General features: G+C 41.8%; 4 protein-coding genes across 8 annotated transcripts in view; 2 read left to right on the top strand and 2 right to left on the bottom strand.

Moving 5' to 3' along the window:
* pcgf1.S (polycomb group ring finger 1 S homeolog) overlaps positions 1-6,362 on the bottom strand; it is a 17,069-nt gene extending 10,707 nt beyond the window's left edge. Inside the window, exon 1 of one of the 2 annotated variants that reach the window (XM_018242927.2) lies at positions 6,071-6,362. In XM_018242927.2, the coding sequence (XP_018098416.1) occupies positions 6,071-6,157 (87 nt within the window). In that variant the 5' untranslated portion in view covers positions 6,158-6,362. The remainder of the gene's footprint in view (positions 1-6,070) is intronic. The other variant, XM_018242926.2, reaches the window with a different exon arrangement.
* An 11,300-nt stretch (positions 6,363-17,662) lies between these two features.
* mig30.S (mig30 S homeolog) lies at positions 17,663-23,700 on the top strand. 2 transcript variants are annotated; one of them, XM_018242919.2, is made up of 4 exons: positions 17,663-18,157; positions 21,077-21,237; positions 21,348-21,495; positions 21,737-23,700. In XM_018242919.2, exons 1-4 carry the CDS (start codon positions 17,710-17,712, stop codon positions 21,835-21,837), a joined length of 858 nt encoding a protein of 285 aa, XP_018098408.1. In that variant the 5' UTR covers positions 17,663-17,709; the 3' UTR covers positions 21,838-23,700. The 2 variants fall into 2 exon arrangements, with proteins under 2 accessions (XP_018098408.1, XP_018098407.1); XM_018242918.2 differs by having other exon boundaries at positions 21,734-23,700.
* Positions 23,701-29,861: 6,161 nt separating this feature from the next.
* On the top strand, positions 29,862-46,253 carry LOC108706464 (T-cell leukemia homeobox protein 3). Its single transcript, XM_018242925.2, has 3 exons — positions 29,862-32,893; positions 42,747-42,984; positions 45,419-46,253. The coding sequence occupies exons 1-3, from the start codon at positions 32,527-32,529 to the stop codon at positions 45,606-45,608; spliced, it is 795 nt and encodes a 264-aa protein (XP_018098414.1). The 5' UTR covers positions 29,862-32,526; the 3' UTR covers positions 45,609-46,253.
* A 506-nt stretch (positions 46,254-46,759) lies between these two features.
* Positions 46,760-67,374, bottom strand: LOC121399253 (matrix metalloproteinase-21-like). Of its 3 annotated transcripts, XM_041579308.1 has the most exons (9): positions 63,691-63,767; positions 56,803-56,840; positions 55,561-55,862; positions 54,498-55,200; positions 53,441-53,580; positions 52,682-52,823; positions 51,346-51,603; positions 50,599-50,771; positions 46,760-48,143 (listed from the first exon to the last, which is right to left on the bottom strand). In XM_041579308.1, the coding sequence occupies exons 3-9, from the start codon at positions 55,708-55,710 to the stop codon at positions 47,853-47,855; spliced, it is 1,857 nt and encodes a 618-aa protein (XP_041435242.1). In that variant the 5' UTR covers positions 55,711-55,862; positions 56,803-56,840; positions 63,691-63,767; the 3' UTR covers positions 46,760-47,852. The 3 variants fall into 3 exon arrangements, with proteins under 3 accessions (XP_041435242.1, XP_041435241.1, XP_041435243.1); XM_041579307.1 differs by lacking the exon at positions 56,803-56,840 and having other exon boundaries at positions 55,561-55,649; positions 63,691-67,374; XM_041579309.1 differs by lacking the exon at positions 63,691-63,767 and having other exon boundaries at positions 56,803-57,103.
* Between the last annotated feature and the right edge of the window lie 4,715 nt (positions 67,375-72,089).

Here is a 72,089-nt window from a genome sequence, read left to right as displayed (position 1 = left end):
ATAAAAACATAATAAAAACAACATTAGAGCAAAGAAATATAGATGACAGAGATACAACATTAAATCCCAATGTAATCAGTGATTCTTTCTTGGGTTTATCAAATAAATCTAGATATCTGGACCATAGACAATAAAAAGAATATAATATATAAAAGCTTCTTGCAAGAATAACTGACTTAAAGAAAAAAAAGACCTTCCTTTAAGGTCGGGACTTCCTTCTGTATCCAATAAAGAGATATACGTTTCCTCATAGTATTCATGAAAAGATGTAATAAATTTAATAGCTCCTTCCCAATTTCAAGGTTGAGTTTAAAATGATCACCCTCAATTAAATCCAATAAAGTGAACGTTGGATATAGTTTGATTTTCGTCTGTCAGCCAAGAGAGAGGAACCTTTGCAATTTCTCCCATAATTGAGAGACTAAAGGGCAGGACCAGAAGTAGTGAAACATCTGCACATTCTCAGCCTCAGATTTTGGCCGATATAAGTAAAGATTATCAACTCTTTTATAGCAGGAACCATAACCCTAATGGATTAACTTTAAGGGGGCCGATTCACTAACTTCGAGTGAAGGATTCGAAGTAAAAAAACTTCGAATTTCGAAGTATTTTTTGGGCTACTTCAACCATCGAATGGGCTTCTTCGACCTTCGACTACGACTATCGAAGGATTCAAAGTAAAAATCGTTGGACCATTCAACCATTCGATAGTCGAAGTACTGTCTCTTTATAAAAAACTTCGACCCCCTAGTTCGCCATCTAAAAGCTACCGAGCTCAATGTTAGCCTATGGGGAAGGTCCCCATAGCCTTGGCTGACTTTTTTTGATCGAAGGATTATTCCTTCGATCGTTGGATTTAAATAATTCGAATCGAACGAATTGAAGGATTTAATCGTTCGATCGAAGGAATAATCCTTCGATCGTACGATCGCACTATTTGCGCTAAATCCTTCAACGTCGATATTCGAAGTCGAAGGATTTCAATTCCCAGTCAAATATCGAGGGTTAATTAATCCTCGATATTCGACCCTTAGTGAATCAGCCCCTACATGTATCAGTGTCCAGTTCTCAGCTCCCAAGCAAGTATTATAACTCTTCAGAGATTTGAGATGCCGGACTGATGTAAAGGAATAATCCAAGAAGCAGAAAGCTCGAAAGGCTCATCCATTTTTGGAAGAAAATCTAGAAAATTACTGGATCTAAAGTTGACTTTATTACAAAAAGGAAGTTTTATAAACGTATTAATCAATTAAGTCAAAAAGCTAATGAGCCAGCATTAAAATATAGCTGCAAATGGGCTTTCATTTGGAAATATAGAACTCTCTCCTTGTCATAACATTTGAATTCATTTTGTTACTCTTCCCAGGAAAGAGACTTTCCTTTATCCTGATCCAAAACATCTCTTAGCAAAGTTGGAATATTGTTCTTAATCCCAAGCAAAGAAGAAGGAACTGGATATATAAAATCATTTACATTTTGCACTGGGGTAAAAGCTGTAAAGCGCTGGATCATGTCATGAAATCTCCAAACATAAATAGAATCTCTGAAGATTGGATTACTTCTGAAATATCTGGGAATATCACATGGAAGGGTCCATTATATACGACTAAATGAAGGATTAGTATATCTAGTCCCCCCATATATATCCATTCCATAATATAACCTAACAATGCATTTCTTAAAGTTAAAAACCCCTACATTCCCCTTATATAAATATATAAGGGGAATATGATCACTATATATAAATGGGATATGATCACTATATATAAATATATAAGGGGATATGATCACTATATATAAATATATAAGGGGAATATGATCACTATATATAAATGGGATATGATCACTATATATAAATATATAAGGGGATATGATCACTATATATAAATATATAAGGGGATATGATCACTATATATAAATGGGATATGATCACTATATATAAATATATAAGGGGATATGATCACTATATATAAATATATAAGGGGGATATGATCACTATATATAAATGGGATATGATCACTATATATAAGGGGATATGATCACTATATATAAATATATAAGGGGATATGATTACTATATATAAATATATAAGGGGGATATGATCACTATATATAAATATATAAGGGGGATATGATCACTATATATAAATATATAAGGGGATATGATCACTATATATAAATATATAAGGGGGATATGATCACTATATATAAATATATAAGGGGGATATGATCACTATATATAAATATATAAGGGGGATATGATCACTATATATAAATATATAAGGGGATATGATCACTATATATAAATATATAAGGGGGATATGATCACTATATATAAATATATAAGGGGGATATGATCGCTATATATAAATATATAAGGGGATATGATCACTATATATAAATATATAAGGGGATATGATCGCTATATATAAATATATAAGGGGATATGATCACTATATATAAATATATAAGGGGGATATGATCACTATATATCAATATATAAGGGGATATGATCACTATATATAAATATATAAGGGGATATGATCACTATATATCAATATATAAGGGGGATATGATCACTATATATAAATATATAAGGGGGATATGATCACTATATATAAATATATAAGGGGGATATGATCACTATATATAAATATATAAGGGGGATATGATCACTATATATAAATATATAAGGGGATATGATCACTATATATAAATATATAAGGGGGATATGATCACTATATATAAATATATAAGGGGGATATGATCACTATATATAAATATATAAGGGGATATGATCACTATATATAAATATATAAGGGGATATGATCGCTATATATAAATATAAATATATAAGGGGAATATGATCACTATATATAAATGGGATATGATCACTATATATAAATATATAAGGGGATATGATCACTATATATAAATATATAAGGGGATATGATCACTATATATAAATATATAAGAGGGATATGATCACTATATATAATTATATAAGGGGATATGATCACTATATATAAATATATAAGGGGGATATGATCACTATATATAAATGGGATATGATCACTATATATAAATATATAAGGGGATATGATCACTATATATCAATATATAAGGGGATATGATCACTATATATAAATATATAAGGGGGATATGATCACTATATATAAATATATAAGGGGGATATGATCACTATATATAAATATATAAGGGGGATATGATCACTATATATAAATATATAAGGGGGATATGATCACTATATATAAATATATAAGGGGGATATGATCACTATATATAAATATATAAGGGGGATATGATCACTATATATAAATATATAAGGGGATATGATCACTATATATAAATATATAAGGGGATATGATCACTATATATAAATATATAAGGGGGATATGATCACTATATATAAATATATAAGGGGGATATGATCACTATATATAAATATATAAGGGGATATGATCGCTATATATAAATATATAAGGGGATATGATCACTATATATAAATATATAAGGGGATATGATCGCTATATATAAATATATAAGGGGATATGATCACTATATATAAATATATAAGGGGGATATGATCACTATATATAAATATATAAGGGGATATGATCACTATATATAAATATATAAGGGGATATGATCACTATATATCAATATATAAGGGGGATATGATCACTATATATCAATATATAAGGGGGATATGATCACTATATATAAATATATAAGGGGGATATGATCACTATATATAAATATATAAGGGGGATATGATCACTATATATAAATATATAAGGGGATATGATCACTATATATAAATATATAAGGGGGATATGATCACTATATATAAATATATAAGGGGATATGATCAATATATATAAATATATAAGGGGATATGATCACTATATATAAATATATAAGGGGATATGATCGCTATATATAAATATATAAGGGGGATATGATCACTATATATAAATATATAAGGGGATATGATCACTATATATAAATATATAAGGGGATATGATCACTATATATCAATATATAAGGGGATATGATCACTATATATCAATATATAAGGGGATATGATCACTATATATCAATATATAAGGGGATATGATCACTATATATAAATATATAAGGGGGATATGATCACTATATATAAATATATAAGGGGATATGATCACTATATATAAATATATAAGGGGATATGATCACTATATATAAATATATAAGGGGATATGATCACTATATATAAATATATAAGGGGATATGATCACTATATATAAATATATAAGGGGGATATGATCACTATATATAAATATATAAGGGGGATATGATCACTATATATAAATATATAAGGGGGATATGATCACTATATATAAATATATAAGGGGGTATGATCACTATATATAAATATATAAGGGGGATATGATCACTATATATAAATATATAAGGGGGTATGATCACTATATATAAATATATAAGAGGATATGATCACTATATATAAATATATAAGGGGATATGATCACTATATATAAATATATAAGGGAGATTTGATCACTATATATAAATATATAAGGGGATATGATCACTATATATAAATATATAAGAGGATATGATCACTATATATAATATATAAGGGGGGTATGATCACTATATATAAATATATAAGGGGATATGATCACTATATATAAATATATAAGGGGATATGATCACTATATATAAATATATAAGGGGGATATGATCACTATATATAAATATATAAGGGGATATGATCACTATATATAAATATATAAGGGGATATGATCACCATATATAAATATATAAGGGGATATGATCACTATATATAAATATATAAGGGGATATGATCACTATATATAAATATATAAGGGGATATGATCACTATATATAAATATATAAGGGGGATATGATCTCTATATATAAATATATAAGGGGATATGATCACTATATATAAATATATAAGGGGATATGATCACTATATATAAATATATAAGGGGATATGATCACTATATATAAATATATAAGGGGGATATGATCACTATATATAAATATATAAGAGGGATATGATCACTATATATAAATATATAAGGGGGATATGATCACTATATATAAATATATAAGGGGGATATGATCACTATATATAAATATATAAGGGGGGTATGATCACTATATATAAATATATAAGGGGATATGATCATTATATATAAATATATAAGGGGATATGATCACTATATATAAATATATAAGGGGATATGATCACTATATATAAATATATAAGGGGGATATGATCACTATATATAAATATATAAGGGGATATGATCACTATATATAAATATATAAGGGGATATGATCACTATATATAAATATATAAGGGGATATGATCACTATATATAAATATATAAGGGGGATATGATCACTATATATAAATATATAAGAGGGATATGATCACTATATATAAATATATAAGGGGATATGATCACTATATATAAATATATAAGGGGATATGATCACTATATATAAATATATAAGGGGGATATGATCACTATATATAAATATATAAGAGGGATATGATCACTATATATAAATATATAAGGGGATATGATCACTATATATAAATATATAAGGGGATATGATCACTATATATAAATATATAAGGGGGATATGATCACTATATCTATATATATTAGGTTCCTCACTCAATAGGAGTAGTGAGTCCGTCACTGAAATGTCAGTTATTAAACAAGAGGTAACTGCTTGGAAGTGGCTTATTTATAGGGAATTTTTGACCTTAGGGAAAGCAGCCATATTAAGATTGGCGGTAGTCACCACCTTCAGGGCATCAAAAGCAGCCATCTTGAGAATGGCGCAGCAACTCACGGCCTATAGACGAAAAACAGCCATCTTGTGAGTGGCAAGAGTGCATTTACTCCCTCCCTCAAAATCCATAGGAACCAGAGACAGGCAATAGAGGGCCACCCTGCCGCGAACCCAATATGTATTGCGAACAGCCCCTAACTCACTCCTACCTCGTTCCTAAGTGGGTCCATCTTATAAACGGACTGGAGCTGGTTCCGGAGCCGCATCGCTATCACTAACGGCCCTTGAGACGCCATTTTGATACTGGTATGACGACACTTCCGCTAAGCGCTGGTGGGTAGGTTGTTTCCATGGCGACACTCAATGCCTCTTTTCTTCCGAGTTCGTTTGTCTTTGTGGAGGGACGGGTTGTGTATTAGGGTTAAACATCTATTCAGTAACTCACTGCCCCTGCTCTAAATACAGTAACTCCCTGCCTCTTATCCCTTATTCTATATACAGTAACTCCCTGCCCCCTGCTCTATAGACAGTAACTCCCTGCCCCTTATTCTATATACAGTAACTCCCTGCCCCCTGCTCTATAGACAGTAACTCCCTGCCCCATGCTCTATATACAGTAACTCCCTGCCCTCTGCTCTATATACAGTAACTCCCTGCCCCTTATTCTATATATAGTAACTCCCTGCCCTCTGCTCTATATACAGTAACTCCCTGCCCCCTGCTCTAAATACAGTAACTCCCTGCCTCTTATTCTATATACAGTAACTCCCTGCCCCCTGCTCTATAGACAGTAACTCCCTGCCCCATGCTCTATATACAGTAACTCCCTGCCCTCTGCTCTATATACAGTAACTCCCTGCCCCCTGCTCTATAGACAGTAACTCCCTGCCCCATGCTCTATATACAGTAACTCCCTGCCCTCTGCTCTATATACAGTAACTCCCTGCCCCCTGCTCTATAGACAGTAACTCCCTGCCCCATGCTCTATATACAGTAACTCCCTGCCCCTTATTCTATATATAGTAACTCCCTGCCCTCTGCTCTATATACAGTAACTCCCTGCCCCCTGCTCTAAATACAGTAACTCCCTGCCTCTTATTCTATATACAGTAACTCCCTGCCCCCTGCTCTAAATACAGTAACTCCCTGCCTCTTATTCTATATACAGTAACTCCCTGCCCCCTGCTCTAAATACAGTAACTCCCTGCCCCTTATTCTATATACAGTAACTCCCTGCCTCTTATCCCTTATTCTATAAACAGTAACTCCCTGCCCCCTGCTCTATAGACAGTAACTCCCTGCCCCTTATTCTATATACAGTAACTCCCTGCCCCTTATTCTATATACAGTAACTCCCTGCCCCCTGCTCTATAGACAGTAACTCCCTGCCCCTTATTCTATATACAGTAACTCCCTGCCCTCTGCTCTATATACAGTAACTCCCTGCCCCTTATTCTATATACAGTAACTCCCTGCCCCTTATTCTATATACAGTAACTCCCTGCCCCCTGCTCTATAGACAGTAACTCCCTGCCCCTTATTCTATATACAGTAACTCCCTGCCCCTTATTCTATATACAGTAACTCCCTGCCCCCCTGCTCTATATACAGTAACTCCCTGCCCCTTACTCTATATACAGTAACTCCCTGCCCCTTACTCTATATACAGTAACTCCCTGCTCTATATACAGTAACTCCCTGCCCCTTACTCTATATACAGTAACTCCCTGCCCCTTACTCTATATACAGTAACTCCCTGCTCTATATACAGTAACTCCCTGCCCCTTACTCTATATACAGTAACTCCCTGCCCCTTACTCTATATACAGTAACTCCCTGCTCTATATACAGTAACTCCCTGCCCCTTACTCTATATACAGTAACTCCCTGCTCTATATACAGTAACTCCCTGCCCTCTGCTCTATATAGAGTAACACAAAGAAGATCTTGAGCCCTGTTCTTTATATACAGTAAGACAGAGAACAAGTGTGTGTGGGGGGGAGGGGGGTACTCGGGATCCAATTGTCTCTGTTCTGCAGTTAATCTGCACTTAATGAGACTAATTGGAGCTGATTAAGAGGCTCGTTAGTTCTGTGTCGCCAGTACTGCTCCTGCACATGCCCATTATCAGATTAGTCCCAGACACTTAATGGAATTGGGCCTGAGATCTTCTTGTTTTTATCTGATACGTTTCCTCATTCTCTCCTTCCCCCCGGCACCCCCCTTCTCTCTGATTCACCCCCTGAGTCCTGACACACTGTATCATTCATATATATATATCCCCCCCGTACTGTATCATTCATATATATATATCCCCCCATACTGTATCATTCATATATATATATATCCCCCCATACTGTATCATTCATATATATATATCCCCCCCGTACTGTATCATTCATATATATATATCCCCCCATACTGTATCATTCATATATATATATATCCCCCCATACTGTATCATTCATATATATATATATCCCCCCATACTGTATCATTCATATATATATATCCCCCCATACTGTATCATTCATATATATATATATATCCCCCCGTACTGTATCATTCATATATATATATCCCCCCATACTGTATCATTCATATATATATATATATATATATCCCCCCATACTGTATCATTCATATATATATATATATATCCCCCGTACTGTATCATTCATATATATATATATATATATATATATATATATATATATATATATATATCCCCCATACTGTATCATTCATATATATATATATATATCCCCCGTACTGTATCATTCATATATATATATATCCCCCCATACTGTATCATTCATATATATATATATCCCCCATACTGTATCATTCATATATATATATATATATATATATATATCCCCCCATACTGTATCATTCATATATATATATATATATATCCCCCCATACTGTATCATTCATATATATATATATATATATATATATATATATATATATATCCCCCCATACTGTATCATTCATATATATATATATATATATATATCCCCCATACTGTATCATTCATATATATATATATATATATATATATATATATATATCCCCCCATACTGTATCATTCATATATATATATATATATATATATCCCCCCATACTGTATCATTCATATATATATATATATATATATCCCCCCATACTGTATCATTCATATATATATATATATCCCCCCATACTGTATCATTCATATATATATATATATATATCCCCCCATACTGTATCATTCATATATATATATATATATATATATCCCCCCATACTGTATCATTCATATATATATATATATATCCCCCCATATCATCATGGATAGGAAACTGGCTACAGGATCGGGTACAGAGGGTGGTTGTTAATGGGACATTCTCTACTTGGAGTAAGGTTCTTAGTGGGGTCCCTCAGGGCTCGGTATTGGGGCCACTTTTATTTAACTTGTTCATTAATGACTTAGAGGAGGGTATTGTAAGTAATGTATCAGTGTTTGCAGATGAGACAAAATTATCAGCCCAATTAATTCCATCCAGGATGTGGCACTTGCAACAGGATCTTGACTAACTGGCAATCTGGGCAGCTAAGTGGCAAATGAGATTCAATGTTGATAAATGTAAAGTCCTGCACCTGGGATGTAACAATATCCACTTATACCCTTTATGGGACTGCACTAGGCAAATCCATAATGGAGACGGAGCTTGGAGTCCTTGTAGATAATAAACTTGTCTGTAGCAAGCAATGCCAGTCAGCAGCATCAAGGGCAAATAAGGTCCCATTGCCATTTTGGAGTTTTTTCCTTCCTCTGTGTCAACTGACAGGCAGATAAAAAAAAACAACTAAAAGGTTGAACTTGATGGACGTGTGTATTTTTTCAACCTTTCTTACTATGTTACTATGTTATTATATTACTATGTTCCTATGTTACTGTATCATTCATAGACATATCTAACTCATACTGTATGAGAATGGAGAGAGACAAATAGTAGTGACACGTTTAGGTGTATTTAGAGAAGTTTATTTACACAGCAGGCGGCTTGTCATGAAGGGGTTAATTGTGTATATGTGGGAGGATAAAATGATGATGTCACACTCCCATGTATATGTGGGAGGATAAAATGATGATGTCACACTCCCATGTATATGTGGCAGGATAAAATGATGATGTCACACTCCCATGTATATGTAATACTTTGCTGCTGCTGTTTGAACATGTGACGATGTGTCTTCGGATATAAAACTCTGCAGAATAAGGTTCTTTTTAGCTTTATGGAATAAAATCCAGTTTTATCACAAGTATTTGGCACAAGGAGTATTTTCCAGTTTTTGGTTTATGAATCTCCCCCAACTTTTGGGTCACCTGAACCTCCAATAGAATTGGGTGAGTTTGGGGGTTCCCTGCGTTCCTCATACCCATTCATATTGGTTGGGCCCAAGGTGCGGGGGTTCTCCACCCAGTACAGAATTATGATTGGCAGTGACAAATGTATTGATTACTGGGGGGTTACACCCCCACATACTGTTTTTCTGTTCATCCGAATTTAAGCCTCACTTTTATCTTTATATTTGTAAACTCTGCAAAGCAATGTCAGCGAGAGACTCGGGGGTCAAGGACACCATCAGTGAGACAGTATTGGGGTTTGGGGTATGGCCAATGTCAGAAAGAGAATATTAGGGTGTAAAGCCTGTGTCAGTGAAAGATTATTGAGGTTTAAAACCTGTGTCCGAGGGAGATTATTGGGGTGTAAAGCCTGTGTCAGTGAGAGATTATTGGGGTGTGACGCCTGTGTTAGTGAAAGATTATTGGGGGGTAAAGCCTGTGTCAGTGAAAGATTATTGGGGTGTGACGCCTGTGTCAGTGAAAGATTATTGGGGGGTAAAGCCTGTGTCAGTGAAAGATTATTGGGGTGTGAAGCCTGTGTCAGTGAGAGATTATTGGGGTGTAAAGCCTGTGTCAGTGAGAGATTATTGGGGTGTAAAGCCTGTGTCAGTGAGAGATTATTGAGGTGTAAAGCCTGTGTCAGTGAGAGATTATTGGGGTGTGAAGCCTGTGTCAGTGAGAGATTATTGGGGTGTGACGCCTGTGTCAGTGAAAGATTATTGAGGTGTAAAGCCTGTGTCAGTGAGAGATTATTGGGGTGTGAAGCCTGTGTCAGTGAGAGATTATTGGGGTGTGACGCCTGTGTCAGTGAAAGATTATTGAGGTTTAAAACCTGTGTCCGAGGGAGATTATTGGGGTGTAAAGCCTGTGTCAGTGAGAGATTATTGGGGTGTGACGCCTGTGTTAGTGAAAGATTATTGGGGTGTGACGCCTGTGTCAGTGAAAGATTATTGGGGGGTAAAGCCTGTGTCAGTGAAAGATTATTGGGGTGTGAAGCCTGTGTCAGTGAGAGATTATTGGGGTGTAAAGCCTGTGTCAGTGAGAGATTATTGGGGTGTAAAGCCTGTGTCAGTGAGAGATTATTGAGGTGTAAAGCCTGTGTCAGTGAGAGATTATTGGGGTGTGAAGCCTGTGTCAGTGAGAGATTATTGGGGTGTGACGCCTGTGTCAGTGAAAGATTATTGAGGTGTAAAGCCTGTGTCAGTGAGAGATTATTGGGGTGTGAAGCCTGTGTCAGTGAGAGATTATTGGGGTGTGACGCCTGTGTCAGTGAAAGATTATTGGGGTGTGAAGCCTGTGTCAGTGAGAGATTATTGGGGTGTAAAGCCTGTGTCAGTGAGAGATTATTGGGGTGTGAAGCCTGTGTCAGTGAGAGATTATTGGGGTGTGACGCCTGTGTCAGTGAAAGATTATTGAGGTGTAAAGCCTGTGTCAGTGAGAGATTATTGGGGTGTGACACCTGTGTCAGTGAAAGATTATTGAGGTGTAAAACCTGTGTCCGAGGGAGATTATTGGGGTGTAAAGCCTGTGTCAGTGAGAGATTATTGGGGTGTAAAGCCTGTGTCAGTGAGAGATTATTGGGGTGTGAAGCCTGTGTCAGTGAGAGATTATTGGGGTGTGAAGCCTGTGTCAGTGAGAGATTATTGGGGTGTGAAGCCTGTGTCAGTGAGAGATTATTGGGGTGTGAAGCCTGTGTCAGTGAGAGATTATTGGGGTGTGAAGCCTGTGTCAGTGAGAGATTATTGGGGTGTGAAGCCTGTGTCAGTGAGAGATTATTGGGGTGTGAAGCCTGTGTCAGTGAGAGATTATTGGGGTGTGACGCCTGTGTCAGTGAAAGATTATTGGGGTGTGAAGCCTGTGTCAGTGAGAGATTATTGGGGTGTGAAGCCTGTGTCAGTGAAAGATTATTGGGGTGTGAAGCCTGTGTCAGTGAGAGATTATTGGGGTGTGAAGCCTGTGTCAGTGAGAGATTATTGGGGTGTGAAGCCTGTGTCAGTGAGAGATTATTGGGGTGTGAAGCCTGTGTCAGTGAGAGATTATTGAGGTGTAAAGCCTGTGTCAGTGAGAGATTATTGGGGTGTGAAGCCTGTGTCAGTGAGAGATTATTGGGGTGTGAAGCCTGTGTCAGTGAGAGATTATTGGGGTGTGAAGCCTGTGTCAGTGAGAGATTATTGGGGTGTGAAGCCTGTGTCAGTGAGAGATTATTGGGGTGTGACTCCTGTGTCAGTGAAAGATTATTGAGGTGTAAAGCCTGTGTCAGTGAAAGATTATTGAGGTGTAAAGCCTGTGTCAGTGAGAGATTATTGGGGTGTGAAGCCTGTGTCAGTGAGAGATTATTGGGGTGTGACGCCTGTGTCAGTGAGAGATTATTGGGGTGTAAAGCCTGTGTCAGTGAGAGATTATTGAGGTGTAAAGCCTGTGTCAGTGAGAGATTATTGAGGTGTAAAGCCTGTGTCAGTGAGAGATTATTGAGGTGTAAAGCCTGTGTCAGTGAGAGATTATTGGGGTGTAAAGCCTGTGTCAGTGAGAGATTATTGAGGTGTAAAGCCTGTGTCAGTGAGAGATTATTGGGGTGTGAAGCCTGTGTCAGTGAGAGATTATTGGGGTGTGACGCCTGTGTCAGTGAGAGATTATTGGGGTGTAAAGCCTGTGTCAGTGAGAGATTATTGAGGTGTAAAGCCTGTGTCAGTGAGAGATTATTGAGGTGTGAAGCCTGTGTCAGTGAGAGATTATTGGGGTGTGACGCCTGTGTCAGTGAGAGATTATTGGGGTGTGAAGCCTGTGTCAGTGAGAGATTATTGGGGTGTGACGCCTGTGTCAGTGAAAGATTATTGGGGGGTAAAGCCTGTGTCAGTGAGAGATTATTGGGGTGTGACGCCTGTGTCAGTGAGAGATTACTGGGGTGTGAAGCCTGTGTCAGTGAGAGATTATTGGGGTGTGACGCCTGTGTCAGTGAAAGATTATTGGGGGGTAAAGCCTGTGTCAGTGAGAGATTATTGAGGTGTAAAGCCTGTGTCAGTGAGAGATTATTGGGGTGTAAAGCCTGTGTCAGTGAGAGATTACTGGGGTGTGAAGCCTGTGTCAGTGAGAGATTATTGGGGTGTAAAGCCTGTGTCAGTGAGAGATTATTGAGGTGTAAAGCCTGTGTCAGTGAGAGATTATTGGGGGGTAAAGCCTGTGTCAGTGAGAGATTATTGAGGTGTAAAGCCTGTGTCAGTGAGAGATTATTGGGGTGTAAAGCCTGTGTCAGTGAGAGATTACTGGGGTGTGAAGCCTGTGTCAGTGAGAGATTATTGGGGTGTAAAGCCTGTGTCAGTGAGAGATTATTGAGGTGTAAAACCTGTGTCCGAGGGAGATTATTGGGGTGTAAAGCCTGTGTCAGTGAGAGATTATTGGGGTGTGACACCTGTGTCAGTGAAAGATTATTGAGGTGTAAAACCTGTGTCCGAGGGAGATTATTGGGGTGTAAAGCCTGTGTCAGTGAGAGATTATTGGGGTGTAAAGCCTGTGTCAGTGAGAGATTATTGGGGTGTGAAGCCTGTGTCAGTGAGAGATTATTGGGGTGTGAAGCCTGTGTCAGTGAGAGATTATTGGGGTGTGAAGCCTGTGTCAGTGAGAGATTATTGGGGTGTGACGCCTGTGTCAGTGAAAGATTATTGAGGTGTAAAGCCTGTGTCAGTGAGAGATTATTGGGGTGTGAAGCCTGTGTCAGTGAGAGATTATTGGGGTGTGACGCCTGTGTCAGTGAGAGATTATTGGGGTGTGACGCCTGTGTCAGTGAGAGATTATTGGGGTGTAAAGCCTGTGTCAGTGAGAGATTATTGGGGTGTGACGCCTGTGTCAGTGAGAGATTATTGGGGTGTAAAGCCTGTGTCAGTGAGAGATTATTGGGGTGTAAAGCCTGTGTCAGTGAGAGATTATTGGGGTGTAAAGCCTGTGTCAGTGAGAGATTATTGGGGTGTGAAGCCTGTGTCAGTGAGAGATTATTGGGGTGTGAAGCCTGTGTCAGTGAAAGATTATTGGGGTGTAAAGACAGTGTCAGTGAAAGATTATTGGGGTGTAAAACCTGTGTCCGAGGGAGATTATTGGGGTGTAAAACCTGTGTCCGTGGGAGATTATTGGGGTGTAAAATCTTTATCAGTGAGAGATTATTGGGGTGGGGTGTGTGGTCTGTGCCAGGGAGAGACTATTAGGGTATAGGGGGTTGCAGACACAGTGTAGGACAGTAACATCAGCTTTTGGGGAAGCAGCATGAAAAACCTGGAAAAAGGTCCCTCCCCCGAGGATCTTATTTTTTACTTTCCATATAATTGTGGGTTAGGGCTCCTTGCTGTCGGAAGACCCCAGTATCATTCAGAGCCCTCCCCAAAAATCCTCTTTAAGGGTTTAATGTTAAATCAAATTTCAATTTAATTTAAAGAGGCAGGTCCTTCAAGTAAACTTTTATTAATGGTAACAGTATGTAGCAACTTTCTTGTTGTTAGGGTTCAATTAAGCTTAGCAACCAGGCAGTGGTTTGAATGACAGACTAGCATATGAATAGGGGTGCTCTGAATAGGAAGATTAGGAAATATTAATCACCATATTTATAATAATAACATTCATAATAATAACAGTGACCCTGACAACTAGATGGTCTGAAGAAGGCTGATAACCTGGATAAAAAGAATATGAAAGTCCAGCTGAGAAGCAGAACATTCTATAATGTGAGCTTTCCCTTTAAGTGACACACATTGGGTGAAAAACAGGCAGTCGGTATCTAAAGGTGGCCATACACGAGCCGATAAAAGCTGGCGACAGACCGAGTCGGCCAGATCTCAATCGGATGGGATTAAAAATCCCGTCGGATCACGGCCGCATCTGTTCGTTGATGTGGTCCCGCAATCCGACCGCCCGTTTGCGAACGCTAGGATCCGATCGTTGGGCCCTAGGGCCCACCATCGGATCAGCCCGATATTGCCCACCTCAAGGTGGGCATATCGGAGGGAGATCCGCTCGTTTGGCGACATCACCAAATGAGCAGATCTCTCCATGTATGGGGACCTTAAGGGGCCCTGCAACTGGGGGCGGAGCCTAGGAAGTGTTCTGTGTCCTGTAACTGTCTGGGGCACTCAATTGGACCCATCTTCACAATTCAACAGCAGGGTCCCCCCTAATAAACAGTATAGGGGGCCCAACCTGAAGTTAGGGGGAGATTTGGGGTGAGTGCTTATTTGTTCCCTGGGTTCCCCTGGAACTATAGCAGGGTGACACCCCAATGTTTCTATATATCTGTAACCTTGTTATGAGCTAAGGGGGCCCAGTCTGAAGGTCAGTTAGGGGGAGATTTGGGGTGAGTGCTTATTTGTACCCTGGGTACCCCTGGAACTATAGCAGGGTGACACCCCAATGTTTCTATATATCTGTAACCTTGTTATGAGCTAAGGGGGCCCAGTCTGAAGGTCAGTTAGGGGGAGATTTGGGGTGAGTGTTTATTTGTACCCTGGGTTCCCCTGGAACTATAGCAGGGTGACACCCCAATGTTTCTATATATCTGTAACCTTGTTATGAGCTAAGGGGGCCCAGCCTGAAGGACAGTTAGGGGGAGATTTGGGGTGAGTGCTTATTTGTACCCTGGGTACCCCTGGAACTATAGCAGGGTGACACCCCAATGTTTCTATATATCTGTAACCTTGTTATGAGCTAAGGGGGCCCAGCCTGAAGGTCAGTTAGGGGGAGATTTGGGGTGAGTGTTTATTTGTACCCTGGGTACCCCTGGAACTATAGCAGGGTGACACCCCAATGTTTCTATATATCTGTAACCTTGTTATGAGCTAAGGGGGCCCAGTCTGAAGGTCAGTTAGGGGGAGATTTGGGGTGACTGTTTATTTGTACCCTGGGTACCCCTGGAACTATAGCAGGGTGACTCCCCAATGTTTCTATATATCTGTAACCTTGTTATGAGCTAAGGGGGCCCAGTCTGAAGGTCAGTTAGGGGGAGATTTGGGGTGAGTGTTTATTTGTACCCTGGGTACCCCTGGAATTATAACAGGGTGACACCCCAATGTTTCTATATATCTGTAACCTTGTTATGAGCTAAGGGGGCCCAGTCTGAAGGTCAGTTAGGGGGAGATTTGGGGTGAGTGGTTATTTGTGCCCTGGGTACCCCTGGAACTATAGCAGGGTGACACCCCAATGTTTATATATATATATATATACCCAAGTGGAGGGATGACTGATTAGATTAGATAAACCCCTCTGTGGGACCAACAAGAGTGGGGGCACAATAGGCAGGAGATACTGTGCCTGGAATTGTCTCTCATTAGAAGGTCAGTGACTAATTAGTGCTGATTGCATTAGGAATGTCTGCTGGGCTCGTAATTGGCCTGAATGGATTAAAGTGATTGTGTATCTGGGCCTGTCAGTATCTAAAGAGCATCTGAAAGGATTCCGATACCATGATGTTCCGCTCAATGGGATGAAAGAGTTAATCTTTTCTTTTTATTGCCCCAATGGCTAGAAATGATTGTCACTTGCCTGTAGCCCACTGGCACCTGGGCCCTCCACCCCCAGCAAATGTGCCATGTATTGTACCTATGTGATTCCTGGCAATCACATAATCACATGAGCATGCACACCAGAACATTCCTCATACCCCCTACTGTAAATGATAAGGATATTAGAAGTCAATGAGGGCTGTGACCATATAAAGGCACAAGGCTGCAGGCTGAGTTATACAGGGAACTCTGAGTATCACTCATGTATTATAAGGGATAATGTACCCCCTACTGTAAATGATAAGGATATTAGAAGTCACTGAGGGGTTGTTCTGTGACCATATAAAGGCACAAGGCTGCAGGCTGAGTTATACAGGGAACTCTGAGTATCACTCATGTATTATAAGGGATAATGTACCCCCTACTGTAAATGATAAGGATATTAGAAGTCACTGAGGGGTTGTTCTGTGACCATATAAAGACACAAGGCTGCAGGCTGAGTTATACAGGGAACTCTGAGTATCACTCATGTATTATAAGGGATAATGTACCCCCTACTGTAAATGATAAGGATATTAGAAGTCACTGAGGGGTTGTTCTGTGACCATATAAAGGCACAAGGCTGCAGGCTGAGTTATACAGGGAACTCTGAGTATCACTCATGTATTATAAGGGATAATGTACCCCCTACTGTAAATGATAAGGATATTAGAAGTCACTGCGGGGTTATGTGAAGTCATTATATTGAGTGTTGCTAGAGTGTCAGCTTGTGTGCCTAGCCATGGTAGACATACCCTCCCCCGTACTTGTCAGGTAAGAGGCAGCCTTGGTTGGTGGGGGGGGGGTAAGTAAATGACAAACACCAGGTGTGAAGGGGTTAATGTTTATTTGCTGCCTCCAATAAAAGCCCCACTTGCAGCCATAAAGGAAGGTTCCTCCTGTTTTGTTGTTCAGTTTCAGGCTGCCAGGAAAGAGAATGTTTGGCTCTAGAGCTCTGCTCACTTTCTTCCTGTGCCTACACTCAATAGGCCAGGCCAGACGGCTTCCCTGGAAGGGTTGGGCCAAGCACATAGAGGGAAAGTGCCCCCAGTGCCAGGAGGAGAGATGCCCCCCTGTGCCCCAGTGGTGCCCATCAGGGAGGGTGCTGGATGCCTGCGGCTGCTGCTGGGAGTGTGCCAATGTGGAGGGGCAGCTGTGTGACATGGCCTGGCAGGGGCACACGTTTGGGGCATGTGGGGAAGGCTTGAGGTGCCAGCTGAGAGGAGGGCACCATGTGAATGAGCCCCAGTGTGTGTGTAGCAGCCAGGAGAGTGTGTGTGGCACCGACAGGAGGACCTACAGGAACGTGTGCCGCATGCAGGAGGCTGCCAGGACTCGCAGGAGGGCACAACTCACACTGGCCCATGTGGGACCCTGCAAGGAAGGTGAGTGGGGGATGGAAGGGATGGAAGGCCCCAGGTCTGGGTATCAGGAATTATGTCATAGCAGGAGGCAAGTAATGTGAGCCAATCCAGCAACTGCCCCTATATAACACATGCTTCCTTATCTGTCTGTCTGTATATACCCCCTTATACCTCTCATCTGTCTGTATATACCCCTTATACCTCTCATCTGTCTGTATATACCCCCTTATCCCTCTCATCTGTCTGTATATACCCCTTATACCTCTCATCTGTCTGTATATACCCCCTTATACCTCTCATCTGTCTGTATATACCCCCTTATACCTCTCATCTGTCTGTATATACCCCTTATACCTCTCATCTGTCTGTATATACCCCCTTATACCTCTCATCTGTCTGTATATACCCCTTATACCTCTCATCTGTCTGTATATACCCTTATACCTCTCATCTGTCTGTATATAACCCTATACCTCTCATCTGTCTGTATATACCCCTTATACCTCTCATCTGTCTGTATATACCCCTTATACCTCTCATCTGTCTGTATATACCCCCTTATACCTCTCATCTGTCTGTATATACCCCCTTATACCTCTCATCTGTCTGTATATACCCCCTTATACCTCTCATCTGTCTGTATACCTATACCTCTCATCTGTCTTATATAACCTCTCATCTGTCTGTATATACCTCTTATACCTCTCATCTGTCCTGTATATACCCCTTATACCTCTCATCTGTCTGTATATACCCCCTTATACCTCTCATCTGTCTGTATATACCCCCTTATACCTCTCATCTGTCTGTATATACCCCTTATACCTCTCATCTGTCTGTATATACCCCTTATACCTCTCATCTGTCTGTATATACCCCCTTATACCTTCTCATCTGTCTGTATATACCCCCTTATAACCTCTCATCTGTCTGTATATACCCCTTATACCTCTCATCTGTCTGTATAACCCTATACCTCTCATCTGTCTGTATATACCCCCTTATACCTCTCATCTGTCTGTATATACCCTCTTATCCTCTCATCTGTCTGTATATAACCCTATACCTCTCATCTGTCTGTATATACCCCTTATACCTCTCATCTGTCTGTATATACCCCTTATACCTCTCATCTGTCTGTATATACCCCCTTATACCTCTCATCTGTCTGTATATACCCCTTATACCTCTCATCTGTCTGTATATAACCCTATACCTCTCATCTGTCTGTATATACCTCTTATACCTCTCATCTGTCTGTATATACCCCTTATACCTCTCATCTGTCTGTATATACCCCCTTATACCTCTCATCTGTCTGTATATACCCCCTTATACCTCTCATCTGTCTGTATATACCCCCTTATACCTCTCATCTGTCTGTATATACCCCTTATACCTCTCATCTGTCTGTATATACCCCCTTATACCTCTCATCTGTCTGTATATACCCCCTTATACCTCTCATCTGTCTGTATATACCCCTTATACCTCTCATCTGTCTGTATATACCCCTTATACCTCTCATCTGTCTGTATATACCCCCTTATACCTCTCATCTGTCTGTATATACCCTCTTATACCTCTCATCTGTCTGTATATAACCCTATACCTCTCATCTGTCTGTATATACCCCCTTATACCTCTCATCTGTCTGTATATACCCCCTTATACCTCTCATCTGTCTGTATATACCCCCTTATACCTCTCATCTGTCTGTATATACCCCTTATACCTCTCATCTGTCTGTATATAACCCTATACCTCTCATCTGTCTGTATATACCTCTTATACCTCTCATCTGTCTGTATATACCCCTTATACCTCTCATCTGTCTGTATATACCCCCTTATACCTCTCATCTGTCTGTATATACCCCCTTATACCTCTCATCTGTCTGTATATACCCCCTTATACCTCTCATCTGTCTGTATATACCCCTTATACCTCTCATCTGTCTGTATATACCCCCTTATACCTCTCATCTGTCTGTATATACCCCCTTATACCTCTCATCTGTCTGTATATACCCCTTATACCTCTCATCTGTCTGTATATACCCCCTTATACCTCTCATCTGTCTGTATATACCCCCTTATACCTCTCATCTGTCTGTATATACCCCTTATACCTCTCATCTGTCTGTATATACCCCCTTATACCTCTCATCTGTCTGTATATACCCCTTATACCTCTCATCTGTCTGTATATACCCCTTATCCCTCTCATCTGTCTGTATATACCCTCTTATACCTCTCATCTGTCTGTATATACCTCTTATACCTCTCATCTGTCTGTATATACCCCCTTATCCCTCTCATCTGTCTGTATATACCCCCTTATCCCTCTCATCTGTCTGTATATACCCCCTTATCCCTCTCATCTGTCTGTATATACCCTCTTATACCTCTCATCTGTCTGTATATACCCCTTATACCTCTCATCTGTCTGTATATACCTCTTATACCTCTCATCTGTCTGTATATACCCCCTTATCCCTCTCATCTGTCTGTATATACCCCCTTATCCCTCTCATCTGTCTGTATATACCCCTTATACCTCTCATCTGTCTGTATATACCTCTTATACCTCTCATCTGTCTGTATATACCTCTTATACCTCTCATCTGTCTGTATATACCCCCTTATACCTCTCATCTGTCTGTATATACCCCCTTATCCCTCTCATCTGCCTGTATATACCCCCTATACCTCTCATCTGTCTGTATATACCCCCTTATACCTCTCATCTGTCTGTATATACCCCCTTATACCTCTCATCTGTCTGTATATACCCCTTATACCTCTCATCTGTCTGTATATACCCCTTATACCTCTCATCTGTCTGTATATACCCCTTATACCTCTCATCTGTCTGTATATACCCCCTTCTACCTCTCATCTTGCTGGACACATGTAACATGTCTTTATTTCCCATCAGCCCCTGCCCTTCTGACTGCCCCCCAGGAGACAGTTGCACTGGTTGGACAGAGGGTTATTCTGGGATGTGAGGTGACTGCTCAGCCGCTGGCAGAGTTGGAGTGGAGGAAGGAGGGTACCGAGGGGGCACTGCCAGGAAAGAGCAGTCACATTATTGTTCAGGTAACATCCATTTTACTGTCTCAACTTTTCCCACCATCCCTTTCCTTCTCTCTACTTACATTACCCCCGGCTCACCTTCCTGCCCCTCACCGCTTCCCTTATACTTGCAGACCCGCGGGGGCCCTCATCGAACTCAGGTGACCGGGTGGCTACAGATTCACCAGGTGAGGGAAGAAGACGTTGGTCTGTACATGTGCCATGCTTGGAATGCATTTGGGGAGGTCACAGCACTTGCACGACTGAAGGTCATCTCTCCAGGTAAGTGCTTCTTCTACCCAATGTCCTTCCACTCCTCTTATTGCTCATTTACCCCTCCCTCTAACTCCTCCTAATGCTCCATTTATCCCTCCATATAACTCCTCCTATTTCTGCAGAGAACCCCCCTATAACTCCTCCTATTTCTGCAGAGAACCCTCCCTATTGTGTCTTATCGCTTCTCATTGGCCTGTAGAAGTCATTATGAGTAGGCTTGATATATTCTTTGCTTGTTCTCCAGCAGATTCAGCTCAGGCGCCAGAGGTTAATGGAGAACTTGATGTGACTGATGATGAAGATGCTTATGAGCAATCTAGAGAAGGTCCTTCTGGGTCCCATGAGTGAGGCCAATAGACAACCTTGTCCTTGTTCTGCTCTAAGGGAAGTTGGCAAGGAGCACTGTGAGGCACATTAGGAATATGCCTCTCCCTAGAAATTTCTCTTCATTTGGCCCTCAACTATATTTTCATCTTAATGGGTTGTACTTGTCTGGGCCCCATCAAACTTGACAATGAGCAAAGATGGAGACACTTTAAAAGGTCTAGTTGTGCTATTGGGGGCCACACTGCGTTGGATGGATTCATATCACAACATATGTTTCTGCACTGGGTCAGGAGCAATGAATTCCAGGAATTTAAGGAAATATGAACATATCCATGAGAAATAAGAATATGTTAGTGGGGCACAGACAGGTAGAGATGATGGACATCTGGTTCTGTGCCAATAGTGACTGGTGAGATTGGAAACCATGGGAACAAGTCTGGAGATCCTGCTTTCTGTAGCGACTGGTTTTGATCTGGTTGTGGACTTTTGGATGGGGCAAGGCTTCCTGTATTTTGGGTGGCAATGGATGTGGCTGGGGTGGTGCAGTGTGGGTAGACCACATAGTCCATACAGGAAGATGCCAGCTCAGTTACAGAACAGGACTGGCATGAAGTTCACCATAGAGCCACCAGTCACCATAACCAGTGGATTGGATATCGGGAGCTTTTATTCATCCTGTGCCTTGCACCCACTTCCTTGGGTCACATATGTACCTACAGAGCAGTGTGTGTAACACTACCTACCCCCCAAACCTGTGTGTCTAACATTACCTACCCCCCAAACCTGTGTGTCTAACACTACCTACCCCCCAAACCTGTGTGTCTAACATTACCTACCCCCAAACCTGTGTGTGTAACACTACCTACCCCCCAAACCTGTGTGTCTAACACTACCTACCCCCCAAACCTGTGTGTGTAACACTACCTACCCCCCAAAACCTGTGTGTCTAACACTACCTACCCCCAAACCTGTGTGTCTAACACTACCTACCCCCCAAACCTGTGTGTCTAACACTACCTACCCCCCAAACCTGTGTCTAACACTACCCCCCATACATGTGTGTGTAACACTACTTACCCCCAAACCTGTGTGTAACACTACCTACTCCCTAAACCTGTGTGTGTAACACTACGTAGCCCCCAAACCTGTGTGTATAACACTACCTACTCCCCAAACCTGTGTGTCTAACACTACCTACCCCCCAAACCTGAGTGTGTAAGACTACCTACCCCCAAACCTGTGTGTAACACTAACTACCCCCCCAAACCTGTGTGTCTAACACTACATACCCCCCAAACATGTGTGTGTAACACTACCTACCCCCCAATCATGTGTGTGTAACACTACCGACCCCCCAAACCTGTGTGTGTAACACTACCTACCCCCCAAACATGTGTGTGTAACACTACCTACGCCCCAAATCTGTGTGTAACACTACCTACCCCCCAAACCTGTGTGTAACACTACCTACTCCACAAACCTGTGTGTGTAACACTACCTACCCCCCAAATCTGAGTGTGTAACACTACGTACCCCCCAAACCTGTGTGTGTAACACTACCTACTCCCCAAACCTGTGTGTGTAACACTACCTACTCCCCAAACCTGTGTGTGTAACACTACCTACCCCCCAAACCTGAGTGTGTAAGACTACCTACCCCCAAACCTGTGTGTAACACTACCTACTCCCCAAACCTGTGTGTGTAACACTACGTACCCCCCAAACCTGTGAGTATAACACTACCTACCCCCCAAACCTGTGTGTCTAACACTACCTACCCTCCCCAACCTGTGTGTCTAACACTACCTACCCCCCAACCTGTGTGTGTAACACTACCTACCCCCCAAACCTGTGTGTGTAACACTATCTACCCCCCAAACCTGTGTATGTAACACTACCTACCCCCCAAACCTGTGTGTCTAACACTACCTACCCCCCAAACATGTGTGTGTAACACTACCTACCCCCCAAACCTGTGTAACACTACCTACACCCCAAACCTGTGTGTGTAACCCTACCTACTCTCCAAACCTGTATAACACTACCTACCCTCCAAACCTTTGTGTGTAACACTACCTACCCCCCAAACCTGTGTGTAACACTACCTACCCCCCCAAACCTGTGTGTAACACTACCTACCCCCCAAACCTGTGTGTCTAACACTACCTACCCCTCAAACCTGTGTGTAACACTACCTACCCCCCAAACCTGTGTGTGTAACACTACCTACCCCCCAAACCTGTGTGTGTAACACTACCTACCCCCTAAACCTGTGTGTAACACTACCTACCTCCCAAACATGTGTGTGTAACACTACCTACCCCCCAAACCTGTGTGTCTAACACTACATACCCCCCAAACATGTGAGTGTAACACTACCTACCCCCCAAACATGTGTGTGTAACACTACCTACCCCCCAAACCAGTGTGTGTAACACCACCTACCCCCCAAACATGTGTGTGTAACACTACCTACTCCCCAAATCTGTGTGTAACACTACCTACCCCCCAAACCTGTGTTTGTAACACTCCCTGCTCCCCAAACCTGTGTGTAACACTACCTACCCCCCAAACCTGTGTGTGTAACACTCCCTGCTCCCCAAACCTGTGTGTAACACTACGTACCCCCCAAACCTGTGTGTCTAATACTACCTACCCCCCAAACCTGTGTGTCTAACACTACCTACCCCCCAACCTCTCCCCTGTGGTTGATCTGGAGTCTTTGCTTTGTGGGGTGCTGGGCAGTGACCTGGATGGATAAGATTTGGTCTCAGTCCTAAAAGTAAAAGGCAGCAATAGAAGGAGCCGATGGAGACCTGTCTGTTTTTATATATATATATATATATGTGTTCATAATAAACCTTCCATTTGGCTGTGGCCCCAGGATGCCCGTCTGCCCTGATCTGTGGGAGGAGTCTGGTACGGGGCCAAGAGACTGGCAAATTGCTAATGTGGTGCCGCTATTCAAAAGGGGATCCCATTCTCCGCCTCAAAACTATAGGCCGCTTAGTCAGTGGTAGAAAAGCTTTTGGAAGCAGTATTAAGAGATAAAATAGTGGACTTTATTGCAAATAATACTGAGTTTGTGCCAGCTTGGTTTTTTACGTAATAGATCTTGCCAGACTAATTTAATTTCCTTTTATGAGAAGGTGAGCAGGGACCTTGACTCTGCAATGACAGTGGATGTTATTGGACCCTATCAAGCAAATTGCTGAATTTGCAAACTGAAGAACAACCAAATAAAAAGCTAAATAACCCAAAAACCACAGATAATTAAAAGTGAAAGGCAATTACAAGAATGTACGTCTCTACATCATACTAAAAGTTAATTTAAAGGCGGACACCCCTTTTAAAGAAATCCCCAACACACTTCTATTTAGTGTATCAATCACATTTATATTATTACTACCAGAACTTGAACTTTTACCACATTTGCCAGTTTTCCAACTCGTATCATCAGAGGCAGTACTTACAGTGCCGCCCTTCAGGTTATTAACAGAAAAAGTTAGGATGAGTGAGCAGCCTGATGCTCCAAAATGGAAATTAGATGGATTAGTAATCCCGGCAGAGTGTACAGACCTGGGGATAGAGTTGCGTCCCACAGAGGTTGCCTGTACTTGGGGCTGGACACTTTAGATTGAGACTGATCCTCAGACTGGCATTGGTAGGTGAAGTGAGAAAGTGTTGCTAGAGGATTCACCCATGAGTAACGGCTGTGCAACTGCTGTGCAACTGTGTTGAACTGTTATACATCCCAGAACCACAGACACCCAACTGATTAATTCACTAACTCCTCCTGAGATCAAGAGTGGCATGTAAGCTTGTTCTACTGGGAGTTTCTGGAAGTTACCCCTCACTTGGCCAGTAAGAGGTAACACTGTATTATCCTCTGCCTGGGGGGGGGCACACAACACTCGCCATTTACTTATTGAGTAACATAAGCAATTTAGAATGCACCCAAGAACTCACAAAACAACCCTATAATTGAACTCTAGTCCTAAGGTTGCGTTTATTTTGAATTTGGCACCAAACTGCCATGTTATTATGCACAGGTGCATCACTACGCTAGCACAAACATTCCATGGTGTTGAACCCAACTGGTGACTATGGGTGGCTCCATTTCAGATGTGGTCCTGGATACAAATTACCTAATGGACACTAATGTTGAAGTCAGAACTCCAGGCTCACCAGGGCCGTGATGCTCAAATAACTCCTTTGATGCCAACTTTGAAAATAAAAGGCCTTTTCATTCTCCAATCCTTGCCCAAGTCAGTTCTGCTGAAAGATTGGTTCCTGCTTTGATCTGCTAATTATTGATTCTGTGCCCCTGCCATGACCATGGTTCTGTCTGACCCATATATTTACTGTGCTTTTGATCTAACTCTGCTGTGTTCCCTGGTGGTCCACAGCAGAAAGTTGTGGAGCTCAAAAAGGGTGTTGCTGAAGGCCAATCCCAAAAGGGGCCTCCTGTTCACAAGAGAGTGTGATCTCTCAAGTAGTCCCATGGTTCCTGTTACACAGATCATGACAGTAAGTTTGGGCCAATATGGAGCGCTCTCAAGCTTCTGACCTCTTTCCTGGAGACTGTGTTGGAAGTTCTCCTCAATAGCTTGAGAATGCAAGAGGCACATCAATTGCATCTACCCCAGTCATTGCAGAATTTCTCCGCTTATGTGGATGCTTCGCAAGTCTCTTAGGGGAACAGCTCTGCTTCTGGCACCCAACACTGGCATGGCTTGAGCTTCCAAGGCCAAGATCCCTGCTCCTATCTTTTACACATCCTATCATGGGTTCAGTGCATGATCCATTTTGTGCAAGACTCCCTATCTAATGTTGCTTAGGTTACTGCTCTAAAGGCTCTCGCTTGGTCTGCCCCTTGTGAGACCTTCATTGCCCCAAGTGGCCAGAGCAATGCCTCTGAGTATCTGATGAAGATTGATGATGATGCCATAGACTTGGGCACTTTGGCTGCTGAGGTTACCTGGGACAACAATGCCTTAGTTGTGGCAGGGGCTAAATGATGACCTTAAGGATGAGTTGGCTGCCCGTGATTTGCCTTCATATCTGAAGACCAATCAGGGACAGTTCAGAAAGGGGTCACAGTTCTGGACACATAAAGTCACAGTTCAGGGAGGGGTCACAGTTCAGGACACATAAAGGTCACAGTTCAGGGAGGGGTCACAGTTTAGGACACATAAAGGTCACAGATTAGGGAGGGGTGACAGTTCAGGACACATAAGGGTCACAGTTAAGAGAGGGGTCACAGTTCAGGACACATAAAGGTCACAGTTCAGGGAGGGGTGACAGTTCAGGACACATAAAGGTCACAGTTCAGGAAGGGGTCACAGTTCAGGACACATAAAGGTCACAGATTAGGGAGGGGTCACAATTTAGGACACATAAAGGCCACAGTTCAGGACACATAGAGGTCACAGTTCAGGGAGGGGTGACAGTTCAGGACACATAAAGGTCACAGTTCAGGGAGGGGTGACAGTTTTGGACACAAAGGTCACAGTTCAGGGAGGGGTGACAGTTCAGGTCACATAAAGGTGAAATGTCACAGTTCAGTGAGGGGTGACAGTTCTGGACACATAAAGGTCACAGTTCAGGGAGGGGTGACAGTTCTGGACACATAAAAGTCACAGTTCAGGGAGGGGTGACAGTTCAGGGCAGATAAAGGTCACAATTCTGGGAGGGGTCACAGTTCAGGACACATAAAGGTCACAGTTCAGGGAGGGGTGACAGTATGGAAAGGCAGAGATTGGTTTAGGAAAGTTTGCCATGTGCAGACATAATGTTGCACTATAATAAGGTTTCCCTGCAGACAAGAGGCGCCGGCTGTACATGATGCTGGTAATTGTATTACTCCCCGCCACCCCGGCACACTGAGAGGCTCATGTACTATGATTAACCCACTCACTGCCCGAGCCTTCCTGAAATGCTGATCTATTGCCCAGTGCTATCACTTTTGCATGGCGCATGCTTATTAAATAGTAGAGGGGGGCAGCTGGCAGAGAGTGGGTTCCAAAAATATTTTTTGCGGGGGTGTATGGCTCCTGAATGTTAAGCATCTGGTATTACATGGCAGCATAGAAAGCAGTGCAGTCCGGTTCAGCGTTGATGAATAATAATATGCCATGCAGCTTGGGTTCCATCTGTCTGAACAGGTAAGTTTTATTTTGGCTGGTCAGTTCTGCAATGAGAAACCCAAATAAAAATCTGACCAATGCCACAGACCTCTCACCCCCAACCCATGGCAATGCCAAAGCCATGTACTTGCTGCTTCCATGACACACGTGACTCACCTTTGATTATTTCCCATGTCCCCTAAACTTTTCTCAGCAGCAGCTCAGAGCCCACTGAGCATGTGTAGAGCCACTGACTCATAGAAGATCAGGAGATGGAGACAACTTGAAGGACTGGATCATTAATGGTATAGGGTGGCTGATAATAATCTCTATGGTAAGTGCTGCTCCCTTGTGCCTAAATGCCCCCCTAATATAGGAGTCTGGCACATGTGGGGGAGCAGGGAGGCCAAGCTGTACCTCTGTATAACACATTACTGTATATGCAGCAGTCTGTACCTCTGTATAACACCATTACTGTATATGCAGCAGTCTGTACTGACAATAATATAAATTAAAGATCAAGACCTTCACCCTGGTACTTACAGAGGCCAGACCTAAGGCAAATAAGGGGGAAGAGAATGCTGATGATAGGGGTCTCAGGTAATAATCATACAATGACATCAAGAGCAAAAGTGAAGACTCTGCAGACAGAAGTGAAACAACAGTGAGATACACAAGTGTTACTTCAGAACTGTAAAACACCCCATTCTGTCTCACACTGGCACACATAGAGTTTATGGTTTGTGTATATTGGAATCAGGGAAACATAAAATGATGTAACAGGTATTACAATATTTCCTATAATAAGCTCACGTGCCTCTAATATAGGAGGAGGGCTTTTGACCAGGTATGATATTTCCCTGTACCCTTTGCTCTTATGGTAAATGCTCAGTTAAAAGGTATAAAAGTTGTTGTAAGAGGAGAGTCTTTGGGAAGTTCTCCTGTCACACTTAAGTATTATGTTGTGGTCTGATTGTGACAACTTCCTAGGCAAAACTCTTGTCTTGTTTGTCTTTGTCTAATACATAACCTCACGTATTTGAATAGCCTTTTCTCTAAGTTTTGCTTTTATAAATGAGGTCTGGGTAATAAAAAATACCTACAGTACCTCTCTATAACAACATTACTGTATATACAGCAGTCTGTACCTCTCTATAACAACATTACTGTATATACAGCAGTCTGTACCTCTCTATAACCACATTACTGTATATACAGCAGTCTGTACCTCTCTATAACAACATTACTGTATATACAGCAGTCTGTACCTCTCTATAACAACATTACTGTATATACAGCAGTCTGTACCTCTCTATAACAACATTACTGTATATACAGCAGTCTGTACCTCTCTATAACAACATTACTGTATATACAGCAGTCTGTACCTCTCTATAACAACATTACTGTATATACAGCAGTCTGTACCTCTCTATAACAACATTACTGTATATACAGCAGTCTGTACCTCTCTATAACAACATTACTGTATATACAGCAGTCTGTACCTCTCTATAACAACATTACTGTATATACAGCAGTCTGTACCTCTCTATAACAACATTACTGTATATACAGCAGTCTGTACCTCTCTATAACAACATTACTGTATATACAGCAGTCGGTACCTCTCTATAACAACATTACTGTATATACAGCAGTCTGTACCTCTCTATAGCGACTGTTTATGCAGCGTCTGCATATAAGGGACTCCCTTCTGTGCAGCCAGTAATCTTTATGTATTTAGCAACTGGTTGCGCTGGCAGTGCTGGGGTTAATGAGCCCTTTCCCATATCTGTTGGGACCCCCAGGCAGCCAATCAGGGGCCGGTTCCTGGGCTGGGATGAAGTCATATAACTGTACATGTGAGGGGCTGCCCCCTCCCCTCAGAAGCTTCACTGGAGCAGCACTGGCACATTTTGTCTGGGGGTCCTGCAAAGAGACACACACAGGGGGCACTGCCAAGTGGAATATCTATATGAGAAGCATTGGGTGCTGCCAATCAGATCGCTACCATCTGCACCCCTTTAGGAAGAGGCACGCACTGGGTTTTACCAACTGGATCACTACTATCTACACCCTCTGAGCGAGAGAGACATGCACAGGGTGCTGCCAACTGGATCGCTACTATTTCCACTGTCTTTGGGAGAAACACTCATAGGGTGCTGCCAACTGGATCGCTACTATTTCCACTGTCTTTGGGAGAGACACTCATAGGGTGCTGCCAACTGGATCACTACTATTTCCACTGTCTTTGGGAGAAACACTCATAGGGTGCTGCCAACTGGATCACTACTATTTCCACTGTCTTTGGGAGAAACACTCATAGGGTGCTGCCAACTGGATCACTACTATTTCCACTGTCTTTGGGAGAGACACTCATAGGGTGCTGCCAACTGGATCGCTACCATGTTCACTCTTTTTGGATGAGGTGCACAAAGGGTGCTGCCAACTGGATCTTTACAATTTACACCTTCTGTGAGAGACTTACAGAAGGTTCTAATAACACAAAGGTATTCCAAGCTTACTCCATAGTGTCCCATCTGCAGGGAGTGCAGTGGCACCTTTATCTCATGTGGCATGGGCATACAGAATACTATTCTAACTGAAGCCTTGCTTGCTCTGCTAGCTGCACCCTGATCTGGGCAGGCATAGAAAGGGTACAAGCATTAAGGCCCGGGTGGAATCCAGAGATTGCTACAGACTGAGCTTTCTTCAGAAGAGACAAAGCAGGGTCATCGCTGCCTAGAAAACCACTAGTATTCGGCTTGGTTTATGAGGTGGCACAGTAGGTGTGTATGCCAATCTTGAGGCCTGCAAAGCTCACTCATAAGGGACATAGCTAAAGAATTGTTCTGCTAGGGAGGTTTAATAAAGGATACTACATTGTAAGAGTTCTTCCAGAGTGACATAGAAGGGGTACTACAGACTGAGTATTCTGATAGGGTGGCACAGAAGAGATACTGCTGGCAGTGCATTGTAATAGGGTGGCACAAGACCTCACTGGTATTAGTGTGAAACATATGGAGCAAAGTTAGGAAATGAATGTAGTGCAAGAGGATGGGGGGAGGTTCGGGGAGTTCCCGTCCTGTAAGTAACAAACATCTGCCAGTGGGTCAGGACTTTTAGGGTTCTGAGAAAACTTGCCCCTCCAGCATTCTGCATACTTTCCTGTACAAAGGGCCCTGGAAGTGTTTCCCCCACCTATGCCCCCGGGGTCTGTACCTGCAAGCTGGTACCTGAACACAAACTCTACTGCATGTTCCCCCCAGGACAGGGCTGGTAATTTGCTGTAGGATCTTCCATGAGAGGTGCCCCATCAAAGGTAATATATTGCCCACCGTTCCCCCTCTATAAAGCCATCACAGCCACATCCCAGCCATGTTATTTCCACACCATCTACATGACTCTGACTACAAAAAGGTTAGACAGTCATGTGTCTCAGTTCTATCAGTGCTCCTCTCAGTGGTATCTGTTGTATCAGTACACCTCTCAGTAGTATCAGTGGTATCAGTACTCCTCTCAGTAGTATAAGTACTCCTCCCAGTGCTATTAGTGGTATCAGTACTCGTCTCAGTGCTATTAGTTGCATCAGTACTCCTCTCAGTGGTATCAGTACTCGTCTCAGTGCTATTAGTTGTATCAGTACTCCTCTCAGTGGTATCAGTACCCCTTTCAGTGCTATTAGTGGTATCAGTACTCCTCTCAGTGGTATCAGTGCTATCAGTACTCCCTCTCAATGCTATTTGTTGTAACAGTACTCCTCTCAGTGCTATTAGTGGTATACCTAGAGTAGAATCCTAAGTGCGTGAAGACTATATTCAACTGGAGTCCCACTGGCCCCTAATTGTAGGTTCCACCACACAAGGCTCACCCTCAAAATTCCTCCCAACTCAATTCAACATTATGGCAGACATTATTAACTAAGTTCCCCCAAACCAATGGCAGTAGCACATTTACCCCTTCCAGAAATGGTACAACCGCTTTACAGCCAATAACAGCTCTACTACCCAGATTAGATATGAAATTAGCTATTGAAACCAAAGTAGATATGGTATAATCAATGCAAGCTGCAGAGAACCCATAAAGATAGGGTGTAGCTCTGGAACCAAGCCCAGAAATATACTAATGAGAGAATAAGCTCTGGAACCAAGCCTGGAAATGGTCTAATGAGTGGATTAGCTCTAGAACCAATACCAGAAATGGACTAATGAATGGATTAGCTCTAGAACCAAGACCATAAATTGACTAATGAGTGGATTAACTCTAGAAACAAGTCCAGAAATGAACTAATGTGTGGATTAGCTCTAGAACCAATAACAGAAATATACAAATGAGAGGATTAGCTCTAGAACCAAGCCTAGAAAATGTATCACAAGTCCAATAGTTTTGATACAACTGCCCAATTGATACACTGAAAAACACGTAACTTCTATGTGTAGTGTACAATATAGTTAAAATTCTACCCAGTTAGTAATATCTACAAATTACTTGTAGTCCAGCTCACCTGGGACAAATGGTCCAAAGTGCATCTAGATCCCAGCCCAGGTGCTGAACTCAGATTGGCAGGTCTCAAAACTTTATGGACAACATTAGGATGGCAGAAGATTCTCATGGTCATCATGAGCCCATCAGCTTTGGCATTGACCAGATTCTGAACAGCCCAGAGCAGGCTACTGGTTACCTATCTCTGAGAACTAACCAAGAAGATTACCAGGGAAACAGTAATGTCTACACTGGAGGCTACAGCACCATCTACACTTCCACCAGCACCTCATACCTGACCATGAGGATGGAAGTGGATCCCAGTCCGGTCGGGGTCATCAGGGTGCCAGCTCACCATCCTCTCCACCACACCCATTCACAAGGGACCCCCAGCAACCCATTGCCTGGTCTCACCTTTCCATGGATGGAGAGTCCAAAGAAGCTTGGGAAGGACAGGGTGACAGGTAAAGTATCTTTATTGTGTAGGTGGTGTACTGTATAGTGTGTGTGTAGCGTAAAGAGTACTTAAGTAATAGTATTCAGTGTTGTGCACACCTGAGTGTGTCTATTATGTGCAGGGTCACCATCATGTGGCCCCATACTAGCTGCTTAGCAGCCCCCCCCCCAGGGACCCCAGTAAAGGACAAAAACACAACTGAATTGCATGCCTGTCCATGCTCTTATCCACCCCAACAAATATGACTCCTGTCCCCCCAAAGGCAACCATGATTATGTGTAAATTTATATTTCCACCAATATTGTATGTGGATTGTAACTGCTGCAAGGAATGGATAGCACACCCGATTTTTTGTTTTTCTGTTTATTTTTGTGCCCCTGATGAAGACCCTTAAGGTCGAAACGCGTTGGGCTCATTATGATTTTGTTTTGTGTTTTTTTTTCTGTTAGATATTTTTCTTTTTTGTAATAAATTAATTTTGGCTTTTTTAAATCGCATGTGCTATCCAATCCTTGCAGCAGTTACATATTACATGGAGACCCTTATGGGGAGTCACCTATGGATTAGCACCCTGTAATTTAATTTAAAAGGGTGTGCGCCTTCTTTCTTTATTTTTGTTGTTGTATGTGGATTGTGTCTAATCACAGAAATATGTCTTTAAATCCCTCTGGGTCCAGAGCATTTTCCTGTCAGTGTTCACGTGAGGCACGGATCTCACTAAAGATGCAAAAGTGTGCATTTTTGGGCAAATATCTGTCCTGTATGAGCATTGACTGGCAGATGCTGCACCACCAGTGCTAACTGAATATGATGTGGATGACAGCAGAGTGGCAATTTCCAGCTGGCAGAGAAAATGCCACATAGGGTAGAAGTCGAAGGTATTAAATAGCTGCTGCCATCTGCTCAATAGTTGCTCAAGAGACTTCTTGGGTTAAAGGTTCTTGTACATGGGCAGATTACTTCCAGATGTGGCCTGACCACTGCACTAAGGGTACTCCTGCTTGCAGTATGCCTAACTTGCTCTCCTTTTCCTGTATCCTACAGTGCCCTTTCCGATATCCGTCAGTTGCTCTTAGATCTGCCCCTTTATTAAATCCTTCAGTTGCTTCATGATCTTCCTGTTTCCTATATCCTTCAGTTGTGCTGTAATCTGCCCGTTTCCTAAATCCTTCAGTTGTTCTATGATCTTCTTGTTTCCTCTGTCCTTCAGTTGCTCAATGATCATCTTGTTTCCTATATCCTTCAGTTGCTTCATAAACTTTGTCAGGACCAGCCGGGACTCGAACCTTGTGTTTTCTAGACTTGCGCTTACGTTGTGAGCCACTGGAGGCTCTTGGGGCTGGTCTTGAGCTGTTCATCTATGTTCCTAACTCTGCCTTTTCCCAGTCTATCTCCTCCCTGGTCTCCTCCCATCTCGTTACCCTCATGTGTTTTCCATCTCCATTTATGTCCCCTTTATAAGCCCAGCCCTGACCTTTGCTCGGGGCTTGGTCATTGCATATTCCCTGCAAGACTTGCTTCCAAGCTTCTGTGTTCCTAGATCCTATGTTCCAAGTTCCAAGTTCTTAAATTCCAGTGTTCATGTGTCCTGATCCCTACCTTCGTGGATTTCCTGGTATTGACTTTGGCCTGATCTGACTACGATTCCTGCTTGGCATTTCTTGTCACTCCTGACCTGTGTTCCTTCCAACTGCTGCGGATTCCCCGGTTCTGACCTTGGCCTGTTTCTCACTACGATTCCTGATTGCTGTTTTCCCCATCACTGCCTGTATTTTTGTTGCTGCACCTGTTCTGTAAGTTTAATCTTTATTAAACCTTGCTTTCCTATGGCTTCAAGACTGTCCTGCCATCTATGGGTTTACCTCAGGCTTCCCCCTATTACCTCCTGAATATCTCTCTGCAGTATCAGAGTGTTACAATCTATTTGTTTCATATATCCTTCAGTTGCTCTATGATCTTCCTTTTTCCTATATCCTTCAGTTGCTCCATGATCTTCTTGTTTCCTATATCCTTCAGTTGCTTCTTGAACTTCTTATTTCCTGTATCCTTTAGTTGCTCCATGATCTTATTGTTTCCTAATTCCTTCAGCTGCTCCATGATCTATTTGTTTCCCATATCCTTCAGTTGTGCCATAATCTATTTGTTTCCCATATCCTTCAGTTGCTCCATAATCCATTTGTTTCCCATATCCTTCAGTTTTTCCATGACCTTTTGGTTTCCTATATCCTTCAGTTGTTCCATGATCTTCTTGTTTCCAATATCCTTCAACTGCTCTATGATCTTCTTGTTTCCTATATCCTTCGGGTGCTCCATGATCTTCCTGCTTGCAATATCTCTCAGTTGCTCTCTAACCCACCATTTTCCTGTATCCTACAGTGCTTGATTTTCTTGTTTCCTTTATCCTTCATTTACTCCATGATCTTTTTGTTTCCTATATCCTTCAGTTGCTCTGTGATCTGCCCCTTTCCTAGATCTTTCAGTTGCTCCATGATCTTCTTGTTTCCAAATCCTTTAGTTGCTCCATGATCTTCTTGTTTCCTATATCCTTCAATTGATCCTTGATTTTCTTGTTTCCTAAATCTCCATGGTCTTCTTGTTTCCTATATCCTTCAGTTGCTCCTTGGTCTTCTTGTTTCCAATATCCTTCAACTGCTCTATGATCTTCTTGTTTCCTATATCCTTCGGGTGCTCCATGATCTTCCTGCTTGCAATATCTCTCAGTTGCTCTCTAACTCACCATTTTCCTGTATCCTAAAGTGCCCTTTCCTATATCCTTCAGTTGCTCTGTGATATGCCCCTTTCCTAGATCTTTCAGTTGCTCCATGATCTTCTTGTTTCCAAATCCTTTAGTTGCTCCATCATCTTCTTGTTTCCTATATCCTTCAATTGATCCTTGATTTTCTTGTTTCCTTTATCCTTCATTTACTCCATGATCTTTTTGTTTCCTATATCCTTCAGTTGCTTCTTGATCTTCTTGTTTCCTATATCCTTCAGTTACTCCATTATCTTCATGTTTCCTATATCCTTCAGCTGCTCAATGATCTTCTTGTTTCCCATATCCTTCAGTTGCTCCATGATCTTCTTGTTTCCTATATCCTTCAGTTGCTCCATGATAATCTTGTTTCCTATTTCCTTCAGTTGTTCCATGATCTTCTTGTTTCCTATATTCTTCAGCTGGTCAATTATCTTCTTGTTTCCTATATTCTTCAGCTGGTCAATTATCTTCTTGTTTCCTATATCCCTCAGTTGCTCCATGACGTTTTTGTTTCCTATATCATTCAGCTGCTCTATGATCATCTTGTTTCCTATATACTTCAGTTGCTCTATGATCTTCTTGTTTCCAATGTCCTTCAGTTGCTCCATAATCTTCTTGTTTCCTTTATCCTTCAGTTGCTCCATGATCTTCTTGTTTCATATTTCCTTTAGTTGCTCCATGATGTTCTAGTTTCTTATATCCTTCAGTTGCTCCACAATCTTTTTGTTTCCTATATCCTTTAGTTGCTTCAAGACAGGCATGCCCACTTTCAAATTTACACTGGCCCGCAGCCTCCATCATGAAATTAATAATAATGTGGCCCCCAGCACAGTACAATCAGGAATCGCGTAGCCGTAGCAATAATATTTGGGCACAATAGTGAAATGATCTGCCACTTTGTCTATACTGCTGCCTGTGTGCTGAAGGTGTTAGTAATAGACACATACTGACACATAGTGACACGCCACTCTCACTTACTTCTTTAGTGCTAAAGGTGCAATAGACGTAGTGACGTGCCAGTACATTAAACTAAAGAAGTATGTATTTGTTCATGATTAATTTCCAAATTTTATATCCTTCAGCTACTCCTGAAGGACACCTTCCTGTTTCCTATGTCATTCAGTTGTTACAATATTTTCCCATTCCCTATAGACTTCATTTTGTTCTTTTTTTTTCTTTTTTTTTCTTTTGAAAATGTTTTATTTGATTTTCATATTAAACAAGTAATAACATTATGACAGCAAATTTTATGCAGATGAAGAAAGACATGTATTCAATATGATGGCATAGTGAGATTGAAAACGGAATACAATTTTAAGAGACTGACAACAATAAACTGAAAATAACAAAAATTAACTAAGCCAGTGGAAGTAAACATATTGAAAGAAAGAAAAATGTCCATTCGTTGACTGGAATGTCTGAACACGTAACTTACAAATGAGGAAACCGTCCTATTTGTTTACCTGAATTAGAATTACAAGCTTCAAGATAAGGAGACCAAATCAGTTTAAAAGAGTCTATGGAATTATTCCCTTTGGTTTTGGATGATAAGGCTTCTTGCAAACTAAGCTGGTTCATAAAAGAAATAACGTCTGCTAACGAGGGGGGTTCTTTTAGTAACCAAGAATTAAATAAAGCTTTCTTGGAAGCAGCTAGGAAAAAACTGTCAAAAATGTATCTTCATGGGAAATAAAATTTGTGTTAGGAACTAAAGAACATACCATATTATCCAGATGCAAAAAAACAAAGCACGGAGACAATTTAATCTGTATCTTCAAATGATAATTCAAAAAACCAAAGATTTCCCTCCAATATAGGACAATCTTTGGACAGGACCATAGATAATGGAAAAGTGATACATTAATTTCATCACATTTAGGGCAATATGAAATAGGGCTATTAGAGGAATTTTTTGAAAACAGTTTCCCATAGCCTAGATGGGCAAGCTTAAAATGTTGTATCCTCCAATTCTCTGCTAAAATTAATTTATTATAATCCCTAATCGATTTGACCAAATCTGAGGGAGTTATTTGACAATGTAAAAATTCAGACCATTTAGAGGAAGGTTTCGATAACGGGTGTGAATCTGAACTATAATTATTCCAAAATTTTTTAGAAAGAGAGCTAATAGAGATCAAACCAGGGAATTCCAAAAACTCTGCCAAATCGTCTGCAAGCTTGTGCTCAGCTAAAACCAGGTTGTTATTATTATGTAGCAGAGAAAGACCACATTGACACGCTAAATAATAGTATCTGTCAGAATCCTGAAGCTTGTATTGTTCTTTGAGATTTGACCAGGGCATTAAGGTTTTCTTAAGCGGATCAAATATATCTTTTACCAGAACCAGTGACTTTCTCTTAATTGAAAATATAAAAGTATCCGACTTTTGATAATCTGAAGGTTTGAGTAAGAGTTTGGCTGGCATGTAAGGGGTTACTGTATAGCTATAACCATGACGAGAGAATAAATGTTTCCACACAAATAAAGAGTCGCGATAGATAGGATTCCTCTTAAAATCATAAGGAACATTGCTCCATTTACCATGCAAAACAGATAATATATCAAAAAAGGGTTCTTGAAAGATTTCAATATCGGGGTTTGTAAATTTGTTGCCTTGAGAGATCCACTCAATAAGACATCTGGTGAGGGCTGATAAATTAAATGCTCTGAAATCAGGAAGGTTTAATCCTCCAATCTTAACTGGAGCTCTTAATTTATAGAGGGCAATTTTTGCCTTTTTACCATTCCAAATAAACTTAGTTAAAGCCGAGTCAAGTTTCTTAATATCGCAATGCTTTATAAGCAAGGGGAGATTAATCAATGGATATATTAGCTTGGGAAATATCAAGGATTTAAAAAAAGACGTGCGTCTTTTAATATTAAGGGGAGAATTGGCCCATTTTTCACACATGGAAAAGACCTTTTGACAGGCTGGGGTAATATTCAAAGAATATAAATTATTGAGATCTGAAGGAATTATTAATCCTAAATATTTAATTTTATTCTTTGGGTTTTTAAGTTGGAATTTCTTAAGTAGTGAATTGGAAAACGAACCATATATATTCATTATTTCCAATTTCTCAGCATTAATTTTGTAACCAGAAAAAGACTGAAAGTCTTGAAATAAATCAAAAACAACCTTTAGTGAAGACTCAGAATTTTTTAAAATTAATAATAAATCATCAGCAAAGGCTAATTCCTTAAGATGTTTATTATTAATAGAAATTCCTTTAATTAACTTGGATTGTTCAAGGAAACGAATTAAAGGTTCTAATGCAATATTAAATAAGGGGCGACAAAGGACAGCCCTGTCTCGTCCCTTTAAATATTTCAAAAGGTGATGACCTAGCTCCCCCCAAAAGTACTTGAGTTCTGGGATTTTTGTAAAGATATTTGATGTATTGGAAGAAGGGGCCCGTGATAACGAATTTTTTAAGGCAAAAAATATAGATGTTCCCAGGTAATATTATCAAACGCTTTTTCAGCATCAATACCAAGAATAGAGCTAGGAATTTTGTGTTTTTTGGCGTAATATAAAATATGAATCAGAGCTCTAATATTTTTAACTCCTGATCTATTCTTAATAAAACCATTTTGGGCCTCGGAGATTATAGAGGGAAGAATTAAAGAAAGCCTATCAGCAAGGACCTTAGATAGTATCTTGATATCTTGGTTTAATAGGGAAATCGGTCTATAGGAGGAAGGAAGGGATGGATCTTTGTCTTTTTCTTTTGCCATTATTTACAATTGAGTTCAATCCCTTTCAACGGAGGCTGGAAATTGAGGTAAAATATATGATTTTGGTTTTGGGTAGTAGTATTCCTTGCTAATTCTCCTGGAATGGTGCAGAACTGCAATTGCTCACTCTGACTGTCATGCCAGGGTTCGTCTATACCAAAGTCTATCCCTAACCCTCAGTATTCCTCCTTGACAGGGTCCTGTTCCGGCATTAAGGCCTCTTTTGACACCTGAAATCTCAGGTTTTCCACCTGCTATGTAGGTGGAGCACCAAGAACCCAACAAATGGCAATTCCGACTCAGCAACTCCCAGACAGATGCAGAATTTTTATGTTTGGAGAGACTTTTTTGTGTTCTCAGCAACAACATTTGGCAGTACAAAACAAAAACATCTTTTGTGCTCTTTCAAGTGCGGTTCTGGGTTTTGGCTCCCTATGTAAATGGTTTCTTCAGTTCTGAGCAGTGATGCCAAGTTCTGTCCTGTCCACAGAGGGTCTCTGACATGGCGCTTGGTTCTTATGAGGAATTGCTACTTGGGGAATTCAATATTGCTGTGGTTACTGATCTCGTGGCACAATGCCATCCTGAATTGAAGAAAACGCTTTCCACTTTTTGCGTCTGACCTGTACCAGTTGGGGATCCACATGATAACATTTTCCCTATTTGAGATTGTACTTCCAGGAGTGTTGGATCTTTATCAGGGATCCCCACTGACCTCACTGTGTCATATTTTAAAGCTTTGGCTTTACAAGATTTTATTGCATTCAATTCCTTGGTTTTGGCCATAACAAAGTCCATCAAGTCCAACCCCTCCAAATGAAAACCCAGCCCCATACACACACCCCTCCCTACTGTCACATAAATGATATATACCCATATCTATACTAACTATAGAGTTTAGTATCACAATAGCCTTTGTATTATGTCTGTCCAAGAAATCATCCAAGTCCCTCTTATAGTCATTAACTGAATCATCACCCGGCAGTGCATTCCCCAACCTCACTGTCCTCTCTGTGATGAACCCCCTACTCTGTTCCTTTAAATGAAACTTCTTTTCCTCTAGTCTGAAGGGGAGGCCTCTGGTACGTGATTCTCTTTATGGGTAAAAAGGTCCCCTGCTATTTGTCTATAATGTCCTCTAATGTACTTGTAAAGTCTAATCATGTCCCCTCACAAGCGCCTTTTTTCCCCCAGAGAAAACAACCCCAACCTTGTCAGTCTCCCCTCATAATTTAACTCTTCCCTCCCTCTAACCAGTTTAGTTGCACTTAGTCTCTGCACTCTCTCCAGCTCATTTATATCCCTCTTAAGGACTGGAGTCCAAAACTGCCCCCATACTCCAGATGAGGCCTCACCAGGGACCTATAAAGAGACACAATTATGTTTCATCCCTTGAGTTAATGCCCTTTTTTATACAAGAACTTTATTTGCTTTAGTAGCCACAGAATGACACTGCCCAGAATTAGACAACTTGTTATCTACAAAGACCCCAAGATCCTTCTCATTTAAGGAAACTCCCAACACACTGCCATTTAGTGTATAACTTGCATTTATATTATTTTTGCCAAAGTGCATAACCTGCATTTATCAACATTGAACCTCATTTTCCAGTTTGCTGCCCAGTTTTCCAGTTTAGACAAATCACTGTGCAAAGTGGCAGCATCCTGCATGGAACCTATAGTTCTGCACAATTTAGTATCATCTGCACAAATAGAAACAGTACTTTCAATGGCCACCTCCAGGTCATTAATAAACAAGTTGAAAAGCAAGGGACCTAGTACAGAGCCCTGCGGTACTCCACTAACAACACTGGTCCAATTAGAAAATGTTCCATTTACCACCGGGATCCTTTTTTGAATAGAGGCACCACATTAGCAATTCGCCAGTCTCTCGGCACTATGCCACATCTCAATGAATCCTGAAAAATTAAGTAAAGAGGTTTGGCAATCACAGAGCTAAGCTCGCTAATTACCCTGGGATGAATACCATCTGGCCCTGGACCTTTGTTAATCTTAACATGTTCTAGTGTCTTTTGAATTTCCTCATGTGTGAACCATGCATCATTAGTTGTATTACTAGAATTGGGACTATTAAGAAAGAAACCTTCAATAACTGGTTCCTCATTTGTGTAGACAGATGAAAAATATGAGTTCAGAATCTTATTTTGTTTTCATCAACCAGCTGACCCCCTCTGATAGTAAGGGTCCCAGCCCTTCCTGTTTCATTTTTTTACTATTAACATATTTAAAAAATAATTTTGGATTATTTTTACTGCTTGCTGCAATATCCTTTTCTATAGCAATTTTAGCTTGCCTTATAGCTTCTTTGCATGATTTATTGGCCTCCTTGTACCTTATAAATGATTCGGCTGTACCAGATAACTTGAAAGCCTTAAAAGCAGGTCTTTTCTTACCCACCTCAACACCAACGCTTCTATTGAACCAAAAAGGTTTTGCTTTGCAATGACGTTCCTTGCTTACAAGTGGAATATACTGACAAGTAGATTTATTAAGCAGCATTTTAAAGACTTCCCATTTTTGTTCTGTGTTTAACCCTGTGAAAAGCATTTCCCACTTAATATGGGAGAGAAGATGCTGTAAAGTGCAAACGTTGAAGCCATTTTCAGAGCATTATTGGGAAAAGGGTAAGTTTAGGAAAGCTTTGTGGTTGGGGGGTCATTTGGGGAAGAAAGTCTTATTTCCCCATGTTAATGTATTGGTGTAGGGACCAAGGAGAAGAGGAGCTGAAACAGTTACAGAGCACAGAGGTAACAGGGCAGCCAGGTAGGTAATGGGCAGGTAGACAAACCCAGTAAACAAAGAGCAGAAGGTATAAGCAAAGTCACCTGGTTTTAGACAGTACCAGGCGTAAGTCTACAGAAAGTTATACAAGGGAATAGGCAGGTATAGGGGTTATTGCTGCACTTGGCTGGGGCTTTTACAGGCCAGAGGAAAGCATGGAAATGTACAATGTTACCAAGTGCATCAGGGAGGATAACAGATTTTTTAAAGAGAAGAAAAGGTAGAATCACTCAGAGGGACAAGTTCCTAATCAGTGGCTCCCAGTTTTTTTGAGCTCAGATCTGGTGGGTAACTGTGCCCTCTAGTGGAGGTAGTATGTCTGTAGCCAGTCACCACCTCCACCATATGACCAAGAGTATAAAAGAGAACCTTGTCTCCTCCCTGAGCTTCTGGTTTCCTTGTGCCAAGCATAACAGATGTGCCAGTGTGAGCTCATATTCCCTTTATTTCTTTATTCTTTCTCATATAAGGGGTCTTGTCTCCAGCCGTCATCTCATTGGCCCCTCTGTATCATGCTGTGGGTTCTCTTTCATACAAATGTCATTATGGTTTTATGCGTTTGCAGCTGTGTTGACCCCATTTTCTGCCACCCGTCGGATTGGGCACCCTTATCAGAATCGAACCCCACCAAAGAGGAAGAAGCCAAGGACCTCCTTCAGCCGCTTGCAAATCTGTGAGCTGGAGAAGCGATTCCATCGGCAGAAATATCTGGCGTCTGCGGAGCGAGTGTCACTTGCCAAGACTCTACGTATGAGCGACTCTCAGGTCAAGACCTGGTTCCAGAACCGCAGGACCAAATGGAGGTGAGAAACAGGTGGAACGTTCCATGGTGTGAAATCATAGAATTCTATTATTTCATATGATAATGTGTTATGGTCTGACTTTGCAAAAGTTCATCAGCAGGGTCAAAAAAGTTAGGGTTAAAAGTGAAGGTTTCAACCCATTATATTTAGGCAACAAGCTTTTCTGCTTTAAATACTCACTGTACTGTGCCCTCCCTCTAGTGCGGTACCCACCAGCCCATTTGCCCCTATTGTGTTACCCACCAGCCCGTTTGCCCCATTGTGTTACCCACCAGCCCCTGCTTCCTCCAGTGTTTTACTAACCAGCCCCTGTCTCCTCCCCCTTTGTGTTACCCACCAGCCCGTTTGCCCCCTTGTGTTGCCCATTAGCCCTTTTTTCCCCATTGTGTTACCCACCAGCCCATTTCCCCCCTTGAGTTGCCCATTAGCCCCTGTTTCCCCATTGTGTTACCCACCAGCCTGTTTGCCCCCTTGTGTTGCCCATTAGCCCCTTTTTCCCCTTTGTGTTACCCACCAGTCCGTTTGCCCCATTGTGTTAGCAACTAGCTGTACAACTGTAACTCCCACGTTGATGGGTGCTGATCCGGAATACATCAAGGGACACGGTCAATTTCTTAAAAAAGCGGCTTTATTGTAACACACAGTGGAAAGTTTAGTGCGGTGGGTAAGCTGAATGGACTGACGCGTTTCTTGCCGTAATACTCGGCACTTCCTCAGAGTCAGTGTAAGTCACATGACTCAGGGTTTAAATAACGTATTCTGTGTTCATTAAGCTTTGCAGTGCAGGTCTATATTATTATGTGCCAACAATCGAAAATACGAACTTTGGGATTTTTTTCAAGCTCTATGTATATAGTTGCAAAGCATATGTAATCCCATACAGTTGTAATACATTTTGTGCAAGACATTATTTAGATTAGAAAAGACAATATATATGAAAAAAGTGATATGTGTATAAATAAAATATGACGTGAAATATTTAAGTGCAATATGTTCCTAATATGTGCATGCATACTAAAAACAATCAACTGTTACACATTAATTCTAAATCAGATTTAACTTAATTAGTATCTTCTTGTGAGGAGTCCCATATGTTACTATTTACTATATTACTTCTATATACATCTCTTGTGTAAAACCTTAAGTCAACATCAGGAGTCAGAAACGTTTTATATATATCGGTTGTTCTCCCAATATCTTATAAATTAAATAATATCGATATTAATAATGTATATTAATTAGCTGATCAACCTCTCTATTAATTCTTTTCTTAATTGTCTCATTCTCTACTATTATATATGCTTTTTAACACTCCATATTATTAATTATATTCACTATTTATATATTTATTTATCTTATCTATAATTCATTATCTTTTATCATTATCTTGTAAATATTTATTATTAAATATATCATATATCATTATCACATCGATCCCATTGTTGCTTCCGATGTATTCAACAGTTATATTCCTATCTCATAAGTCAGGTCAATATTATGCTATGGTATATAATGTTTGATATCACATTCTCTGTTGAGACCATTAGGTTTTACTGTATCCAAAGTGAGTATCCAATTCAATTCCTTCTTGGACAGTATATTGTCTATATCACCCTTTCTCTTCCCCAGTTTGACTATTTCGATCACTTGAATAGTTATATATTGTTCATTAGCATTATGTTTCTCTATGTGTAACAGTTGATTGTTTTTAGTATGCATGCACATATTAGGAACATATTGCACTTAAATATTTCACGTCATATTTTATTTATACACATATCACTTTTTTCATTTATATTGTCTTTTCTAATCTAAATAATGTCTTGCACAAAATGTATTACAACTGTATGGGATTACATATGCTTTGCAACTATATACATAGAGCTTGAAAAAAATCCCAATGTTCGTATTTTCGATTGTTGGCACATAATAATATAGACCTGCACTGCAAAGCTTAATGAACACAGAATACGTTATTTAAACCCTGAGTCATGTGACTTACACTGACTCGGAGGAAGTGCCGAGTATTACGGCAAGAAATGCGTTAGTCCATTCATCTTACCCACCGCACTAAACTTTCCACTGTGTGTTACAATGAAGCCGCTTTTTTAAGAAATTGAACGTGTCCCTTGATGAATTCCGGATCAGCGCCCATCAACGTGGGAGTTACAGTTGTACATAGAGTAAAACCGTCACGGAGTGGCTGGTATCTCGCGAGGGCAGCGGTTGGGAAGACACGAGAAGTGGGGTGAGCTCTGATTTGGTCATTCTTTTTACTTTGTTAGCAACTAGCCCCTGTTTCCCCCAGTGTTTTACCCCCCAGCCTCTTCCCCAAGTGTATTCTTAGAATAGAAAGTGCTCCTGTAAAAGAAGGGGAGGGATATCACTACCTCTGTGTGTCACTAAATGTCAGTATGTGGTGGTGTCTTTCCAGGCGGCAGACGGCGGAGGAGCGGGAAACTGAGCATCAACAGAGCAGCCGAATGATGCTACAACTCCAACAAGAAGCCTACCAGAAGACCCTTTCACAAAGTCTGCCAAGAGATCCCTTGTGTGCTCACAACTCCTCCCTCTGCGCCCTACAAAACCTCCAGCCATGGGCCGAACAGAACCTCAGTGTATGATGGGTGCTTTCATTGACTTTTGAGTCATCCAGCTAGGGCCCTGCACTGATTTATTTCAAGGGGCCCCAATATGTGACATCAGAGCATAGGCCACACAGTGCAAGCTAGGGGACCTTCAGGAGCCTCAGAAAGGAGACAATTTGAAAACTCTGTGGACCTCTTGTAAACTTGATCAGTTGGGAGGTCCTCCATGTCTGTTGGACTGAATATCACAAGGAACTCCCTATATAGCCTGATGGCACTGACCCCATGGAGTGGGTATGGATTGCTTGTGTCATTGTGAAGGAAAGCAGGCCTCGGTTCTGTTTGTAACCTACACAAAATCTGTCATGTAATGAAATTCTTATTGCTCCCAATAAATATGTATAAAGGGTTCAATCCAGCACCACCCCACTCCATTGTAACTCACTTATACAATACAGTGTGTGTGCTAGGTGTGTGTATGTGTGTATGTGTGCAATGTGATTGCGTGTATGTAAGGGTGGTGTGTGTAAGCATGTGGGGGTGCATTGGAGATGTCCATTGTGGGTTGCAGGTGTATGTATTGACTAGTGCAGCGGGAGAAGCCAATATGCCTTTTTCCACATCCCTGTGCCAAGAGAATAATAGGAGAAAACACTCTAGAAGGGAATCCATTACCCGGAGACAGGGGAACAAGAAATCAACTGCTGCTGGTGAAGGCCCATCCACTCTGGTCACATGGTAGAACACAGCCAATAGTCAAAAGCGCACCATGTTGCACGACTTATAGATACGAGTGTGTAAGTAAAAATCCAAATGTATTGAATTCATCTGATAAAATCATTGTGCAAGGACAAAGACATGAAGTAATTCAGGGGAGAGCAGGGCTTGACACGTTTGGTGATTGTGCTAGGCACTTCCTCAGAAGCCAGCGGCTGCCAAATAAATTTCGATTTTTACCTACACACTCGTATCTTTAAGTCCTGCAACATGGTGAACCTCAAGGTGCGCTTTTGATGACTGGCCAGGAGAATAATACAAAGTGTCAGCAGTTTAGTCCAGTTTGGATACACATTTACTTTTAACAAAGAGAAAAAAAGGTTCGATACACTCACGGTTATGAACGAGAAAACTGCGGGGAATATTCCGGTCGGTGCAGACGAACAAAATCACGTGACCCTACGTGACCATAATACGTGGCAGAAAGAATAAGTTGCACTCGACGACTGAATTGGTGTACACGGAGCTACCTCCAAGCTTTTATTTATGCGGAGTACAAAAAAGCCAAACATTTCAGGGGCCGGCTGCCCCCTTCGTCAGTGATGATTTTTACTTACACACTCGTATCTTTAAGTCCTGCAACATGGTGAGCCTGACTATTGGCTAGGAGAACAATACAAAGTGTCAGCAGTTTAGTCCAGTTTGGATGCACATTTACTTGACACAATCAAAGCCTGAGGCTTCTCATCCAGTAATCCTGTTTGTCATACACTCATTACACTGGTGCTTATATGTCGGCTCCCCAAGGAACATTCCAGGCTTTCAGAGACCCTACAAAGGGTCTTACCTCTTCATTCTGGGAGTCAGGTAAGAAATAAAATAGGTGTCATGTTCTTGGTATTCCATGAAGATGCATAGAAGTTCCAGGTTCCAGCCTGTCAGAGAATATGTAGGAGGTGCAAGGAAGTGCAGTGACCATGAAGGAGCTGTACCCCATCATTATAGCAGAAGAGGAGGTTACTGAGGCCAAACTTCCTTAGGCTGCATTGGCTAAACCACATCTAGCACCCTATCACCCACTGACAAATGGGCAACTTTGCCTAGATCTGGTCTGGTACCCTATTGCCTGAGCTTCCCTAGATGTGGCCTATCACAGTGTACAGAGTGGAAATTAGTTAAGGGCACAACAGGGCCCAAAACATGTCATGTTGTAGTCAGCAATCAATTCTATTAAGCAGATTACCAGCGTATCGTGATCTCTTTATCCAAAAAAAGTGTCTAAATTTGTCCTGTTCCTTGTTTCCCTATCACCCTATACCCTGGATAAATCAGGCATAATACACTGTTTTCTGGCTATAGCTTTTTATGCTTGGCTAGTCTGATGTCCTATGGCTAGGGGTAGAAGGTAGCCTAGTTCCTATCAGCTGGGCATGAACAACCAACCTTCACTAAGCCTAACTTGGTATATTATCTTCTGGGTATAAAGAACAAACCTTGGCAAGATCTCTACTGAATCCCTGTCCCCTGGGTAGAGCCAACTTTGACTAGATCTGCTTTGGCACCTTATCTCCTGGGCATAGAAAGCATGGAGGGGTGAACATCACAGATATCATTCCACTGTTCATTGATAAGACGGCGTGGAAGCAGTGAGTTATAGGGGAGGTCGGCACTTGTAGCCACACTCCATACATATGAGCCCTTGATGAAGAAGATGGCCTTGTGGCTGAAAGAGAAATACACTGCATCCAAATTTCCTTTAGGGTGGTCACCACTTTTAGCTGCAGGAAACAAATCCTCAATGGCTTTTGGGTACCCAGGAACCACCTTCTGACTTTCCACGCCAAATGCTGTTACCTGAGAAAGGGGACAAGTAAGAGAAAGTAAAACCTAAAACTGACCCTGTCCTCTCCTGCCAAGACTGGCAGTGACCCTGCCCTAATACTCTGGCTGGCAATGAAACTGCTCTCTTGCCCAGACTGGCAGAGTAACTGCCCTTTTCCACCCAGCATTGACCTTACTTTCTCCTGCCCAGACTGCAACTAAGTCTGGTTGATTAGCCCTCTCCCACATAAGCAAATAAATAAGAGTGGAATGTGCTTCTTTGGTCCTTTAAGTTTCTTTTGAGTCTCTGGGACTGGCTCCTGGAGATTTTTATAGTTACTTTTTATGAGAGAAAATGTGGGGTTGAGGGAGCCATCTCCCCAAATTCCATCTCGGTCTTTTTCCTGAATACTCTAGTCATTTCTTTGGGGACTACATGTCTTTTGAAACCTAATTAGTCTTGCCAGTGCCAACTGCCATTCTAGGGCCCTCAGGACTGCTCATGTGTGATTGTTCCTTGACTATAACACCGACCCAGCTGACCCCAAAGAGAATGTCTTCTCTTGTTGTCCTATGTCGATGGTAGTCCCAAACCAAGATTATTGAAAATAAGTTTTAGTAATAACCCTGGTCCAACCAATTAAAATTCAAACCCTTTGATTATAATCGGGCTCTGACACATGTCAGTACATACATTTTGATTAACTTAAATCATTGACTCATAAGTGATTGCATTGCACTTCACTCTTTACGATTAAATAAGTCTGATTGGACTGTTAGGGAATTTGTTTATAATTATCACTTTCTAGAATAAGATTAAAGATTCATCTTGCACAGTAAATAGAGAACAATTGATAAACATCTGTGGAATAAATGGGTTAATTTCCCCTTTAGTCGGAGCCTCATGGTATATACAGGGTTTCCTAAGGGGCAGAGCCCTTGTGAGTGGTGCAGCATGGCTGATCCCGAAGGCAGCCACAAGGTGTCGCTGTGCAACAATATAAAAGGAGATGCCATGTGCTCAGTCAGCCATTACAGTTACAGGATTACAGCTAAAGATTACAGATTGCTGCAGAACCATGGAAGTAGTGAAGCCTATCTGGCAAAATGTAGGCAAAAGGGAGTTCAATAGGCCTGCCAAGGCTGGGCATGATCCTCCAGTGCCTGAAAGCTCAACCAAGAGGAGATTGGATTGCCGGATTTGTATGTTCAAACTATGGAGAGTGTTGAGAGCTGCAGTTCAGCAATGGATGTCGGGAGAGCTCAGGCTATAGACAGTGTTGGGAGCAAATACCAGAAGGATTCAAGCCTTGTTATGTGCTCGACTGGGAGAGTCTGGAGCCTATAAAGAGATTATCGCTGTGGATGTCTGTCAGCTCTGTGTGAGACTACCCGTCTGTGTGACTCCATTGGGGTGAGTGTTACTTGAGGGAAGGGGTAGGAAAGGATGAGGATCCAGCAATCTCCTGTTTGGAGAAACAGGCTGTTTGTTTGCCTGCCACGTGGGAGCAAATACTTTCCATCGGGAAAGGTATTTGCGCAGGTAGCGCTACCTAGGACTGGTACTCTTTTGGGGACAAGGGATGGAGACTCTTGGGCTGCCAAAATGGAGTTGCAGGGAATTACCAGGACTAGACTGCTACAGGTTCCTAGGGTAGTGGGTCATGCTTTGAATGCATTTATGTGTATAATGTTACAGTTTACTTCCCCTTTAAAATTGCACTTTGTATAAAGTTTATATTTTTATATAATAAAGTGTGTGATTGATTTGTTTCCTAATGGGACTATCCTCAGGTGAATTCCAGGATCCCATTAGGTGGAGGCACTGCCAGAGAGGAGCTTCCCAGTACCTTTCACATAGCAAAGGGGACTCAGGACCTGCATCGGTAAGAAATATTGTGATGTACCACCTTGCGACCAGGAGGGTGGCCAAAAATGGGTTACATATGTATCCGGTATAAGTAGTAAATCAATATAAGTGGGGTTCCTTTCTTCTTAAAATGTGTTTAAGTCCCAAACCAAGAGAATCATGGGACACTTACTGATGTGATTCAAACCCTAACATGTTTGATCTGAACTCATGTTGGAACCAGTAGAACACATACACAAGGGACCTAAATGTGTCTATTGTTTGTATCTCCCCCCAGCCTATGCCCCTACTCCTAAGTCTCCATGTGACTATAAAATCACTTAAAGGTTTTGAACTAGACATGAGGACAGCTGAAGAGGTTGTAATTGGTGCCTCTACTGTCAACTAGAAATAGTTTGTCTTCATTGGAAATGACCCCTGCTGCTCCACTTCTGCCCATGATCCTGTAACGATGGGAGGTGAGGTCTCACTACACATGGACTTATGTGTCATATTACCCATCCACTGACCCCTGCCTAGTGTTACACAGATACCCACAATCCCTCACTGTGGATACAATATGTTTAACTACACAAAGATCATTCTGCAGCTCCCAAAAACTCATCACCCAATACTCACGTTCTTCTTGTGGAAAAAGTAGATGTTGTGATCTCTCTGATCAAAGAAAACGGTGTCTATGGGGCCACTGATTCCTGGGAACCCTTCTGAGATGAGCCGAGGGTAGATGTGTCCTTCTGGGTCCTGCCTGTAGGCCCGGTCATTTTGGTCATCATACCGCCAGTATAGTTTGCCTGGGGGTGTAATGACACAACTAATGAGCCAGGACTGGGAACAGGTACCATGTGGGGCAGCACAAGATGAAAAGAGAACATAAGTGCTAAACAGCACTGGGTTAGGCATGACATAAATCTAGCTATTAAAGTAAACGGTATCCAATCTGGTCATACATTTAGTCCATGGGATCCCTCCAATTGTAACCCAAACAGAGGCAATCACACTTCATCTAACTCACAAGCTCCCACACATAAAGTTATGTGTTTGGCAAGGCTCAAGGCCCCTGAAGACCCCCAGAGAAAGTATTTAGTTTTAAAATGCTCAAAAACTGAGAGGGAGTCCCTTGGACAGATGGGGAATCTTGGATGCTCTGGAATGTAAAATGATGTGGGTCTATCCTCAGGCCTTTAGGTGAAGAAGTCACCCTCAAGCCTGGAAGATTCTTCAGGTTTCTGGGGTTCTACTAAAAAGAAACTGTGCCCAAATATTCGCTTTCATTACAAATGGCAATCTGTAGGGTCTGGATGAGGTGGGGCTGAGGTCAGGATTAACTCAGGATGAGGTGCAGATTAAAAGACAACAGGTTGGTACCTTTGAAGAACAAGGTGAATCTTTTCTTCCTTGTCCAGAAGTGGAGAAAAGCATCAATGTCAGCATGAGGGATTCCTTCCCAGCCCACCTTAAGCTCTTGGGGGTAACCATACCATGTACGGTTACTGCTGTTCTCATACCGCCAGTACCAGCTACGCCGGAAAAAATAGGTGTTGTAATGAGACACCTTGTGGCCCAGATCATCTGGCTCCTGATAAACCCAGTCAAACACTGTATTGAACCTCCCTAAGCATTTTCCTACAACACAAAGAGAGGTTGGAAAAATGACTCAACTGATCTAATACTGATCAACTGATTGAATGCTGATTCTACCAACATGAGCACTACAGCCTCCAGTAAGATCACCTCTACAGCCTCTACTGATAGGCCCACAATTGCTTCTTGTATTAGATATACTACATCCTCCAGTTTAAAGGAAAACTATACCACTCAAACAATGTAGGTCTCTATAAAGATATATTCAATAAAACAGCTAATATGTAAAACTGTGCTTCATGTAAATAAACCATTTTCATAATAATATACTTTTTTAGTAGTCATTGTGTCATTGGGTAATCCTAAATAGAAAATTGACATTTTAAAAAAGAAGGGCCGTCCCCTGGGATCGTATGATTCACTGTGCATACAAACATACCAAAAAAAACTATCCATGTTAGGTCATATGAGCCAATTAACAGACAAAGTTCTGTCTTTTGCTTCCACACTTCTTCCTGTTACAGTTACACTTCTTTCTGGTCAGGTGATCTCTTCCTGTTACAGTTAGAGCTGCAGTATTTCTGGTCAGGTGATCTCTTCCTGTTACAGTTAGAGCTGCAGTATTTCTGGTCAGGTGATCTCTTCCTGTTACAGTTAGAGCTGCAGTATTTCTGGTCAGGTGATCTCTTCCCATTACAGTTAGAGTTGTTGTATTTCTGGTCACGTGATCTCTTCCTGTTACAGTTAGAGCTGCAGTATTTCTGGTCAGGTGATCTCTTCCCGTTACAGTTAGAGCTGTTGTATTTCTGGTCAGGTGATCTCTGGGGCAGCACACAGACCATCACAAAATGGTGGCTCAAGGCAAGAGATGTAAAAGGTCAATATTTACTTAAATATATATATTGGTATGACAAGATTCTTTAATATGCCACTTATTTGGCATAAATTATCTGTTGCTCAAGTGTTCATTTTGGGGTATAGTTTTTTAATGAGCTCTACAGTCTCTACTGACAAATGCACTACAGCCTCGTCAAAACCTCTGCTGATATGTGTCTCTATGATCATTGATGCAATGTGAGACTAAGGAGAGTACTTGAGGTTTGAGTATGGTAACACTTACCATAGATTTTCTGTATTGCCATCCGGTCAGTCCAGTCCAGCTCCATCTTTCCATTGGCTGGGATATAATTTGGCTGCATGACAGATCCCAGCAGATTCATATGACTCAGACCAAGAACGTGACCAATCTCATGTACTGCAACCTACAGGGACCACAGGACATACACAGTGGTACAGTGTTGTCTATACTGTATATACAGGGATGTAGCCTATAGATAAATCATAGGGCCATGGTCTGGGTGTCAGTGTTGGATTTTCATGTACAGAAAGGACACAGAAGAACTGGAGAAAGAAAGGACAACAAACTGCTTAATGGAGCAGAGGTTGACACTCTTGCTGGGCTCAAGGTTCTAGTCCAGCCAGGGCACCATCTGCAAGAAGTTTCTGTTCCCTGTGACTGTGTGGGTTTCCTCCCACCTTAGATTGTAAGATCCGATTGGGCAGAGACTGATGGGAATGTAATAGGAACCTTAGATTGTAAGGTCTTTGGGACAGGGACTCATGGGAATGTAATGAAAACCTTAGATTGTAAGGGATTTGGGACAGGGACCGATGAAAAAGTGATGGGAACTTTAGATTGTAAATCTAGCTATTAAAGTAAACTGCATACAATTTGGTCATACATTTAGTATACAATGGGCTGTGCCCTCTTCAGTACCAATGGATCTCAGTTCCTCTAAGATGAGAGCCTGAATTTGAGTTGCCTGTGAGAATCCAGGTTTACCACAGAAAATGTTTTATGTCATGGGTCACCACTTACCTTTAGGAGGCTGATCCCATGCTCGCTGTTTGGGGGGACAAAGTGTTCATCATCATTGAAGTGAATATCACCAAGTTGCCAGGCATGGGCAAATTCTCTGCCCATATCATCAAACAGCTGGGAGCAACCCAAGTGTCGGCCTAGGGGTGGGGAAGAAAAGGATTTAGTTATAGTTGAATTAAATGCCCATTCTGTCACGAGATGGGAGAGAGGAGGGTTGGGAAATGTTGGCAAATCTCCTTTCCAATGGATCACTCATTCCTCCCTCCCAAAGAATCCCTTATTCACCTTCTCTTATTAGGAAACCCCATAATCTGCTCTTAGAAACCCTTCCTATGCTAATGGTGAAATCTCCTTTCTGCCCCCAGGAGCAATGTTTTTATGATAAGGCATCAGAGACCCGTATGGCAGTTGGTAGGACAATGCTGACGTGTGGCCGCTGATGTTTTGTTTATTCACCACAAACTGGATTTTTATCTGGATTTTTATTTTTATTTAGCAGAAATGAATGAGCCAAGAGGAATCTTATATAAAAATCTTTTTCAGCCAGTTTTCTATCCAACCCCCCATTTTCCCACAATGTTAGTAACCCTCAGTGTAGTACTGTATTACATGCCTTAGCAGCAACCCCCTCACCGTCCCCTCCCCCAATGTCAATAACCTTCTGTGTGGCACTGTATCGAATGCTTTAAGTCTAAGAACATCCACTGCCATCCCAGAGGATCCTACTCCCTTTCTTAAAGAATGAAGTTCAATTAGTCTGGAAAGATCTATTGCACATACCTGTAAACCATGTGGTACAAAGTCATAGTCATGTGATTTTCAGTATTCCAGTATCTTATCACTAATTACCCCTTTCAACACCTGATGTCAGACTAACAGGCGTTTAGTTTTCAGGCTAAGTGTGGGATCCCTTTTAAAATAATAGCACCGCATTAGTAATTGGCGAATTTCTTTGTGGTGACAGAGATTATGCCACAGGGTTACACTATATGGGCACAGCTTAATAGGAAATATGAAGCCTGTAGGTGACAGAAAACAAAGTCACAGTACTCACGTGTCCCAAACCCCAGTTTGACGTCTATAAGATGAGCTGGAAAAAAGAGATCTTCTTCAAAGTTGAGAGGCACGACCTCACTCCACATGCGAAAGGCCAGGCGCAGTATGTATCGCTGCTGCTCTTTGGACAACCAGGCACTGTAGCCTTCTCCAAGTAGCCTCCATTTCAATGTATGCTTGGCAAAGGCTGTTCTTTTAGCTCCAGCTTTTAGCAATTGGCTGCGCTTCCTCCTGATATGATGCTTTGCTGGAAGACCTAAAGTTTGTCCTGTTTCTTGGATCTCCTCTGTGCTCTCTTCATGTGGGTCTCTGTTGTCTTCTTCACTCTCATTGGGGATGGAAGGAGTGGTGGACCCATTTTCTTCACTATCTTCTGGCTGACTCTCCTCACCCTCAGGCACTTTGCGGTCAGGAACTCCACATCGTAGGACATTCATAGCCATCATGGTGGCAGCATCCAGCTTCCCTGTTACCACAAGCTCATTGGCCTCCTGGAACCTGCGAAGTGCTCCACTGAATCTGGGGTTTAATGTGAGCTCTTTGTCTGTGAGGGATTCACTGTCAAATGGTGTGTTTTTCACAGACAGCAGGTCACTGCTGTCTGATTGGATCACATTCTCCACTGTGGGAGTTGGATCTCCATGGAACAGTCGGGACTCCCAGTGCACTGGCTCTATCCAACCATATTTCCAAAGATATCTCTGTAGGGAACAGAAGGCCAGGAGATCATTAATAAGAACTCTGGGTAACCATTCACAATCTGTTCCAGCTTTCTCTTTGGGACGCATAGCTGCCATGTGGTTGTGCCTAAATCACTAAACACTTTGACCAGTTAAATAGTGAAATATTCTCTGAATAAATGGGTTTATGTAGGACTGTGCTCAACCCTTCAATGACTTCATTCTCATGTTCCTATCATGATATCAGGCCTGAGTTATACCACAATATAAAACTTGTTCCCAGGGTTACTGCCCAAATGTCTCTGTGGAATTCCCTAACCTTCCGTAGATTTCTCTGTCATTTCCTACCCTGTCATTTTCATCATAAATGAGCCCATGTACCTGAGCAGATCTGGGGGTTACAATGGGTCTGACTTGCACCTCTGTCTTGGACTGTCGTTCAGCTGAGTCTCTGGGGTAAAAACTTCTTTCTGCAAAGATTATAGGAAAGAGAAGAAAGAAAATAGAAAGAAAATCCAGTGCTCGGATCATTTCCAGATATCCTTGTTCTGTTTTATTACAATAAAAAGTCTGAACTGTTCAGAGAAAATTCAGCTTCTCCGTGATTATAAATCTCTCAGTTCCCTCTGTATGGAGCTCCGCAGGTCGTCACATCTACTGCTCAATGAGCAGCTTTAAATATTCTGGGGGAAAATATGGAATATTGACATTAGATGCACAGAATTAGCTGTAACATTTAGAGACAGAGTGGACTCTAATGTGAGATTCATGGTTTGCCAGCATCCTTATCTTTTACAGTAGGGGGTACATTATCCCTTATAATACATGAGTGAGTTCCCTGTATAACTCAGCCTGCAGCCTTGTGCCTTTATATGGTCACGCAACAACCCCTCAGTGACTTCTAATATCCTTATCATTTACAGTAGGGGGTACATTATCCCTTATAATACATGAGTGATACTCAGAGTTCCCTGTATAACTCAGCCTGCAGCCTTGTGCCTTTATATGGTCACAGAACAACCCCTCAGTGACTTCTAATATCCTTATTATTTACAGTAGGGGGTACATTATCCCTTATAATACATGAGTGATACTCAGAGTTCCCTGTATAACTCAGCCTGCAGCCTTGTGTCTTTATATGGTCACAGAACAACCCCTCAGTGACTTCTAATATCCTTATCATTTACAGTAGGGGGTACAGTATCCCTTATAATACATGAGTGATACTCAGAGTTCCCTGTATAACTCAGCCTGCAGCCTTGTGTCTTTATATGGTCACAGAACAACCCCTCAGTGACTTCTAATATCCTTATCATTTACAGTAGGGGGTACATTATCCCTTATAATACATGAGTGATACTCAGAGTTCCCTGTATAACTCAGCCTGCAGCCTTGTGCCTTTATATGGTCACAGAACAACCCCTCCGTGACTTCTAATATCCTTATCATTTACAGTAGGGGGTACAGTACATTATCACTCAGAATATGAAGAATTGCCCTAGGTAAATTGAATGTAGTCATATAATAACTGAAATTCTAGCTCACCCTGAGCTAAATCTAACTCAGTATATAATTATTGCCACCAGATCTGCTCATTTTGGGTAGACATTGCCCATTACACACCTTTTTCTGATGCCTTTCAGTTTCACTACGTCGCAGACCTAGAGAATAAGAACAGAATACTACATCCAACTTATAAAATACAATGAGATTCCATGAAACCCACCTCCTGCTCTGACCCCACTGAGTATATACTGGGGTTATAGAAGTTGAAAGAGAGATTATTTGGGGCAATTAAAACCTGAAAGAGAGAATATTTGGGTTGAAAGAGCTGAAAGAGAGAATATTTGTGATGATTAGAAGCTGAAAGACAATATATGGGTTGATGAAAAGCTGAAAGAGAGAATATTTGGGGTGACTAAAAGCTTAAAGAGAGAATATGTGGGGTGATGAGAAGCTGAAAGAGAAAATATTTCGAGTGATTAGAAGCTGATAGAGAATTTGGGGTGATTAAAAGTGGAAAGAGAAAACATTTTGAGTGATGAGAAGCTGAAAGAGAGAATATTTGGGGTTATTAGAATATGAAGGAGAATTTGGGAGTGATGAGAAGTTGAAAAAGAGAAAATTTGGGGTGATTTTGAGTGATTAGAAGCTGATAGAGAATTTGGGGTGATTAAAAGTGGAAAGAGAAAACATTTTGAGTGATGAGAAGCTGAAAGAGAGAATATGTGGGGTTATTAGAATATGAAGGAGAATTTGGGAGTGTTGAGAAGCTGAAAAAGAGAAAATTTGGGGTGATTAAAAGCTGAAAGAGAGAATATTTGGGCGATGAGAAGCTGAAAGAAGGAATATTTTGAGTGAGTAGAAGCTGAAAAAGAGAATATTGGGGTGATGAGAAGCTGAAAGAGATAATATTTTGAGTGATTAGAAGCTGATAGAGAATTTGGGGTGATTAAAAGTAGAAAGAGAGAACATTTTGAGTGATAAGAAGCTGAAAGAGAGAATATCTGGAGTGATGAGACAACAAAAAAGAGAATATTTGGGGTGACTAAAAGCTGAAAGAGAGAATATTTGGGGCAATGAGAAGCTGAAAGAGAGAATATTTTGAGTGAGTATAAGCTGAAAAAGAGAATATTTGGGTGATTAGAAGCTGAACCAGAAAGAGTATTTGGGATGATTAGAAGCTGAAAGAGAATTTGGGGGTGATAACAAGCTGAAAGAGAGAAGATTTGGGGTGATGACAAGCTGAATGAGAGAATATATGGGACAATTAGAAGCTGAAAGAGAGAATATTTGGGGTGATTAAGAGCTAAAAGAGACAATATTTGGGGTGACTAAAAGCTGAAAGAGAATATTTAGGTTGATGAGAAGCTGAAAGAGAGAATATTTCGAGTGATTAGAAGCTGAAAGTGAATATGGGGGTGATGAGAAGCTGAAAGAGAGAACAAGAGAAGGAAATGTTTCCTAAAACACTGGTTTATATTTACTGTTATTGATTCCCCCGGCAGGTCGGAGATATAAATAAAACAAATGAGATAAAGTTTAGGAGAAATTCCTGTTACATTCCTGCTCCAGTCAGACAGCTCTCTGCCGGCCTTACCAATAGAAATCCGGGACACCCACACCTACTGCCTCTCTCCCCTCTTTCTATAACTCTTAATAACATGCTCAGTGCAGTCACAAATTTCCTACTGCATCTTGGCCCATTCACTATAATGCCCTAACTATTACATACGTATTGTGTATTAAGCTGTATCCCATATATCAGCCTGTGCTACATATGTCCCTCATACCCTCATATCTGCTTAAATGACATCCCGTATATCGTCCCATATTATATATATATATATATATATATATATATATATATATCTATATATATATATATATATATATATATATATATATATATATATATATATCCCTCATATTAGCCCATATAACATATATCACATATATCAGCCCATATTCCATATATCCCTCATATCAACCCATATTACAAATATTCCATAAATCAGCCCATAATAAATATATCCCTCATATCAGCTCATATTACATATATCCCTCATATCAGCCCATATTACATATCCCATATAATAAATATCCCATATATCATCCCATTTTACATATCTCAAATATATCTGACCATATTAGATATATCCTATATATCAACCCATATTAAATTTTTCCCAATCCCAAATATCAGCCCGTATTACGTACATCCCCATATCAGCCCATATTACATATCTCCCATATATCCCTCATATCTGGCCATATTACCTATATCCCATATATCAGCCATACTATATACAGTATATCTCTTACATTAGCCCATTTTACATATATCCCATCTATCCCTCATATCAGCACATATTAAATATATCCCATATATCAGCCCATATTTGATATATCCCATATATCTGCCCATATTACATATCTCCATCATATCTGCCCATATTACATAGGTCGCTTATATCAGCCCATATTACATATATCCTATATATCAGCCCATATTACTTTAATCCCATATATCAGCCCATTTTACGTATATCCCTCATGTCAGACCATATTAAATATATCCCACCATATAAGCCCATATTACATATATCCCTCCTATAAGCCCATATCACATATATCGCTTATATCAGTCCATACCACATATATCCCTCATATAGCTCTGCAAAATATGGTGCTGCTATATAAATACATGTTAATAATAATAATAATTTCAGCCCATATTACATATATCCTTCAAATCTGCCCATATTACATATATTCCATATATCAGCCCATATTGCATATATCCTATCTATCAGCCCATTTTACATATATCCCTCATATCAGACCATATAACATATATTCCTTATATAAGCCTATATTACATATTTCCCTAATTTCAGCCCATATTACATATATCCCCCAAATCAGCCCATATTACATATCTCCCAAATATCTGGCCATATTACATATATCACTCATATCTGGCCATATTACCTATATTCCATATATCAGCCATATTACATATATTTCTTACATCAGCCCATTTTACATATATCTCATATATCTGACCATATTACATCTATCCCTCATATCAGCCCATATTACATATACTGAAGCAATTTCAAAATTGCCTGCCCACTTTGGCCTTCCCATGTAACTAGGTGCTCAGTCCTTTGGGGATATGGCTCTCCCCACGAGTATAGGATCCTTCAAATGAAGTACTGGCACACAGTAGCTTTGCAAACGGGTGATTCCCCTATGCGTTTATTATGTCAAACAGAGATGCGTGAATCTTTGTTTGACATAATAAACACGTAGGGGAATCACCCCTTTGCAAAGCTACTGTGTGCCAGTACTTCATTGAAGGATCATATTACATATATCCCATATATCATCCCTTATTACATTTATCCCATATATTATCCCATATAAAATATACATCACATATATCATCCCATATTACATACATTTCTCATATCAGCCCATATTACATATATCTCATATATCATCCGATATAACATATATCCCATATATCATCCCATATTACGTATATCCCTCATATCTGCCCATATTAAATATATCCCATAAATCAGCCCATATTACATATCTCAAATATATCTGGCCATATTACATATATCCTATATATCAACCCATATTAAATGTTTCCCAAATATCAGCCAGTATTATGTATATCCTCATATCAGCCCAAATTACATTTCACCCATGTATCTGGCCATATTACATATATTCCTCATATCTGGCCATATTACATATATCTCATATATCAGCCATATTATATACAGTGTATCTCTTACATCAGCCCATTTTACATATATCCCATATATCCCTCATATCAGCCCATATTTCACATATCCCATATATCAGACCATATTTCATATTTCCCATATATCTGCCCATATTACATATCTCCATCATATCTGCCCATATTACATCACTTATAGCAGCCAATTTTACCTATATCCCTCATATCAGACCAGATTACATATATCCCTCATATAAGCCCATATCACATATATATCTAATTTCAGCCATATTACATATATCCCTCATACAGCTCTGCAAAATATGTTGGCACTATATAAATACATGTTAATAATAATAATAATAATTTCAGCCCATATTACATATATCCCATATATCAGCCCATATTGCATCTGTCCCATTTATCAGCCTATATTAAATATATCCTATATATTAGCCCATATTACATATATCCCTCATATCTACCCAAATTACATATATCCCATATATCAGCCCATATTGCATATATCCCATATATCAACCCATATTATATTAAGATAAACAAAGGTCCGGGGCCAGATGGTATTCATCCCAGGGTACTTCTTAGTGAGCTTAGCTCTGTGATTGCCAAACCTAATTTTTCAGGATTCATTGAGGTCTGGCATAGTGCCGAGAGACTGGCGATTTGCTAATGCGGTGCCTCTATTCAAAAAAGGATCCCGTTCTCAGCTTCAAAACTATAGGCCAGTTAGTCTGACGTCCGTGGTAGGAAAGCTTTTTGAAGGGTTAATAAAGGATAAGATACTGGACTTTGTAGCAAATCATAATACTATGAGTGTGTGCCAGCATGGTTTTATGTGTAATAGATCTTGCCAGACTAACTTAATTTCTTTTTATGAGAAGGTGAGCAGAGACCTTGATTCTGGGATGGCAGTGGATGTGATTTACTTAGACTTTGCTAAAGCATTTGATACAGTGTCACACAGAAGGTTACTGGTTAAATGAAGGAATGTTGGCCTGGAACATAGTATTTGTACCTGGATAGAGAACTGGCTAAAAGATAGACTACAAAGAGTGGTGGTAAGAGGAACATTTTCTAATTGGACCAGTGTTGTTAGTGGAGTACCGCAGGGCTCTGTACTAGGTCCCTTGCTTTTCAACTTGTTAATTAATGACCTGGAGGTGGCCATTGAAAGTACTGTTTCTATTTTTGCAGATGATACTAAATTGTGCAGAACTATAGGTTCCATGCAGGATGCTGCCACTTTGCAGAGGGATTTGTCTAAACTGGAAAACTGGGCAGCAAACTGGAAAATGAGGTTCAATGTTGATAAATGCAGGTTATGCACTTTGGCAAAAATAATAATATAAATGCAAGTTCTACACTAAATGGCAGTGTGTTGGGAGTTTCCTTAAATGAGAAGGATCTTGGGGTCTTTGTAGATAACAAGTTGTCTAATTCTGGGCAGTGTCATTCTGTGGCTACTAAAGCAAATAAAGTTCTTGTATAAAAAAGGGCATTAACTCAAGGGATGAAACATAATTGTGTCTCTTTATAGGTCCCTGGTGAGGCCTCATCTGGAGTATGGGGGCAGTTTTGGACTCCAGTCCTTAAGAGGGATATAAATGAGCTGGAGAGAGTGCAGAGACTAAGTGCAACTAAACTGGTTAGAGGGAGGGAAGAGTTAAATTATGAGGGGAGACTGTCAAGGTTGGGGTTGTTTTCTCTGGGGGAAAAAAGGCGCTTGTGAGGGGACATGATAAGATTTTACAAGTACATTAGAGGACATTATAGACAAATAGCAGGGGAGCTTTTTACCCATAAAGAGAATCACGTACCAGAGGCCTCCCCTTCAGACTAGAGGAAAAGAAGTTTCATTTAAAGGAACAGAGTAGGGGGTTCATCACAGTGAGGACAGTGAGGTTGGGGAATGCACTGCCGGGTGATGATTCAGTTAATGACTATAAGAGGGACTTGGATGATTTCTTGGACAGACATAATACAAAGGCTATTGTGATACTAAACTCTATAGTTAGTATAGATATTGGTATATATCATTTATGTGACAGAAGGGAGGGGTGTGTGTATGGGGCTGGGTTTTCATTTGGAGGGGTTCAACTTGATGGACTTGATGTCTTTTTTCAACCCAATTTAACTGTGTAACTATGTAACTATGTAACTATGTAACTATGTAACTAACTATATAACATATTTCCATATATCAGCCCATATTACATATATCAGCCCATATTACATATATCCCTCACATCTTGACATATTACATATATCCCCCCTATCTACCCATATTACATATATCCTATATATCAGCCCATATTACTTAAATCCCATATATTAGCCCATATTACCTATATCCCTCATATCAGACACTATTATATATATCCCTCATATAAGCCCATATTACATATAAACCTCATATAAGCCCATATTACCTATATCCCTAATATCAGCCCATATTACATAGATCCCTCATACAGCTCTGCGAAATATGTTGGCGCTATATAAATACATGTTAATAATATTAATAATTTCAGCCCATATTACATATATCCTTCATATCTGCCCATATTGAATATATCCCATATATCAGCCCATATTGCATGTATCCCATATATCAGTCCATATTACATATATCACTCAGATAAGCCCATATTATATATATATCCCTCATATAAGACCATATTACATATATCCCTCATATCTGCCCATATTAAATATAAAGACTGGAATAGGAAGTGCAGGACTGTTTTAGGAAGGGCAGGGCTGGATTAGGAAGGACATGACTGGATTAAGAACCACAGGACTGGATTAGGAAATGCAGGACTGGATTAGGAAGCGCAGGACTCGAATAGGAAGGGTTTGCCTGTGTTAGGAAGCACAGGACTGGATTAGGATGGGCAATACTGGATTCGGAAGGGCAGGACTGCATTAGGAAGAGCATCACTGGATTAAGAAGTGCAGGACTGTATTAGAAAGGACAGGACTGGATTAGGAAGTGCAGGACTGGATTATGAAGTGCGGGATTGGATTATGAAGTGCAGGACTGGCATAGGAAGGACAGGGACACCATGGATCTGCAGAGTGTTACACAGTACTTTGCCATATACAGACAGTTGGATACACAGAGGGGTCTGTTCTTAGGAGAAATTCAGAAGAATAAAGGCTAAAAGAAATGTGCAGATTGGGGGGGGGGGTGATTATATGTTGGTCTGTAGATGTCAGTCACTCACCTTTCTCTGCTGTGTCAGGCTCTGCTCTCCGTCTTTCTCTGCCGCTCTCCTGCTGCACATCTGGATTATCTCCCCCTAAATTCTGCTTGAGGAGGAGGAGGAAGAACAGGCTCAGCCAATCAGGAGCCAACCTCCCGTTAACCCTTTGCATCGCACACTACCTGCATGAGGTGCCTCTGTGTATATTTGTATCTCAGATACGCAAATAACACTTCCACCATCAGCGAATATTCTGTGAATAAATCACAGGCAGGGAATGACTATCAGTCTCCGGAATGTGGGATACAAACTGCACCTGCCATTCCCTGTCGATATTAGAACTTTGCTCTTCCAATACTGCACTACACCCCCATTATGTGCAGCAGAACCAGGGGTGCAGCTGCACAGAGGGAATCAGTGACTGTATGAGCCCCCCAAGGGCTGAACCATCCCCCCCAATGAGTAAATATGTTACCTGAAAGAAGCCAGATCCAGAGTTCTCCCATCCCTAACTCACCAGTCTTAGCTCGGGCCCAGAGAGCTCTCCAAAAAACACTCACTCTCCTTAGCAGATCTCCCTGCTCTTATTCAGTTAATTGTTAACACCCACACCAGGGTTCAAAAAATCACTCTACCCCCATTGGAGAGCACATTCTCTGATAGGGTCCAATCTCTCTCTACACTCACTCATTGGAGAGCACATTCTCTGATAGGGTCCAATCTCTCTCTACACTCACTCATTGGAGAGCACATTCTCTGATAGGGTCCAATCTCTCTCTACACTCACTCATTGGAGAGCACATTCTCTGATAGGGTCCAATCTCTCTCTACACTCACTCATTGGAGAGCACATTCTCTGATAGGGTCCAATCTCTCTCTACACTCACTCATTGGAGAGCACATTTTCTGATAGGGTCCAATCTCTCTCTACACTCACTCATTGGAGAGCACATTCTCGGATAGGGTCCAATCTCTCTCTACACTCACTCATTGGAGAGCACATTCTCTGATAGGGTCCAATCTCTCTCTACACTCACTCATTGGAGAGCACATTCTCTGATAGGGTCCAATCTCTCTCTACACTCACTCATTGGAGAGCACATTCTCAGGCAGGGTCCAGGAATCTCTCTACACTCATTCATTGTAGAGTATGTTCTAATCAAGGATTCAAGAATCTCTCTATGCTCATTCATTGGAGAGCATGTTCCCTGGCAGGGTCTAGGAATCTCTCTACAGTCACTCATTGGAGAGCACATTCTCAGCCATGGTCTAGGAATCTCTATATCCTCACTCATTGGATAGCATGTTCTCAGATGGGGTTCAGGAATCTCTCTACACTCACTCATTGTAAAGTATGTCCTAATAAAGGATCCTGCAATCTCTCCATGCTCATTCATTGGAGAGCATGTTCTCAAGCAGGTTCTAGGAATCTCTCTACACTGACTCATTCTCAGCCATGATCTAGTAATCTCTTTACACTCACTCATTGGAGAGCACATTCTCCAATGGGGTCCAGTAATCTCTCTACATTCACTCATTGGCGAGCACATTCTTAGGCAGGCTGCAGGAATCTCTCTACACTCACTCATTGTAGAGTATGTTCTAGTCAAGGATTCAAGAATCTCTCTATGCACTCTCACTGGAAAGCGTGTTCTCAGGCAGGGTCCAAGCATCTCTCTACACTCACTTAATGGGCAGCACATTATAAGGCAGGGCTCATGAATCTTTCCATGCTCACTCATTATAGAGTATGTCTTAATCAAAGATCAAGGAATCTCTCTATGCTCATACATTGGAGAGCATGTTCTCAGGCAGGGTCTATGGATCTCTCTACATTCACTTAATGGAGAGCTCACTCTTAACTTACTTATTGGGGAGCATGTTTTTAGCCATGATCTAGTAATCTCTCTACACTTACTAATTGTAGAGCATGTTCTCAGATGGGCTCCAGGAATCTCTCTATGCTCACTAATTGTAGAGTTTTTCCTAATCAAGGATCCAGGAATCTCTCTATGCTCACTCATTGGAAAGCATTTTCTCAGACAGGGTCTAGGAATCTCTCTACGCTCACTCATTGGAGAGCATGTTCTCAGGCAGAGTCCAGGAATCTCCATACACTCACTCATTGGAGAGCACAATCTCTGGCAGGGTCTAGGAATCTCTCTACACTCACTCATTGAAGAGCATGTTCTCAGTCAGGATCCAGTAATCTCTCTATACTCACTCATTGGATAGCATATTATCAGGCAGAGTCTAGGAATCTCTCTACAGTCACTCATTGAGTTTTGAGAGTATGTACTAATCAAGGATCCAGGCAAGGTCTAGGAAAGCATGGCAGGTAAGGTCCAAAGTAGAGTGGGCTCTACCTTTCTTATTGGAGAATACATTCATAACCAGGATCCAGGAATCTCTCTACCTTCAATTATTGGAGAGTATGACCTTAGCCAAGATCTAGGAGGGTCTGTTTGCCCTCATTCATGAAAAAGTATGTCTTAAGTGAAGGTCCAGATATTTCTCTCTTTATCCTCAATCCCTAGAAAGCAAATCCTTAGCCAGGGTTCAGGAATCTCTCTACCGTCAATTACTGGAGATTACATCATTAGCCTGACTCCATGAAGTTCTCACTACACTAACTTATTGTAGAGCACATTTTTAGTCATGGTCCATGAAGCTATTTCTATTTTCAGTCATAGGAGAGCCTTATGTCCCAGACTTGCCCCTCCTTCCCCTCACCTGCCCATTACCCCCTCCCAGACTGCCCTTATTTCCCAGACTTCCCTCTCCTCCCCTCACCTGCCCTTTGTCCCCCATAACTGCCCTTATTTCCAAGGCTTCCCTCTCCTTCACCTCACCTGCCCCTTACACCCATAACTGCCCTTTTTTCCCAGACTTCCCTCTCCTTCCCCTCACCTGCCCCTTACCCCCCTGACTGTCCTTATTTCCCAGGCTTCCCTCTCATTCCCCTCACGTGCCCCTTATCCCCCATAACTGCCCTTATTTCCCAGGCTTCCCTCTCCTTCCCCTCACCTGCCCCTTACCCCCCTGACTGTCCTTATTTATCCAGGCTTCCCTCTCATTCCCCTCACGTGCCCCTTATCCCCCATAACTGCCCTTATTTCCCAGGCTTCCCTCTCCTTCCCCTCACCTGCCCCTTACCCCCCTGACTGTCCTTATTTATCCAGGCTTCCCTCTCATTCCCCTCACGTGCCCCTTACCCTTACCTGACTGTCCTTATTTCCCAGACTTCCTGCCCTTATAGATATATATATATGACACATACAGGGTGTCGCTCCAAGATGAAGGGTCTATACACAATCAGGCAGGTAGAAGCGGTACATTGAGCTTGCAATCTTATCTGCCAGGCTCCTTAATCTAATCTGGCCCTTATCTCGCTGGCTGCGTGCGTTGCTCCCACTATCTGCCATATTTCTCCCACCTGTCCTCCCTTCCATCTCTGACTCTTAAATTCTAAGAAGTGGAAGTTGTTGATGATAGACATGTTTCAGGGTTGCTCCCCCCGGTGCACGTATGTGTCCCCCCTGACTTCCAGGCCAGGTATCATGGGATGCCATATACACAGGAGAACATCGCAGTATTGGCTACTTTCTGAAGAGAAGGAAAGAGGCTGCTCCCCAACTCATAACCTGGCACACACAAGCAGCACTGGGCAAGCAGAGAATGGCACACACAAGCAGCACTGGGCAAGCAGAGAATGGCACACACAAGCAGCACTGGGCAAGCAGAGAATGGCACACACAAGCAGCACTGGGCAAGCAGAGAATGGCACACACAGACAGCACTGGGCAAGCAGAGAATGGCACACACAAGCAGCGCCGGGCAAGCAGAGAATGGCACACACAAGCAGCACTGGGCAAGCAGAAAATGGCACACACAAGCAGCACTGGGCAAGCAGAGAATGGCACACACAGGGAGGGAAGACAGAAGAGAGCAGGAGACAGGGAAAGCTCTCAGTCTAATATGTACTACATACAGTGACACAGTGCTGGGGCCCCATTAGCATTTTGTATAAAGTGTGAACAGGAGAACAATGTGGCAGTTTCAGTCTGGGTCTCAGGTAGAACAGTACAGGGGCTTTAGGATAGAAACAATAGAGGGGTCTCAGGTAGAACAGTACAGGGGCTTTAGGATATAAACAATAGAGGGGTCTCAGGTAGAACAGTACAGGGGCTTTAGGATATAAACAATAGAGGGGTCTCAGGTAGAACAGTACAGGGGCTTTAGGATATAAACAATAGAGGGGTCTCAGGTAGAACAGTACAGGGGCTTTAGGATATAAACAATAGAGGGGTCTCAGGTAGAACAATGCAGGGGCTTTAGGATACAAACAATAGAGGGGTCTCAGGTAGAACAGTACAGGGGCTTTAGGATACAAACAATAGAGGGGTCTCAGGTAGAACAGTACAGGGGCTTTAGGATATAAACAATAGAGGGGTCTCAGGTAGAACAGTACAGGGGCTTTAGGATATAAACAATAGAGGGGTCTCAGGTAGAACAGTACAGGGGCTTTAGGATATAAACAATAGAGGGGTCTCAGGTAGAACAGTACAGGCGCTTTAGGATATAAACAATAGAGGGGTCTCAGGTAGAACAGTACAGGGGCTTTAGGATATAAACAATAGAGGGGTCTCAGGTAGAACAGTACAGGGGCTTTAGGATATAAACAATAGAGGGGTCTCAGGTAGAACAGTACAGGGGCTTTAGGATATAAACAATAGAGGGGTCTCAGGTAGAACAATGCAGGGGCTTTAGGATACAAACAATAGAGGGGTCTCAGGTAGAACAGTACAGGGGCTTTAGGATACAAACAATAGAGGGGTCTCAGGTAGAACAGTACAGGGGCTTTAGGATATAAACAATAGAGGGGTCTCAGGTAGAACAGTACAGGGGCTTTAGGATATAAACAATAGAGGGGTCTCAGGTAGAACAGTACAGGGGCTTTAGGATAGAAACAATAGAGGGGTCTCAGGTAGAACAGTACAGGCGCTTTAGGATATAAACAATAGAGGGGTCTCAGGTAGAACAGTACAGGGGCTTTAGGATATAAACAATAGAGGGGTCTCAGGTAGAACAGTACAGGGGCTTTAGGATATAAACAATAGAGGGGTCTCAGGTAGAACAGTACAGGGGCTTTAGGATAGAAACAATAGAGGGGTCTCAGGTAGAACAGTACAGGGGCTTTAGGATATAAACAATAGAGGGGTCTCAGGTAGAACAGTACAGGGGCTTTAGGATATAAACAATAGAGGGGTCTCAGGTAGAACAGTACAGGGGCTTTAGGGGTGTAAACAATAGAGGGGTCTCAGGTAGAACAGTACAGGGGCTTTAGGGGTGTAAACAATAGAGGGGTCTCAGGTAGAACAGTACAGGGGCTTTAGGATAGAAACAATAGAGGGGTCTCAGGTAGAACAGTACAGGGGCTTTAGGATATAAACAATAGAGGGGTCTCAGGTAGAACAGTACAGGGGCTTTAGGATATAAACAATAGAGGGGTCTCAGGTAGAACAGTACAGGGGCTTTAGGGGTGTAAACAATAGAGGGGTCTCAGGTAGAACAGTACAGGGGCTTTAGGGGTGTAAACAATAGAGGGGTCTCAGGTAGAACAGTACAGGGGCTTTAGGATATAAACAATAGAGGGGTCTCAGGTAGAACAGTACAGGGGCTTTAGGATATAAACAATAGAGGGGTCTCAGGTAGAACAGTACAGGGGCTTTAGGATATAAACAATAGAGGGGTCTCAGGTAGAACAGTACAGGCGCTTTAGGATATAAACAATAGAGGGGTCTCAGGTAGAACAGTACAGGGGCTTTAGGATATAAACAATAGAGGGGTCTCAGGTAGAACAGTACAGGGGCTTTAGGATATAAACAATAGAGGGGTCTCAGGTAGAACAGTACAGGGGCTTTAGGATATAAACAATAGAGGGGTCTCAGGTAGAACAATGCAGGGGCTTTAGGATACAAACAATAGAGGGGTCTCAGGTAGAACAGTACAGGGGCTTTAGGATACAAACAATAGAGGGGTCTCAGGTAGAACAGTACAGGGGCTTTAGGATATAAACAATAGAGGGGTCTCAGGTAGAACAGTACAGGGGCTTTAGGATATAAACAATAGAGGGGTCTCAGGTAGAACAGTACAGGGGCTTTAGGATAGAAACAATAGAGGGGTCTCAGGTAGAACAGTACAGGCGCTTTAGGATATAAACAATAGAGGGGTCTCAGGTAGAACAGTACAGGGGCTTTAGGATATAAACAATAGAGGGGTCTCAGGTAGAACAGTACAGGGGCTTTAGGATATAAACAATAGAGGGGTCTCAGGTAGAACAGTACAGGGGCTTTAGGATAGAAACAATAGAGGGGTCTCAGGTAGAACAGTACAGGGGCTTTAGGATATAAACAATAGAGGGGTCTCAGGTAGAACAGTACAGGGGCTTTAGGATATAAACAATAGAGGGGTCTCAGGTAGAACAGTACAGGGGCTTTAGGGGTGTAAACAATAGAGGGGTCTCAGGTAGAACAGTACAGGGGCTTTAGGGGTGTAAACAATAGAGGGGTCTCAGGTAGAACAGTACAGGGGCTTTAGGATATAAACAATAGAGGGGTCTCAGGTAGAACAGTACAGGGGCTTTAGGATATAAACAATAGAGGGGTCTCAGGTAGAACAGTACAGGGGCTTTAGGATAGAAACAATAGAGGGGTCTCAGGTAGAACAGTACAGGGGCTTTAGGATATAAACAATAGAGGGGTCTCAGGTAGAACAGTACAGGGGCTTTAGGGGTGTAAACAATAGAGGGGTCTCAGGTAGAACAGTACAGGGGCTTTAGGGGTGTAAACAATAGAGGGGTCTCAGGTAGAACAGTACAGGGGCTTTAGGGGTGTAAACAATAGAGGTGTCACAAGTGTGAACAATACAGGGGATTACAGTGTGAATTTGAGGTTTAAACAATGCAGGGACCAGTTATTCTCTGTAGTGAGACCTATTATATTTTACATATGGTAATCAGACACAGCATGTGGGGGGGCCGCAGAAGGGGGGGGCAGCCCTGCATTAGAGCATTTGGCAGGGGCAGAGTTGGTGCAGGGAGAGTCCAGGGCAGTTCCTTTTGCCCCTGAGATCAGAAATAACAGTTGCAGATGAAAGTCCCCGGGAGTTGGATTCCCATGCAGAGAAGTAAATGTGTTTCATGTAGTCTCCCCCCCCCCTATCAGCAGCCTCAGCCCAGGGCTCCTCTCCCACTCACCCCGTCCATCATGTGCAACTGTCAGCTGATATGTTCCAGTGTTACACCCAAAGCAACAGGGAAGGAAACAGCCTGCAGCCCCAGTGACCCCCAGCCAGTGGGCAAGTACTAGCCCAGCACCTCTCAGGCACCGTTAGCCCCGGGGGGGGGCACAGTCTGTATGTCCCTCTAGCTGCATGAGAAATGTGCGTATCCATGTGGGGAAATCCATGGAAACAACACAGTCTGATTTACCTGCATTGGTTGCTACTGGCAACAGCACTTGTGCATCTCTGTTTAGAAATCAGCCCTAAATCAGCCCGTTCTTTCTCACATGAGAATCACATGGGGGGGGGGGGCATTTTTCACAACCAGACTCAGGGGCATTGGGACCCCCTCATTACATCACCTAATGGGCCCCACAATGTATTGCACACAGGGACCCCTTCTGTTACCAGCACAGATTTATACTGGACCAGCGCCCCCCGATGCCCAGAGCCCGTGGGGGGGGCAGGAGAATCCTATTGAGTCCCACTGAGTCCCATTACACATCACACAGAGGTGCCCCCCAGGCTGCGTTACTATATGGCCACCAGAGCTGGGGGTGCGACTCAAGAGACAAAGAGGGGCTAAAAGTGCCATCAAGTTCCTTTACGTATAAGAAAGATCTTCTGCCCACCCTGCCCTGTCTCATGCCCCCCCCCCGCTGGGCACCAATAATTGGGCTCTAATCCCTAATGATCACGAACCCCCCCCCCCCGCAGGAGCCCTGACATGTAAGGAAAGGGGGGCAGGACTAGTTGCCAGGGTTACCCATTAAATACAAACAGAGGCTTTGGTCCTAGAGAGGGAAGGGGGTGCCACTCTCATTAGACTCCCAGCTACGTCTGCACCCCAAGAGTCTCCAAGTCAGCCCTTTATATTCCAATAGACCTGAGGGGGCCTGAGGCAGGGGGGCTGCACATGGTCACACAGGGAGTCAGCGGCATTTTCCCAGGTGGGGGTCCAGCTCCCTGTCAATAGGAGGGAAGGGATTTATTGGGGAGGCACCTGAGTAACGTCAGGAATCAACTGAAGGAACGCGAGGGATCCTGGTACCTGGGGTCTCTGACGTCAGCCCACAATAAACACAATCCCAGCACTGAAAGAGTCAATGGGCCCTCAGTCACTTCATAGACCCCCC

This window comes from Xenopus laevis, chromosome 1S (assembly GCF_017654675.1).
Source record: "Xenopus laevis strain J_2021 chromosome 1S, Xenopus_laevis_v10.1, whole genome shotgun sequence".
Taxonomy (NCBI): Eukaryota; Metazoa; Chordata; class Amphibia; order Anura; family Pipidae; genus Xenopus; species Xenopus laevis.
This window is presented reverse-complemented; position numbering and strand designations above follow the sequence as displayed.

Excerpts from the sequence above, each read along its gene's own strand:
- mig30.S (XM_018242918.2), top strand. The coding sequence starts at position 17,710 with ATGTTTGGCTCTAGAGCTCTGCTCACTTTCTTCCTGTGCCTACACTCA. Across the intron at positions 18,158-21,076 it reads TGTGGGACCCTGCAAGGAAG|CCCCTGCCCTTCTGACTGCC; the intron begins GTGAGTGGGGGA and ends ATTTCCCATCAG. Across the intron at positions 21,238-21,347 it reads GCAGTCACATTATTGTTCAG|ACCCGCGGGGGCCCTCATCG; the intron begins GTAACATCCATT and ends TTATACTTGCAG.
- LOC108706464 (XM_018242925.2), top strand. The coding sequence starts at position 32,527 with ATGGACAACATTAGGATGGCAGAAGATTCTCATGGTCATCATGAGCCC. Across the intron at positions 32,894-42,746 it reads TGGGAAGGACAGGGTGACAG|CTGTGTTGACCCCATTTTCT; the intron begins GTAAAGTATCTT and ends ATGCGTTTGCAG. Across the intron at positions 42,985-45,418 it reads AACCGCAGGACCAAATGGAG|GCGGCAGACGGCGGAGGAGC; the intron begins GTGAGAAACAGG and ends GTGTCTTTCCAG.
- LOC121399253 (XM_041579307.1), bottom strand. The coding sequence starts at position 63,841 with ATGCAAAGGGTTAACGGGAGGTTGGCTCCTGATTGGCTGAGCCTGTTC. Across the intron at positions 55,650-63,690 it reads GCCTGACACAGCAGAGAAAG|AAAGAAGTTTTTACCCCAGA; the intron begins GTGAGTGACTGA and ends TAATCTTTGCAG. Across the intron at positions 48,144-50,598 it reads ACTTTTTCCACAAGAAGAAC|GTAACAGCATTTGGCGTGGA; the intron begins GTGAGTATTGGG and ends CCCCTTTCTCAG.